This window comes from Musca domestica, unplaced genomic scaffold, assembly GCF_030504385.1.
Source record: "Musca domestica strain aabys unplaced genomic scaffold, Musca_domestica.polishedcontigs.V.1.1 1, whole genome shotgun sequence".
Lineage (NCBI taxonomy): Eukaryota > Metazoa > Arthropoda > Insecta > Diptera > Muscidae > Musca > Musca domestica.
In genome coordinates this window covers 43,643,589-43,715,677 of record NW_026712114.1, presented here as the reverse complement: position 1 = coordinate 43,715,677, position 72,089 = coordinate 43,643,589, and the positions used below count along the sequence as shown (strand labels likewise).

The window sequence follows — 72,089 nt, the reverse complement described above, 5'->3', positions numbered from 1 at the left end:
CATGTTTATGTAACGGGTTGGGATGGTGGTTTGTAAGTAGTTATCCATTACATCATAATATTCATATCCCAATTGATAGTTAACATCGTAAAACACGTGTTTGTGCAGGCCTATGTTGCAATGAAGGTCTCATTATTCGGTTCCACGTTACCTTTTTAAAATCATTTTGCAATTGTATTAGTATTTTGAAGTTGTTTGGAACATATAAATTCGGAAATGCATCAAAAGTTCGTTTTGTCTTTGCTGGGATTTACTTTTGCTGGTCGATTCAACCCTCAAAAACTCATTACATATTCCCTTTAAAACTTCAACTCGTAACACTGTGTGCAATTTTCATAATGTGATATTCTGGAGAAAAAAACCGCAGAAACTATTTCTAAAACAAAAAATGGATGTTACGTGTTTATATTAATTAAGAAAAAAGGCGAGAGCAGCACGTGAAATTTTGCTTTTGAGTAGCTCTAAGTGGTAAACGAGTACCACATGACTATGTTTGTACATATGTATGTACGTACGAACGTAAATATGTACTGCGCACGTAAATAAGGTGGCAGTTTAGGTGAGTGCACATTATCGCGCCAAAAAATTCACAAACATTTTTAAGCCCCGGGCCTACGCACGCAAAGTGGGTGATGAGTTTAATATTCACCACAGCCGCAATGTCTGTTAAGCAGTTTTGCATTTGAAAGCAAGCAACGGCGACAACAACAACAACAACAACGACGACAACTAAGAAACGAAATAAAGTGAATATTTTATGTGGGCTTTGCGTGCCACATTCACCGGGCTAAAGCAACTTTCACGACTCTTTGCGAGTAGTTCACTTTTTCATTCGCGCCTTTCTATGCCCTGTCAGAAGGTCCTTTTGCTTCTTCTTCTTCTTCTTGTCGTGGCTAATATTTGTTACTGTGATTTTTAACATGGTCATCATTTTGAATTTTCACCAGTTACGAAAGTAGTTTGTGGTTTGGGAGGGGCGTATGAACTCAGTAACAATACGGAAATGTTTCTAGTTAGTATTTGAATTTAGTGAGGATTATGGTATATTTTATGGTTTAATTTGTTTTTTTTTTGGAATTTTGAACACAGTGTTTGGATACTATGGCGATGGACGGAGTTTATTTAAGAAATTCAATAAATAAGACTAGTTTTCGCCATCGATTACCTCCAACAATAGACGAAATGGGTATCTAAAAAATATTTTAAAAGTGTACACAAAATAATTTAAAAAGTATCAGTCGGTTTTGCCGACAGATGTATACCCTCAGACAATGGTCGATTTTTTTAAATATATTTTGACTTCAGTTATGTAATTATTCAAATTGTTGATCCTCTATGCAGTAGGTTCCGAAGGAATTGGCCAATATTGTCAATTTCGTATCGGGCCTAAATACATATGATATACAGATTGCGACGTGGCACGTTAGGACTATATCGGTTGCTTCCTTCACTTTATATGAGATATGTGATAATTTTTAGATGATGTTAAAATGTGCTGGATGTACCAGATATAGTCGACGGAAGTATTTCATTTTCGTACTTCATCTAATACAGATATAGGTAAATTACAAGAAAATCGAATCGAAATCATAAATTTCATATTCATCAAAGGTTTCTGGTTGAGAAAAATATTTAGTTGCAAAAAATCGCTGACTTGTTTCCCAAGTTATGACAGACAAAAGAATTAACAAGTAAAAAAGCAGTAAGATCGCCCGGGCCGAACTTTGAATACCCTCCACCATTTGGAACAAATTAGAAAATTTTCAAAAAAAAAAAAAAATAAAATAAAATAAAATCCATTAAAATTCTTTTAAAATCTTTAAAATATCTAATATAGGAAGGTGCCGAAATGGGGGGATATACGATATTGTGGACCTATAAAGACAAATCTATGTCTGCGTGTAAAGTACTCACATGGAACTCCTTGTGTGGATTTTCAAAATACCGAATATCGCGGGCTATCGTTATATGGGAGCTATACGTTATCGTTAACCTATATAGAGAATTCTCTGCCGAGGTATAAAGTACCCACAAGGAACTCTTTGTGTGGATTTTCAGACAATTCCGATGAAAAATGTGTATAAAATCATAAAAATACCGAATATCGGGGGGTACCGTTATATGGGGGATATACGATATCGTGGACATATATAGACAATTCTCTCTCAGGGGGTGAAGTACTCACAAGGAACTACTTGTGGGGATTTTAAGACAATTCCATTGAAAAGTGTGGCTAACATCAACAACAAAACAACAACAAAATACCAAATATGGGGGGGGGTACAGTTATATGGGGGATATACGATATCGTGGACATATATAGACAATTCTTTTTGAGGGGGTAAAATGCCCACAAGGGACTCCTTTTGTGGAATTTCAGACAATTCCATTGAAAATTGTGGATAAATCAGACAAAAGAGAGATCTGTGCAAAATTTTAGCTTCCTATCTTAATTCGTTTAGACTGTAGCGTGATTACAACATACGGACAGACGGACGGACAGGGCTAAATCGTCTTAGAATTTTACGCTGATCAAGAATTTATATACTTTGTTGGGTCTAAAACAATTATTTCGATGAGTTACAAACGGAATGAAGAACTTAATATATCCATACTTTTTTTGGTGGAGGGTATAAAATTGGTAATCATTTGTGGGTGAGATACCAGAAGGGGTTCACCCATATATATATCATCTTCAAAACAGACCATGTGTTAGGGAAAATGTTTGTAAGAGTGAAATTTGAAGAGAGTTGGATGCTTATTTCTCTTTCTTTATGCGTTTTGTATTTCAAATATTGAACCATATGGGGGGGAGGTACTAGAAGAAATGGTCCGATCTCTACCATCTTTATATTATAAGATCGTGTGTTGATGAAAATATTGAGATGTACCAAGTCTAAATGAAATCGGTGTGGGAGGTAGCAGAAGGAGTAGACCGTTATATCACATCTTCACAGAAGATCTTGTGTGAGTAGAAATAATTAAATGAGTGAAATATGAAGAGAACCGGAAGTTTATTTCGGATTTTATAATCGTTTTGGTTATTCGAAAGTTTGACCCTTTGTGGGGAGGTATCAGAAGGAAGGACTCGATCTCTATCATCTTTATAACAGATCTTGTGTTGAGAGAAATAATGAGATGTGCCAAGTCTAAATGAAATTGGATGTTAATTTCCGTTTTATGAGCTTCATCGATTTTGAAAAAGTTGAATATTTGAGAGGGAGGTACCAGAAGGAATGGTCCGATATATTCCATACTCACACCAGACCTTGTGTTAATAAAATATTGTGATCTGTGTAATTTGAAGAGAATCGGATTCTTATATCACATTTAATAAGAGTTATAATTATTCAAAATTTTGATCCTTTGGAGGGCAGGTACTTGATGGAGTGGACCGATATTGTCCACGTTTGCACCTGCCATTGCACTGATGGAAATATTAGGATCGCTAGATCGACTCGAAATGTCCTTAAAACGATTTGGTCCAAGAGACCTACGGTCAAAAATCGTTATTTCGAACAGGCACGTTTTGGCCGTATCAAATGATATATACCCTCTGTCTAACCATATGACTGAGGGTATAAAAATGTACTCTTTAAAACAAATGAAAGGTTTTTCGAATTAGTACAATTTACATTCTACCCCTTCAGAACCCGAAGTGCCAAATAACAATTTGTTGGTAAATGCGGCTGAAAATTTAAAGATTGAGTTATTAAAACAGATAAACGGACATTTTACCTAGATCTAAAATATATACAGCATGGAAATACAAATGATGTTTCGTTCCAAAAGCCAAATGGGATAAAGGCAATGAGGCCAAGATTTGTTAAGCTGGATAAACATGTGTGGTATCAATTTGTTATGCCCACCACAGTAACATATTCCAATGTAATGTAACACTGTGTTCACCAGCTATTTACATTACCTTGACTCTAAGCAGCTAGGCAACATTTACTAATTATTATGCCTGGGCAAGGTCAAGACCTTCATTTCAATGCTACCTTCAAGTTAGAGTGTTTTGAACTCGTTGAAAAGGAAAAATTACACATTCTATGTAAATTACCTCGCATTAAGGATTTTAGTGGATTCTCTTTGCTTCTTCTTTTTGGGTAAAGTCAAACATTAAGCCAAGAAATTGAGGTGAAATTAAAAATAATATTTTGGAATTAAACTATCAAATAACATTTGCTTGTAATAAAAATTTATTTTTAACATTATATATTATTATATATATTTATATATATATATATATTTTTTTTTGTGCAAAATTAATAATGTTTTTCGAATGACCAAGTATTATATGGAAATATGTGAAATTGTATACCATAGAAAAAATAGTTGTCTTTGCCATTTATCATTTGGCTACCTCAACTGGGTGTACAAAAAATTCCTAAATCGGTTCACATTTAAGTAAAATAACCATATAACAGATATGAGCAGCCTCAAACGGAAAAGTATAAACCAAGCACACGTATTCTCTCTCGATTTTCATTTGCTGTTGATTTGGCAGTGCAAGGGAGTCTTACACCACTACTAATGCATATATTGTGAGAAAGGCTGCCTTATAAAGATGTCAACGAAATTGGATGAAATTTGGCATTCGAGATTCACATGAATTTAATCTTCTTTTCTGTACAAAACAAAAAAAAAATCCAAACCAATTTTTGTTTTGTTGTAGGTCCCAAATATATATAGGAATACACGATTTCAGATATTTTAGAGGATGAGATAAAAAACTGCAACAAAGTCAAACGCCATAATTTTTAAATTTTATTGAATGAAAACAAACAATGTCGGAACTGACATCAAATTTTATAATAAGTTTAGATTTGTTCGAATTGATCACCTTTGGCACGAATTGTGGCCTTAAAACGGCCAATGCATGTTGCTCTGCTGTCCGAATGTTGCTCTGTGGTATTTTGGCCCATTCCCAGCGAAGCGCTTGCATGAGGTGATCGATACTTTGGTATTTTTTAGTGCCACCCTTGCTTTCCAAAATACTCCAGACACAATAGTCCAACGGATTGGTATCCAGAGATTTTGGTGGCCATTGTGCGCTGAAAATGAAGTGAGGAACCTAATTTTGAAACCATTCTTGGGTGGCGCGTGCTAAATTCGATGGTGGTGAGTCCTGTTGTGTAGCCCAAGGCTACACCGTCCAGAATATTTTCACGATTAACACGAGGGTACACCACACAGTGGCACAGGTTATTATGTCTCTGTAATACGTAGAAATAGACGATACAGACTCATGGTTACAATCACTTTCAGAATCGATTTATTGATGTCCGCTCGTCTGTCTGTCCATGTATTTTTGTGAACAAAATGCAGGTGACATTTATAATCTGCTTTAGATAAAATTTTACCCAAAGCCGAAGTCCATTAAACCCCGGTTTAGATTTAGATATAGCTCCCATACGTAGTGTCATTCGTCATTTTAATCGGTCCGAATCGGATGAATTTTAGAAACTTGTATCAAAAGTTGTGATAATCCGTCCACTTATAGCTATAGGTCCCATATCTACACTTCATCCGATTATGTATTTAAATCCCTCGTAAAATGGACTCCACAAAAACTATCAGATACAGCATACAACAAATACCTCTGTTAAATTTTATAAAGATCGGTGCAGATTTGAATATAGCTTCCGAATATATCTTCATTCAATTGTTACAACTGTAAATTTAATAAAAAACGAGCTCGAGGTCTTCTTGTTGTTGTTGTTTAATTATTTATTATTTTCGATATTTCGTCCTCCAACGGAAGACATCATCAGGAACAATACTGTTTAAACATATAACAAAGTTTTACAAAATATCGCCAAGCTTCGACGCCGACCTTGTGTTGTTTCCATCTGTTTTGTCACTGCAGCATTCTCTTATTGTATTTTGTTTATTATACCCTCCACCATACTATGGAGGGTATATTAATTTTGTCATTCCGTTTGTAACTCCTCGAAATATTCATGTCAGACCCAACAAAGTATATATATTCTTGATCAGCGTAAAATTCTAAGACGATTTAGACATGTCCGTCTGTCTGTCTGTGTGTCTGTCTGTCTGTCTGTTGTAATCACGCTATCTTTCGAACAAATTGAGATAGAAGGCTAAAATTTTGCACACATGTATATTTTGCCAGTATGCAGGTTAAGTTCGTAAATGGGCCATGTAGGTCCAAGTTATTATATAGCCCCCATATAACGGTACCTCCCGATATTCGGTAGTTTGATGATTTTAGCGACATTACTCACCGGAATTATTTCAATTTTGGTATTTGAAGTTCGTAATGGATACTACAGCCTAAGACAGAAAATTATATGTGCAGGTCCACGTCTTCATATAGCCCCCATATAACGGTACCCCCCGATATTCGGTATTTTGATGATTTTAGCGACATTGTTTACCGGAATCGTTTCAAATTTGGTATTTGAAGTTCGTAATGGATACTTCATCCAAAGTCAAAAAATGAGACATTTAGGTCCACGTCTTCATATAGCCCCCATATAACGATAGTTTTTGTAACGTATTGTAGGTTTTTGGCGCAATTGTGTAATTGTTGTCTTCATAACATTTGGAGTTTTTAAAGCGTTCGGAAAGTCCGGGTATATAAGTGACCGATTTATAGCATTTATTTTGTTTTTCCGTAGTTTGTCGCTTTTTATACCCTCCACCATACTATGGAGGGTATATTAATTTTGTCATTCCGTTTGTAACTCCTCGAAATACTTATGTCAGACCCAACAAAGTATATATATTCTTGATCAGCGTAAAATTCTAAGACGATTTAGCCATGTCCGTCTGTCTGTGTGTCTGTCTGTCTGTCTGTTGTAATCACGCTATCTTTCGAACAAATTGAGATAGAAGGCTAAAATTTTGCACACATGTATATTTTGCCAGTAGGCAGGTTAAGTTCGTAAATGGGTCATGTAGGTCCAAGTTTTCATATAGCCCCCATATAACGGTACCTCTCGATATTCGGTATTTTGATGATTTTAGCGACATTATTCACCGGAATTGTTTCAAATTTGGCATTTGAAGTTCGTAATAGATACTGCAGCAGAAAACAGAAAATGGGCCATGTAGGTCCACGTCTTCGTATAGCCCCCATATAACGGTACCCCCCGATATTCGGTATTTTGATGATTTTAGCGACATTATTTAACGGAACCGTTCCAAATTTGGTATTTAAAGTTCGTAATAGATACTGCAGCAGAAAACAGAAAATGGGCCATGTAGGTCCACGTCTTCGTATAGCCCCCATATACCGTACCCCCCGATATTCGGTATTTTGATGATTTTAGCGACATTATTTAACGGAACCGTTCCAAATTTGGTATTTGAAGTTCGTAATAGATACTGCAGCAGAAAACAGAAAATGGACCATGTATGTCCACGTCTTCGTATAGGCCCCATATACCGTACCCCCCGATATTCGGTATTTTGATGATTTTAGCTACATTATAAACAAATTTTTCTTCAAGTTTCGCATTTAAATGTTGTAATAACTTATGACAAAAGTTGCCTATGCAGGTGTACGTCGTCGTATAGACATTCGGTATTTTTAAGATTTTAACAGAATTTTTAAAGGATTTTTTTATTTTATTTATTTATTTATTTTATTTTTTTTTTGGAAATTGCCAAATTTGTACTAAATGGTGGAGGGTATTAAAAGTTCGGCCCGGCCGAACTTACAGCTTTTTTACTTGTTATTATTGTTATAGTATTGATTTATTAAAATATTTATAGTTTTTAAAGGGAAACAGTTTTTAGTCAATATTGAAGTTATTTTCTTTATGTTTTCTGTATAAAATTCTTTGTCGCTAATATTTAACACGCGATTGATAAAGTTCGATGCAGTGTTCATTATTGTTGTCTTTGGGTGTTTCGAATGAAAATTGACTAATCTCCCCGATGCCGTAGGTTTCTGGTACCAATTCGTCCGTATTGTGTTTTCTTTCCTTGTTATTAATAAGTCTAAGTATGGAAGTCGGCCATTACTTTCTTTTTCTATAGTAAACTTAATGCGATGATCGTAGCTATTGAATGTTGTCAGTAAATTATTTATTGCACTTGTAATTCCAAAAAGGTCGTCAATGTATTTTGTCAGAAACTTAGGTCTAATATCACAGATTTCCATACATCTATCCAATAGTTCTTCCATCACAATATCGGCTACTATCGGAGATGCTGCGGATCCCATGGGAAGACCTTTCCTTTGTTGATAAAAGTTATTCTTATATCTAAAATAACGGTTATCACAGATGCAAAATTTAAGTATTTTTATGAATAAACTCTTTGAGATTTTTGTCACTGGTTCTAGGTCTTTCCATTTTTCTTCTATTATTTTCAATGCTAGTTCGACTGGAACGCTTGGGAAAAGGGAAACCACATCGAGTGAAAAGAAGCTCTCGTCATCCTGAATATTCAATTTCACGTGCATTGTGCAACAAAAGTGTAATAACAGCCCAAGCCAAATGGATTTTGTAAAAATATTGCTATAGTTCCGATATATATGTTTTAATTTAGAGACACAAATGTCTCCGTCAAATTTAGAGGAAATCGATTCAGAGTAGATTGTACCTCCCATATATTAGTTGCTTTAGGTCTCAAATTATAACTTATCTAGAGCCATAATACGACTTCAAAATATATCATAGTTGGTACTACTTCTCATAAATGCCTTATGTAAACGTTTATTTGTTACGCATAGCTCTACTAAATATGCATAGTAGTGTAGGATAACATAATTTCAGAGTATGCATATAATATCTACTTGTTACATATGTACAACATTTACACCTCCCATTCGAATGTTTTACATTCCCTGCTGACCTCCCCTTTTCTATATTTACAATTCCAATTACACCAAAAATCATTTTCAATTCATTTGTCTTACCTTCAACCCGAACATTGTATCTAGTTTCCGGTCTATACAGTCTTCGTTAGATGAGTTTATAAATATTCTCGATTTATTTATAATTCATACAAAAATGACCCACTCTGAACATGACAAGAAATGGAAACGAAGCAACGACAACAACAACTGGCCAACATTTTGACCCGAGGCAAGACATTAAAAAAAAACTCATTGGCTCTCTCACAACAGGATTACGTATAACTATGTAGATGGATGGACAAATTCATGGATGTTTGGATGTGTATAATGGAGACCATTAAACGTGGCCATTGTTGTTAGTTATGGATGTTTGGCTTAGTTGTTTGTCTTTCGATTTCTTGTTGTGAAGTCGACAGCCAGCCATAAAAGATGATGACATCCGTCCGATTTCAATGCCAAGAGCATTGGAATAATAATTGTGTGCATGTTATAGCCTTGTTTGCTAATGCTAACGTGGTCATTTCATTTCATTTCAAATCAAATTACAATTTTCGTTTTGAATAATTTATTTTGCTAAATGTTGCACAAGGGTGCGTATGGGTGATATGTTTGATGGTTCACTAATACGCCATGGTGGAGATGGGTGAAGATGTCAAAGAAAAAAATGTTTAAGGTCTTTGTCTAAAAAAATACCTTAACGCCGTTTAGTGGGTTTCTGTCCATAGAGGATCTTCAGTAAGAAGACTTTTCAATGACATTGCGTCTTTAAAACTCCTGTAAGAGATCTCCCAAAAATATTTAACATGTTTATTAAAGACCATTTTAAGATCTATTGTTCTATAAAAGACCGTACCATAGTAAACGGTACCAAGGCATTCTCTTCTATTGAAGACCGTTTAATGGTAATTTTATACCCTCCACCATAGTATGAAAGGTATATTAAGTTTGTCATTCCGTGTCTAACACCTCGTAATATACATTTTAGACCCCACAAAGTATACCCATATTCGACGGACCTTTGGGCCCTTTGGCCCATTCCAATCGACGAGGCTTGTCCGCAGGCAACATTCTTTGCGTCAATTGAATTTTGTACGGGAACAAATGCAAATCAATGCGAATAATCCGTTGTAAAGTGGACCGAGCCATGACCAACTGCTGAGAACGGCGTTTTTGGGATGTTCTTGGGGACCTTTCAACACTGGCTCGTACGGCAGCGATATTCTCGGCCGATCGCCTTGGTTGACTTTTATATGGCCTTTTCGGACTAGAAAGAGCCTTACCAGTCGAAAATTTTTCGTATAAACGCTTAATGGTGTTTTTAGAAGGCGCACTTCTCACATTTTTTCCACAATTGACTTCTTCTGTTGAATGTAAATTTAGTGGCGTGTATTGGTTAATGGTAAAAATCTGCTTGGACTGACGCTTCAAACGCGATATGTCATTAAGCGATGTGACATCTCTGTCAAAAGTTATGGCGTTGCCAGATGGGTCCGTCGAATATGGGCAACCCTGTATATATTCTTGATCAACAAACAATTCTATGTCGATTTAGAGATGTTCATCCCTCTGTCTGTGTGTGAAAATCGTTCTAGCTTCCGAACAAATTGAAGTACATTGAAAAAATGTTACTCAGATGTGTCTTTGGTCGGCAGAACCTTAAGTATTGGGCTATATATGTCCACGTTTACGTAAAGCCTCTTTATAACTGTATCTCCCTATACTCGGTATTTTGAGGCATTTTTCTCCGAAATTGTTTCAAATTTCGCATTTGCAGTTCGTAACGGGTACTACAGCCTGTGACAGAAATTTGCCTATGCAGGTCCACGTCTTCGAGTAACCCCCATATAACGATACCTCCCTATATTCGTTATATTCCTGATTTCAACAACATTATTCACCGGAGTTGTTTCAAATTTCGTATTTGAAGTTCCTAATAGGTACTACAGCCTGTTTCGGTAAATTGACTATGCAAGTCTAGATCTTCGCATAGCCCCAATATAACGCGGTCTCCCTATATTCGGTATTTTTGTAATTTTAGCGAAATTATTCACCGCAATTGTTTCGAACTTCGTATTTGCAGTTCGTAACGGGTACTACAGCCTGTGACAGAAAATTTCCTACCTAAAAATAACGGTAACTCCCTGTATTAGGTATTTTTAAGATTTTAACAGGATTTTTAACGGATTCTAATTTTTTCTTTGAAAATTTCCAAATTCGTTACAAATGGTGGAGGCTTTTCAATGTTCGGCCCGGCCGAACTTACTGCTTTTTAACTTTTTTCTATCTAAGAATGTTTTTAAAGAGATTCTGTCCTCTAGAGGAGACTATTAAAAGTTCTGCTGTGAAAAGAACTTGAAAATTTGACCACTCCGGATTTTTGAAAGATGTCATCTAAATCACCTTGAAAGACATTTGAAATATGTCCTCTCAATTAAAGAGCTTTGGAAGATCTCTGTCTATAATATCGACCTTTAATTTATCGAAGACTTCAAATAATCTTTCATTAATGAAAGATCTTCGGAAGGTATTTAACTATGCTTCAAAGGTCTACTATGTCTAGAAGACCATCTTATAAAAGGTCTTCTATCTGTAGAATACCTTCTTTTCTTCTTTGGACAGATGGCCTTAAACGGTATTCAGTTTAGAGAAGACCTTAAAATGGCTTTTACTCTATAGAGGATCTTCAAAAGTTCTTCTGTCTAAAAAAGACCTTCTGTCTAAAGGCGACCTTCAAAGTATTCTGTCAATAGAAGACCTTCAAGGTCTTCTGTATATAGAAGACTGTCGCAAGATCTTCTGTCTATAGAAGATCTTCAAAAGTTCTTCTGTCTAAAGAAGACCTTCACAAGGTCTTCCGTCTATAGAATAACTTTAAAAGAATAGAATAACTTCAAAAGATCCTCTGTCTATAGCAGTCCTTCAAAAGGTCTTCAAGAATAACTTCAAAAGAATAGAATAACTTCAAAAGAATCTCTATCTATAGAAATCCTTCAAAAGGTCTTCAAGGTCCCTTTGAAGAAAATGCGTTAAAAATTGAATACATAAAATAACATGCTGTATTCCTCTCTTCTATTTTCAGTCAATTTCTTCTCACACTTATCGAACATAATGATTAAATGTCGAAACACAACATCCACTCGATATGTTTGAAAAATCTCCAATAAACAGAACTCTCTTGAAAATTCGGTTCGACAACCCACAACAGCAACGGTGGCTACTAACGTTGTCAACAACAACATCAGCAGCAATAGCAGCAGCAACGAACCGAGGATGACGCGAGACGGCGAAATACCTGCTATCTTCAATCCCAAACAGCATCGTGTTCGCACGCCCTCCGTTGTGGTAACGGGCGACTCGCCCAATGGTCCATATGGAGGCGGCTTTACCAACATACTCAATGCAAGCAATCCTCAAATAACCCACCAAGACTCAATATCGTCTAGCCAACAAGATCCTAATGAAGTTATTACCATACATCCTGAATCATCCTGTACAGTTCCTGCGGCAAGAGGTGGTGGCGGTGCCGGCGGTGGTGGAACAACAGGTGCCGGTGGCCCCAGTGGTGGCATCGATACCGACTCGCCCACCACCGAAGCTGGCCAAAATGACAATGCAACAACTCGTTTTCCCCGCCTTAAAGCCTGTCGAGAGACCTGCTGCTCCGAATTGGCACAAAAAATGTATTTCGGTGTTTGTGTCACCATCCTGGTCACGGCGTCCTGGGTGGGGGCAACGCACTGCATTAAATTCCTATATCTAAATCGCAGCACATACATGACGGCAATCGATGACATCGATTCATTGGCCGTCGATGAATTGGACTTTGTGACCGACATACAGGGCATTGAGTTGGGCATTGATTCACTGCTGCCGGTTAACGATCACACGCTCAGTCTGGAGGATGTTGAGGATGCCACAAAAATATTCAGTATACCACCAGAAACCCCAAAGCAGGCGAATATTTTTAGTGCTCCCTTCTTTGCGGCTTGGTTTTTCACAAATTTCTCGCTGTTGTTTTTCCCCATCTATGTACTGGGGAGAATATCGTTGAGAAAATGTGATAAGCCAGGCGAGATCCTGGGTGATATTTTGAGGGGATTCCGAGATCGGGGGTTCACTATAGGTAAGTGGAATAAAATTTTGATTTTTATTAATTTAAAATTTTGATTTTAGTGAACCAAAAATTGAAAAAATATAAAGAATCAGAATCCGCACACAAAAGATTACATTTTTCATATCGGAACATTTTTATGAAATTTAGTAGAAGTCCATTTTGTTACAACATTTTGAAAATAGGGAATCTTATACAAACTTCGTATAAGTCGATTATGTACAATATCAAACGTACAAAAGGGTTATTGAGCTATCAATAAGAGCTAAGACTTTTTATTAAGTGTCTTGTTAATAAATCGGATGAACAGTATATATGGGAGCTATAGCTATATCTTAACCGATCTTCACCAAATTTGACATACTAGCTTCTAGACTCAATTCTGTCGCAAGTGCCAAATTCCATCCCATTTGGGCAAATATTAGACGTTTGGTGCACAATAAAAAGTAAATCGGACGAAGTTATATATGGGAGCTATATCCAAATCTGAACCGATCTCGATAAAATTTATCAAATGTATTTCTGAGCTGTATTTGATATATTTCCCCAAATATTGTTGTTACAGAGTGCATATTACGGCTGCGGAACAACAAATCGGATGAACAATATATATGGGAGCTATAACAATATCTAAACCGATTTCGATCAAATTTGGCATACTTATTTTAAGGTCCAATCTGATCGTACGTGCAAAATTCCATACTATTCGGACTGCACAATTCGGTGCACAATAAAAGGCAAGTCGGACGAAGATATATATGGGAACTATATCTAAATTTTGACCGATTATCTCCAATTTCAATAGGGTTCGTCCTTGGGCCAAACAAATGATTTGTGCAAAATTTCATCTGGATAGGCCAATAAATGCGAACTGTACTTTGTTTAGAAAAATACATGGACAGACGGACAGACGGACATGCATAAATCGACTAAAAATGTGATTCTATGCAGATCATCAAAAGGAACTATGGGTCTATCTCGTTTCCTTTTGCCTGTTACAAACAAATACACAAAGACATAATACCCTGACCACCTTGTGGTGTAGGGTATACAAATCTGAGCTTCAGCTCTATCCCTGCAACCAATACAAAATTTAGTACCCATATTCAAAACAATCTACATCTCACCATCATGAACACCAGCAGTGATCCCAAAATTAGTACTTTTCGAAAAAATATAATGCACTTTTCCAAAACCACTTTCATATCTTAATTCCAGATACCAACAGGGACTTCAAAATCAAATTTCAGGATTCCAGTCATTTTCCCTCACCCAATTCTAAATTTAGTACCATTTTTTATTATTCATACAAATATAGGACGCATTTGCATACCGCCGCCAAATCTTAAATACAGATGCGATCTGTAATCTAAATATCCAATTTAAGAATTGTTTCTCTATCCCTACACCCGATACATCATCGATACACCATTCAGCACTTTTCGTGCAATAATAGTACATATTTCAGAAAACAACCTCCATATGTCCAGGCTACACTTGCACAACGACCCTAATTCCAAACTTCAGATATCAAGCCCTTTACAGGGTGAGATAAAAGAAACCACAACAAAGTCAAACGCCATAATTTTTAAATTTTAAATTTAATTTTATTGAATGGAAGCAGAATGTCGCATCAAATTGTAGAATAAGTTTAGATTTGTTCGAATTGATCACCTTTGGCACGAATTATGGCCTTCAAACGGCCAATGAAACCATCACACGCTGCCCAAATGCTGTTCTGTGGTATTTTGGCCCATCCCCGGCGAAGCGCTTGCTTGAGGTGATCGACACTTTGGTATTTTTTAGTGCCAACCTTGCTTTCCAAAATACTCCAGACACAATAGTCCAACGGATTGGTATCCAGAGATTTTGGTGGCCATTGTGCGCTGGAAATGCAGCGATGAACCTCATTTTGTAACCATTCTTCCTGATTCCTGTTGGAATGTCAAGGTCTGCGGCCAAAATGTTTGCGTGCCCAAGGCTTTAATACACCCTCCAGAATATTTTCGCGATTATGTTCGGCATTTATTCTGATGCCACGGTCGATTAATACGAGCGGAGAGCGACCATCGGCTGTTATAGCTGCCCACACCATGGCTGGCGCTTAAATTCTGGTGGCCAACCGAAGGTGCACATTTTCAGCTGACCTCCTTGGCAAGAAACGCAATCATTTTGTTAGTTTACAAACAGCTGGACAACGAATGTTTTCTCATCGGAGAAAACCAAATTCGGCAGTTCACCACTTTCGGCCAAGCGAAGCAACTTTTTAGTTCTTGCACTTTTTGGAATTTCAATGGCTTTATCCCGAGCTCATTTTTCAATATTTGCTGAATGGAATATTGCGATATGTTCAGCTCACGAGCCATTTTTCGGCCACTGCGAAGCGGGTTGCGATCGAGTCGCTTCTTTACTTTCCAACCATTTTTGCTGATGTTGCTGTTTTCTTCCTTCCACTTCCTTGACTTCGGGTACGAGACACAAAAGATTTATTCACATTTAATTGCTGGAGTGCTCTAACGATAGCCACTTGTGGTAAATTCTCACAAAATGATTTTGTACGCTTGTAAACAATATAATGAGCTGTCACTGGAGTAATTTTAACAGCTGTCGGACGAGTGGCTTGTAAATGACAGCAGTCTGAACTTGGTACTATTTTGAACTTTTCGTGCACTTCTAGTGACATTTCCGCTTTTTTTTTTATCACAAACCTCCCAAAAACAGGGATTCCAGTGCAACATTTTAGATTCATCCTTTCACCCAAAAATTAAACTGTACCAAATTTAGTACCATTTAATACACTTAGTACGCCATCCCAAAACCAACTCCTTATACCATTCCATTTTCTCAGACTAGACTCTCGTAGCAATTTGAAAATTTTCGCCTTTTTATTTCATTTTTATTTCATTGTAGCACTTTTGGTGCATTTTTTGTTAGAATTTAAAAAAAAAGAAAAATCTAGTTTGTCTATCCAACAGAACCTCGAAGACTCCAAATTTCAGATTTACAGATCTATTCCTTCCCCAAATACCAAAGTTTATTTAGTACTTTTTGTACTCTTGAATGCGTATTTCCAAATCTTCCGCTATGTATTAACCAAACCACACAAAAGGTAATCCCAATTCCAAATTTTAGACTTCCAATTCAATCCCTTACCCAAATACCAAATTTAGTATACTTTCCCAAAGTATATATTTCCAAACCACCTCAAAATCTAAATCCCACACACTAACAATGATCTCTGTGCGAAATTTTAAATTCCAAGCAGTATCTGTGTTTTACATCAAATTTGGTACCATTTAGTACGCTTGCTGAACGAGTTTCCAAACCGAAATTTTTATCTGAACCCTGCCCACCAGCAGAGACCCCAATAGCAATATTTTAAATTTCCCGATCAATCCGTTCAACCACAACCAAATTTTACCGAATTTAGTAGTACTTAGTACAGCTGTTACGCTCAGTACACATTTTCAAAAAAAAAAAGTAAAAAAGCAGCAAAGTTCGGCCGGACTGAACCTTTAATACCCTCCACCATTTGGAAGGAACTTATAAAATTCCAAAAACTACCACTTAAATGAAAGCCTTTACATGGGGACTATATGAAGACGTGGAGCTGTATACGAAATTTTTTGTCATAGGCTGTAGTAGCCATTACGAACTTTAAATACGAAATTTGTTACAATTACTTTGAATAATTTCGCAAAAATTATGAAAATACCGAATATCGGGAGGTACCGTTATATAGGGGCTAACGAAGACATGGACCTGCATACGAAAATTTTTTCCATAGGTTGTACTGACCATTAAGATCTCCCAATACGAAATTTGAAACGATTCCGGTGAATAATGTTGCTGAAATCTTAAAAATGCCGAATATCGGGATATACCATATCATGGGGGCTATATGAAGACGTGGAGCAGCATATAACAATTTTTGTCATAGGCTGTAGCACCGTGGACCGACATGGCCCATTTACGAACTTAACCTGCCTACGGGTAAACTACGCATGCATGCAATATTGTAGTCGTTTATCCATATTCGTTCTCGTGATTACAACAGACAAACGGAAAAACTGACGGACATCGCTAGATCGTCTTAGAATTTTACCCTGATCCTGAATATATATACTGTGAAGGGTCTATTATAAACATTTCGAGGAGATACAAACGGAATGACAAAGTTAATATACCCTCCATAGATTGTTGGAGGATATAAAAAAACTACTTATGCCAACATTTCTTTCCAAACTTAATTTTTATACCAAATATTAAGATTTTATCTGTACACACAAGAATTAGAATTTACAAAATAGAATTTTTACCGAATTTCCCAAAACCAGTTTTATCTCAAAATTTCAAGATTCTAGCTTTAGCCGTTTCGTGCGGCCTGGGCGTTGATGAATCAGTCATCAGTCATATCATTTTACCACCCAACCATGTTATTACAGACTACTTATCCAAATTCTCTTTGTGTGTCTTTTTTCCCTTTTTTGTTTTTGCAGGACGTTTTCTTAATCGCTGCCTATCATTTTGTATACTATGGCTTTTAACCACTTACCTTTATACGTTATCTCTGCGTGTCTTATTTGCCACCGATGCTATGGCCTTGTTTGCCACCAATGTGGCATGCGTTTACCTGCTGTCCTGGGTGATACTGCACGAGCAGTTTGTGGGCGTGAGGGTAAGTGAACGGTTATTGGGCTTGGCACTTGTCTTGTTTTGAAATTAAAATGTAACATTTAATGCAAGTACAACGACAACAACAACAACAACCTAATAGTGTATAATTGTATTAATGACAAACATTATTTGTGTGTCTAATTTTTTCTTGTTTTTGTTTTTTTTTGTGTTTTTCCCAAACAGATTGTTGCTGTTATTCTCTGTGATACGGGTATCGCATTGCTGGCGTACATGGATGGTATTACGGAAAGTCCGACACTAAGTGGGGTGGTTTTGGCCACCTTGGCAGCCGCCTGTTATGCCGTCTTTCGAGTATGTTGACATTCCTAACATCTGTGGTATCCCGTCATAGCAATCAGTCAGTTGGGCAGTCATCAGTCCATCGGTCACATAGCAAGTCATATGTTTATTTAGCCATCGATTGATGATGACTAGCTACTTGCTAGACTGGTTAAATTGTTAATTTTTTTGTTTTCTCCGTCGTTGTTGTTGTTTTAACGTAGTTTCTTTTTTTCTTTCGTATAATTATTGTTGTCTTTTTGTTTCGTCCTCTCTGTCCCGTTCTTTGTTTAATATTTAATCAAGGTCATGTTTCGCAAAGTGATGGGCGATCCACCGGTTGGACAAATTGCGTTTGCCTTCACAACGCTGGGCTTTCTCAACGCTCTACTCATGTGGCCAATATGTGTGGCATTATATTTGACGGGAACGGAAATAATGCCATCGGATCGTATGCCTTGGATTATTTTATTGATTGCCAGTATATTGTTATTGGGTAAGTGGAAAGAAGGAAGGAAGGAAAGAAGGGCGGATGAATGGATGGATTGGTGGATAAATGTTTGATTTGACAAGTTGTCCGTCGTGTGTTTGTGTTTTTTAAAAATTGACGCAAACAATCAGCCTACAAAGTTGACTTAAGCGGGTAATAACGTTACTTCAGTTGTCGGATAAGTTTGCATAATATTCAAAGTGTTATAGTTTTATTCGGCATAGAAATTCCCGGAGGTGTTAAATTGTACAAACTGGTAACGGCATATTTTAAAGTGACACTCTTGAAATTGAAAAACTCGTGCAGTGGTGCGATATTTAGCATGGCAACAATTTCAGATGAAAACATCTTCCACTTTTAGATGATACAGGTTTTTTAGATATTTTTTGACTTTTCTGACAATTAGATAGATCAGCAATCTTATCTTAGTAGAATATTTGCCACTAAAATGGGAAAACAATTTGTCAAGCACTACTGCTAAAAGATGTTCCTACAAAAGTTTTTACGGAAAAAAATATGTGTTCAAACCAAGAATGGTGACTTATGAATTCAGGCAAACATTTGTTTTTTTTTTGCAATAAGTGATTTGAACCCCACTTTTTGGGTCGATTCAACCATGTCATATATATCAGGCCCTTCCGTATGTCTGGCATGCAAGTTAACTTTAAGCGAAGGGGGTGCAAACAATTAAAAAAGCAGCTAAGTTCGGCCGGGCTGAATTTTTAATGCCCTCCACCATTTCAAAGCAACTTAAAAAATGTCAAAAAAAAAAAAATAGCTAGATATAGCTCCCATATATATCTTCGTCCGATTTGCCTTTTATTGTGCACCAAACGTGTAATATCAGCACGAATAGTATGGAATTTTGCACATACAACCAAATTAGGCCTGAAAATAAGTATGCCAAATTTGATCGAAATCGGTTCAGATATAGCTATAGCTCCCATATATATTGTTCATCCGATTTGTTATTTTTGTTCTCCACAGCCGTAAAATGCACTCTGTAACAACAATATTTGGGGAAATATATTAAATGCAACTCAGAAATACCTTTGCTAAATTTTATCGAGATCGGTTCAGATTTGGATATAGCTCCCATATATAACTTCGTCCGATTTACCTTTGATTGTACACCAAACGTCTAATATTTGCCCAAATGGGATGAAATTTGGCACTTGCGACAGAATTGGGTCTAGAAGCTAGTATGTCAAATTTGGTGAAGATCGGTTCAGATATAGCTATATCTCCCATATATACTGTTCATCCGATTTGTTATATTTGTTGCCCACAGCCGTAATATGCACTCCGTAACAACGATATTCAGGAAAATATATCAAATACAGCTCAGAAATATCTTTGCCAAATTTTATCGAGATCGGTTCCGATTTGGATATAGCTCCCATATATGTCTTTATCCGATTTCAAATTAATTGTGCACCAAATGGGTAATACAAGTACGAATTTAAAAGATACAAATGCTTCGGCATATTTAGACCTTTGAACTTTAAATTATAATTATAATCATAGCGTGTATGATTGATTTTAATTGTTATGCGCAGCTCTACTAAATTAGGAAAGTGGTGTAGGGTATCATAAAGTCGGCCCCGACCGACTTTAAGACTTTCTTTACTGGTTTACTTGTTTTTTTTTATCATAGTCAGTAGTACCCTTTACAAACTTTAAATACGAAATCATCAAAATACCGAATATCGGAAGATACCGTTATATGGGAGCTATACGAAGACGTGGACCTGCATACAAAAAGTTTTGTCTTAGGCTGTGGTACCCATTACGAACTTTAAATAAGAAATTTTAAATAATCCGATAAATAATGTCGCAAAATCATGAAAATACCGAATATAGGGAGGTATCGTTATATGGGGGCTTTACGAAAACGTGGACCGACATAAACCATTTACGAACTTAACCTGTCTACTGGTGCAAAATTTTAGCCTTCTATCTCAATTCGTTCGAAAGATAGCGTGATTACAACAGACTGACAGAGACGGACATCGCTAGATCGTCCTAGAATTTTACGCTGATCCAGAATATATATACTTTGTGGGGTCTATTTTGAATATTTCGCGAAGTTACAAACGAAATGACAAAGCTAATATACCCTCCTTAGAATGAATGGAGGAGGGTAAAAAAACTAATGCTAATGCACCCGTCCAAATCTGTTTACTACTGGAAAATCGAATGTAGCTTGCGCTGTGTGGCAAGTAACGTCGTCATGTTGAAACCAACTCATGCCAATCCTCCTGTGAACAAAAATTCGCTCAACAAAAACAAATCGTTCATCGTGATATTTTCAAGGCCAAAAATCATATTTTATATCGACTACTTCCTTCCCTTTATATGAGATATGTGATAATTTTTAAAAAACGTTGAAATGTGAGTGTGTTGCCATATATACCGAAGTATTCCATTTTCATACTTCATCTAATAGAGATAATAATATTGATATGGACAAAATTACAAGAAAATCGAACATTTATATTCAATTCTTGAGTTTTGCCTTGTTAAGGCGAAGATCATATGTTTATGATTTATGTGTTTGTTTCTCTTTCGAGACGAGCTTAATGATCTGAAATTTGCAGTGAAAATGCGACGCGTTTCACCGTTGGTTCAGCGCCTCATCAGGCATATTTGGTGTGGATGATGGCTTACAAGGGCCGTTCTCTGGAAAACAGTATTTTTTTCGAACTTATTGCGATTTAGCATATACGAATTAAACACAAAACTCTCCAAGTTCGACTCAAGTTCTATTAGCAGATATTTTTCACAGCAAAGTTTGTTCTTGTAGTGATGGATTTTTTGTCCACAACAACTGCATTGCTTCCAATGCATACACTTGTTTTAGTGCTGCTTCAGGAAGACGGGTTGATGGCTCTGAACGTTGAGACGGCAACTTCTAGTTGGCTGCACACCGAGATCCGCGGTTTAAATCCCACATTATTCGAAACCATAAATTCCATATTCATCTCAGGTTTCTGGTTGAGAGAAATATTTGGATATAGCAAGTTGTAAAGAATCGCTGACTTGTTTCGCAAGTTATGACAGATAAAAATATTTAAAATTTGACAAATGTATCTTCTGATTAAATTCCGTCACACATTACAAATTTCATTTGAATCAAACATACATACATATCTTGTTTGGTGTATCAAATAAACGAAATCGGCCAAAAATATATATGGTAGCTATATCCAAATCTGAACCGATTTCAATATAATTTGGCTAATGTATGTTCGTTTCAAATTCCGATACACATTTCAACTTTCATTGAAATTGGAGATACATAGCGTGAACTCGACATAAATATATATATATATATATATATATATATATATATATATATATATATATATATATATATATATATATATATATATATATATATATATATATATATATATATATATATATATATATATATATTTGGTACATAAATATTTTAAATATTTTTTTCAAATATATTTGATACATATATATATATATATATATATATATATATATATATATATATATATATATATATATATATATATATATATATATATATATATGGGAGCTATACCCAAACCTCAACCGATTTTATTGGAATGGGACATACATATCGCGTTGGGTGCATCAAATATGTAAAATCGGCCGAAAATATATATGGGAGCTACATACAAATCGGTTCAGATTTGGAATTTGAAAAAAAAAATATTTATGTACCAAATTTAGTCGTATCGTGTTTGGTGCATAAAATAAACAAAATCGGTCGGAAATAGATGTGGGAGCTATATCCAAATCTGAACCGATTTCAATATAATTTGGCAAATATATTTTAGTTTCAAATTCCGTCACTCAATCCAAATTTCATTGGAATCGAACATACATTTCGTGTTTGGTGCATTAAATAAACGAAATAGGTCGACAAATTATATGGGAGCTATATCCAAATCTGAACCACTTTCAATATAATTTGGCAAATTTATTTAAGTTCCAAATTCCGTCACGCTGTGTTAATAATCGATCAATAGATATGTACATATAAAATTTAAATTTTTGGGAGGTACCTTCGATTCTGATGCTATATCTCCTGTTCCAAGTGGAATTTCAAAAATGTATATGGCCTATGTTACTTTCAGGCGATATTGTAGTATACTTGGACATTTTAAGGGAAATCTGTGCAGCGGCTTTCGAGTCCATAAATTACAAACAAACATACAAACATTTTCCTGTTTTATAGATAAAGATCTTGTGTTGATGCAAATATTGAGATGTACCAAGTCTTAATGGAATCGGATGTTAATTTCTTGTTTTATGAGCTTCATGGATATTCATAATGTTGACCCTTTGTGGGGGAGTTACCAGAAGGAGTGAACCGATATATCCTATTATCACAGCAGATCTTGTGTTAGTACAAATAATGGAATGTGTGAAATGTGAAGACAATCGATCTCTTAAATAACATTTGATATGAGTTATAATTATTCAAAATTTTGACCCTTAGCGGTGGAGGTGCTCGATGGAGTAGACCGATATTGTCAATTTTTGAACCTTACCTAGGGCTGATGTAAATATTAGGATTTGGAGCTAAATCGCAGAAAATATTTTTTTGTTTTGAAAATTTCGACCTTCTGTGGGTGAGGTACCAGAACGAGTGCACCGATATTGCCCATCTCCGAATATTACGATGTACCAAATTTTGACTAAATCAGATACTCCCTTCGAGAGTTATCGTGCGCACCAGCCAGACAGACAGACGTACGGACGGACATCGCTTGATCGACTCCAAATGTCCTGAAACCGATTTGGTCCAAAGAGACTTAGGGTCTAAAACTCTTATTTCAATTAGGCACGTTTTTGGCTGTATCATCATATTTGATACCCTTAGCAATACAGTCATATGGCTGAAGGCATACAAAAACTCAGTTTTGAATCACTTTAATTTTCAATTCAATTTTCGTAAAGAAGTATTTTACTTTGATGTATTTATTTATTTCGACACTTATGACACTGTTTCTCTAAAACTCTGTTTTATATTACTTTTACACAACAACTTAAAAAAGAATAACACACAGTTTATCAAACGTATTAAGAAATATTTTTATCGTGAAAATTGATTTAGCTATTTTGTAGATATACGATATGCATACAGATTTTATATTTTTGTCTACTCATTGTAAATTTTTAGGTTGAACGTCTTCCCCCTAAAACTGTGGTTTATGGAACTTTTTATGAGTGCTACCTTAACCCTAAAATTTGTTTTTTTCCAATTACCGAGATTTTGAGTAGGTTTTGGATTCTTTATGAATCCTGAGATCTATAGTTAACTTTTATGATGAGCAATTTTGTAGAATATTTAGATATGACACGATCACATATAAAAGGAATTTTTGAAGGAAAATACCTAAACGATACCTTTAATGACTTGACTGAGGGTTACTTTAGTTTACTTATATTCCCCGGATATTATCCAGTAATAATGCCGGTGACAATATATGCTCAAAATAAATAGATTTCCAAGAAACTTAACTCAAATATTTTTAAAAATGTACCGAACATACCCGTTGATGTTTTTTTTTTTTTTTTTTTTGTTACCAATCCAAGTAAATGTTCAAAACGCTGAAGCGTTTGTTTCATATTTTGAGCTCTACTTTATAATATTATTCGATTTTGAAAAATTGAATATTACCGCACCGTGTAATCAAAGGAGGTTTGTTAAGAACACAGAAATCTTAAGTCTACTTATTCTTCCTTCTGGTTGTAGGCCTTTTTAACTTGGGGCGGCCTCCCTTTTGTACCTAACCTTAGTATTGCTGACATAATTAACAAGAAACTACATATTGTGTGAAATTTTAAATTGAGAACACAGTTACCCCAAATGTTGAAATTCTCAGAGGCAATCATAGGTTTGCAATGCAAAAAAGCTATAATTATGTGATTACTAGATATCGACGAGTAGAAACGTAACTAACAAATATAGGAAAGAGAACAAAAAAAAATACACTATTCAGTTATCTTTCCAATATGACAAGTCCTCATACAGGACTCAATAAATTTAAAGTTTGATTAGTGAATACGACCAATACAAAACAAGTAAAAAAAACATTCGGCCGGGCCAAATTTTTAATACCGTCCACCTTAGGGTAAAGGAAACATTAGAAGAAAATGTGGCAAAACCGTTAAAATGCCGAATATCGGGAGGTGCCGATGTATGGGGGCTATACCAAATCGTGGACCTACACATGCAATGTTTCGCCAAAGGAGCTAGAACCCATTATGACCTAGAAATACCAATTTTCAGACAAATCCGTAAAAAAATGTGGCAAAAATCAACAAATTACCGAATATCGGGAGGTACCATTATATGGGGACTATACCAAAACGTGGTCCTATACATACAATGTTTCGCCACAAGAACTAGGACCCATTATGACCCACAAATACCAATTTTTTGACAAATCCGTGAAAAAATATGGCAAAAATAATCAAAATGTCGAATATCGGGAGGTACCTTTATATGGGGGCTATACCAAAACGTGGACCTATACATGCCATGTATTGCCACACGCACGGGGGCCCGTTATGACCTACAAATACCAATTTTCAAACAAATCAGTGAAAAAATGTGACATAAATCATCAAAATACCGAATATCGGGAGGTACCGTTATATGAGGGCTATACCAGAACGTGAACCGATATATCTCATTTTCAATACCAACCATCCTAGACACAATGCAAATAGCTCTGCTACATTTTGGCGCTCTACGTCAAATAATGTGGGCTGTATCGTGATTTCAACAGACAGACAGACGGACATAGTTAAATCGACTTAGAGTTTTATGCTGATTATGAATATATATACTTTATGGGGTCTAAGACGAATATTTAAGGATGTTACAAACGGAATGACAAAGTTAATATACCCTCGTTTCCAAGGTGGAGGGTATAAAAATACACTATTCAGTTATCTTTCCAATATGACAAGTCCTCATACAGGACTCAATAAATTTAAAGTTTGATTAGTGAATACGGTTAATACAAAATTAATAAGATTATTAACAAATTACATACTTAATGAGAAATTTTGCCGGCCATGTGATATCCTACAACACTACAATATGTTAGAACCCCCTTATGTCCATAATCATTTTGGAAAATTTCGCTTTAGAAATTATGTCATAGAGCACTGCCCAATATTTAAGCACTCCGTCGTGTTGTTAGTTGTTGTGGTCCATTTTACAGCTCAAATTTTATCCAAAATGCTAGACCTCTTCGCTGTCCTTAACTCTCATCGCATGCAAAACACCGTGTCGATTGGTTTCAATTGTGTGATCAGGAACTGTTTTCAATTCACTTGAACCCCTAAATATTTTGCGATCATCTCCAAATGCAAGATGCCCCTCTGTATCTCCAAATTTAGACTCATCTATATGATTTGCTTGTCTACGATATTTGGCTATATTCGTTAACGAAATCTGCAAAAAAAGCCAGAAGTTGGCCTTTTGTGTATTTTGGATTTTGCCTATAAGAATGGAAATGTTGATATTTCTTCACAAAAAAGTAGTGGTCCATTCTACCCGCTATCCTAAACTTTAATTTTATGCAAGATTTCGTGTCCTATTTGTGGCGTTTATAACGGCAGCAAAATCAGGGACATTTTTAGTTGTTGATACATTCCAACCCCTAAATATATTACGGACATCTTTGAAAACAATAGACCTAGCCCTTCTGAGCCTAACCCACCCCTTTTGAAAATTTTCGCGGGAATTGTACGATAATTGCAATCTGTCCATAATAATCCCAACTTGTGTTGTAAGGTGAAAAAATATTACAAAATATACGCATCAGTATTATAAGTCAAATTGAAAAAAAAATCGCATGCGATAAAAAATATGAAAAAATAAAAAAAAAATTAAAAAAAAAATCAATATTAACATCACCATAACACCTTTTTATGTAATTTTTTTAAATTTTATACTTTTATGCCAAGAGGGCATTCTGAATTGACAAAATTTATCCAAATCGGTCCCGCCATTCTTGAGATATACGACTTCTAGCATATCCCCTTCCTTTGTATATATACATTGTATATATTTCGCTATATATATCCGATATATTTACTATCGACATCTACGTAACGGTCGGAATTGACCTCTTCGTCTTTTTGGGATTTCTTGGGGATTAAAAATATTCGCGGCCTAATGGAAAATTTGACTTTTATGTAACACAAATGTTATGGTCTATTTTTACCCACTAAATATCACCCGATGCCCATCAAACTTGGAAGGCTTCTGCCCAGCCCTAAGCTTCATGCTAACTTCCGCTTCGATTGGTCTATAATAGCGACCTGTAGAGCAACTGCAACATCAGGAAATTTTTCATTCCCTAAATATTATGCCATCAGCTCCAAAAGCAATAGGCTTCTATTCTGGCTCTAGCCCCACCTCAATTCTAAATTTCGTGAAGATCGGGCCATAATTGCGACCTTTAGAGTGATTACATATAAACATGGACAGACGGACATACAAAGCTAGATCGACTCAGTTCGGCGAGATAGGAAGATCCATACAGGATGAGATGAAAAAACTGCAACCAATTTCAGACTGCTGTAATTTCTAAGCCACTCGTCCAACAACTGTAAAAATTATTCCAATGACAGCTCATTATATTGCTTACAAGCGTTTTGGTGAAAATTTTCCAGAAAAAAGGTTATTCGTGATGGAATTCAAGCGTGATAGTGTGATTTCTCTATATTTGGCTGTCGTCTTCTTCTGTGTCTCGTACCAGCTCGTTACCGTGATACTGGTAGCGTAGTCCGACGTCAAGGAAGTGAACGGAAGAAAACAGCAACATCAGCAGAAATGGTTCGAAAAGAAACTCTTTGATCGAAACCCCCGTCGCAGTGGCCGAAAAATGGTTCGTGAGCTGAACATATCGCAATATTCCAATCGCAAATACTGAAAATGAGCCATTGAAATTCAAAAATGTGCAAAAACTTACACCGCAACAGAAAGAAAATTGACTTAAAATAGCTAAAGAGTTGCTTCACTTGGACGAAAGTGGTGAACAGCCGAATTTGGTTTTCTCCAACAAAAAAACATGCGTTGTCCAACAGTTTGTAAACAAACAAAATGATCATGTTTTCTTGCCAAAGAGGTCAGCTGAAAATATGGCGAAAATATTCTGGAGGGTGTATTAAAGCCTTGGGGACGCAAACATTTTAGCAGGAGACCTTGAACATTCCAACAGGACTCAGCAACAGCACGCGCCACACAAGAATGGTTACAAAATGAAGTTCCTCGCTTCATTTTCAGCGCACAATGGCCACCAAAATATCCTTATACCAAGCCGTTGGACTATTGTGTCTGGAAAGCAAGGTTGGCACTAAAAATACCAAAGTGTCGATCCCCTCAAGCAAGCGCTTCGCTGGGAATGGGCCAAAATACCGCAGAGCAACATTCGGTCAGCGTGTGACGGTTTTATTGGCCGTTTGAAGGTCATAATTCGTGCCAACAGTTATTCTATAATTATATGCTTATTCTATAATTTTATGCTTTTTCCGACATTTCAATAAAATTAAAAAACAAGTAAAAAAAACATAAAGTTCGACTTTTAATACCCTCCACCTTAGGGTAAAGGAAACATTAGAAGAAATTTGAAAAACAACCATTAAAATGTCGAATATTGGGAGGTATCGTTATATGGGGGCTATACCAAATCGTGGACCTATACATACAATGTTTCGCCAACGGAGCTAGAACCCATTATGACCTACAAATACCAATTTTAAGACCAATCCGCGAAAATATGTGGCAAAATTATCAAAATACCGAATATAGGGAGGTACCGTTATATGGGGGCTATACCAAAACGTGGACCTACAATTACAATGACTCGCCACACGAACTGGGACCCATTATGATCTACAACTACCAATTTTCAGAGAAATTCGTGAAAAAATGTGTCAAAAATCATCAAAATACCGAATATTGGGAGGTACCGTTATATGGGGACTAAACCAAAATGTGGACCTATAATTACAATGACTCGCCACACGAACTGGGACCCATTATGATCTACAACTACCAATTTTCAGAGAAATTCGTGAAAAAAATGTGTCAAAAATCATCAAAATACCGAATATCGGGAGGTACCATTATATGGGGACTATACCAAAATGTGGACCTATACATACAATGTTTCGCCACACGAACTAGGACCCATTACGTCCCACAAATACCAATTTTTAGACAAATCAGTGCAAAAATGTGGCAAAAACCATCAAAATACCGAATATAGGGAGGTACCGGTATATAGGGACTATACCAAATCGTGGACCCATACATGCAATGTTTCTCTACCGGAGCTGGAACCCATTATGACCAACAAATACCAATTTTTAGACAAATCCGTGAAAAAATGTGACAAAAATAATAAAAATATCGAATATCGAGAGGTACCTTTATATGGGGGCTATATCAAAACGTGGACCTATACATGCATTGTTTTGCCACACGTACAGGGACCCGTTATGACCTACAAATACCAATTTTCAGACAAAACCGTGAAAAAATGTGGCATAAATCATCAAAATACCGAATATCGGGTGGTATCGTTATATGGGGATTATATCAGAACGTGGACCGATATATCTCATTTTCAATACCAATCATCTCATTTTCAATACCAGACGGACATCGCTAAATCGACTTAGAATTGTATGCTGATTATGAATATATATACTTTATGGGGTCTACGACGAATAATTAAGGATGTTACAAACGGAATGACAAAGTTAATATACCCTCCTTTCCAAGGTGGAGGGTATAAAAATGTAAAAATTATGTCGTTTGTCTTTGTTGCAGTTTTTTTTATTTCACCCTGTATTGTTATCAGAAATATTGCGGAATATAGTATATACGATGTAAACTTTAGATATTTAAGTGTTTTAAGCTTTAAGCGTTAGAAAGACATGTGTAAATCATCTTTTTTTTACGCTGATGAAGAGTAAATGATAAGTTCCACGAGTTACAAACGAAACGACCGACTTTGTGTAACCATTTATAATAATAATAACCATTTCCATCGGAAGTTAACTTGTATTACATATATGAATACATATGGAAAAAAAGGTTTAATGGTGTGCCAATTAATTATATCGAGGAGTTACACACGGACTGATAAAAATAAACAAATAAGAAAGATATATCCAAGATATCATTTCAATTTACTCCTGTCTATTTAAAAATACTTAAATAATAATTAACCTTTTTTCTGTATTCTCTCCCCCACACTTTTCTTTTTCTTCTTCTTCTTCTCCTGCAGTGTTTCACATTCTAATGCAATTTAGCTCGGCTGTTACCTACAATATGTTCGTTACATTAGGTTTAATTACTGCTGTTCCTGTGTCCGGAGGTAATTAGAACGCTTTTTTGTTGTTGCTGTTGTTCTTCTTCATCTGCTTCTTGTAATTGCAATCATTTATTCGATTTATCGTCTCTTGGGAGGCGAAGCGATATTTCTATCCTTTGGAGAACAACAAAAAAAAAACAGGAATGAGAGACAAAGTGTTGATTATTGAATTAATTTGCTATCAATTTATTGTTGCCATTGTTGGTGTGGTTGGTTCTTGTTCTTCTTGTTGTCTTTCAGCTTTGGATGTTGTCCTGTACGGTGCTACATTTGCTGGCATGAAATTGGCCGGTGTCATTTTGATTGCGGTGGGTTTCTTTTTGGTAATGTTTCCTGAGAATTGGCCGGACTATATAACACGTCTATTAAGGTGAGTTCATGTTTGTATGTGTGTAACTCTGTCACTGTGTGTGTGTGTAATTATCACTTGTAACATTTTGATTATTAACACTTCCCTTGATATTTCATTATAATTTTTTAATCATTAAGTAAACAAAAAATTGCTAAAAGTAAATAAATTATGCTAAATAAAGTATTCTTTAATTAAATTTTTTGTATTTTTCTCTCGAAATTTGTATTTTTAAAAGTAACATATTACATATACATATATAAAATTTTGTTTCTTTTTTCTGTGATTTTTCTATACATATAGATTACTTTTATTTCAATTCAATCCAATTGAATGAAATTATTTGGAATTTTTTGAATCAAAAAAACAAAAAAACCAACAAAAATAATTTTTCTTTTTTTGTTTTATTTTCAAAAATACCTTTCAGAAAAAGTGGTCGTGCTATACTGCGTTATCAATGTTGTTGTGAGTTAGCCGAAATTCACTACACCCATTCGGTAGGAGTCCCCTTCAAAGATACATACATACATACATGCATATTTAATATTTTAGGCAAAACAACAAATTTAGTAACGTAAAAAACATAAATGTGTTCACACCGACACATTGCAATACCTGAAAAAATATATGAAAATGCTCTTTCGTTTTCATATAACCGTTAAACGTGTTGTAATTTTTGCAAATCCTTAATGGAATATTGTTGCAGCTGCTGCTTACTTCACACGAATATATATGTAGATGTGTTTGGTTGTGTGTAAATTCTTAAAAATCGACATAAGATAACGTTCTTACGTTGAAGATATTGACTGAATGTTTTAAGATTTGAAAGAAATATGAAAAGTATTGTTAAAGAGTTAAATAATCATAGCATTTAAAACATAGTATCTTTATAGAATTCAAAATAAAGTGTAGACTTACCTTTTTCGGAGTATATTTGTATATTCATAAAGGACCGATGTATACATTTTCAATACATGGGCTCAATGTAGTATTAAGGTTTTCTACTTTCTGAAGACCTGAAAAAAAAATTTTAGAGCATATTTCTGTAAGGGTATTTTTTGTAAAAGATATTTCACGTTCCCTGAAAACCCAAACTGCAAAAGCACAGAACCTCTTGTTTTCAAAGTGTGACTGGATCCTGATGCATGGAATGCATGCTGTGCAACATTTATTTTTCAGAATTACATTTAATATGATACATATGTAACGGCCTTTTGAAAGTCTGCACCGGGTTGTAACCAAAATAGGGCGGAAAATGCTTATTTTTACGTTTTAGGTATATAGTGTCTTGTAAATATACATGGTGAGATAAAAAAACTGCAACAAAGTCAAACCCCATGATTTTTAAATTTTCTTGAGGACCTCAAGCTCGAAAAAACACTTGTTTCATTTAAATATAAAAAGGTCGAATAAAAAGGAAAAACATTAATTTTTTCTTTTAATTTTACTGAATAAAAGCAAAACCAGTAAAGTGTGGGCGGGGCCGATTTTATGATACCCTACACCACTTTGCTAATTTAGTTGAGCTCCACTTAATAATTAAAAGTTTTTATGGGAGAATTCAATCATATGATTATAATTATAATTTAAAATTCAAAGAACTAAATATGCCGAAACATTTGTATCTTTTAAATTCGGACTTGTATTGCCCATTTGGTGCGAAATTAATTTGAAATCGGATATAAATATGTATGGGAACTATATCCAAATCTGAACCGATCTCGATAAAATTTGGCAAAGATATTTCTGAGCTGTATTTGATATATTTCCCTGAATATCGTTGTTACGGAGTGCATATTACGGCTGTGGGTAACAAATACAACAAATCGGATGAACAATATATATGGGAGCTATAGCTAAATCTGAACCGATCTTCACCAAATTTTGCATACTACCTTCTAGACTAAATTCGGTCGTATGTGCCAAATTCCATCCCATTTGGGCAAATATTAAACGTTTGGTGCACAATAAAAGGCAAATCGGACGAATATATCCAAATCTGAACCGATCTCGATAAAATTTAGCAAAGGTATTTCTGAGCTGCATTTGATATATTTGCCCAAATATTGTTGTTACAGAGTGTATATTACGGCTGCGAAGGACAAAAATAACAAATCGGATGAACAATATATATGGGAGCTATAGCCATATCTGAACCGATTTCCATCAAATTTGGCATGCTTATTTTTAGGCCTAATTTGGTTGCATGTGCAAAATTCCATACTATTCGGGCTGATATTACACGTTTGGTGCACAATAAAAAGCAAATCGGACGAAGATATATATGGGAGCTATATCTAAATTTTTACCGATTATCTCCAATTTCAATAGGGTTCGTCCTTGGGCCAAACAAATGTTGTTTGGAAAATTTCATCTCAATCGGATAATAAATGCGACCTGCATTTTGTTCACAAAAATACATGGACAGACGGACGGACGGACTGACGGACAGACGGACTGACATGCATAAATCAACTCAGTAAGTGATTCTATGCAGATCACCACCTGACCACCTTGTGGTGTATGGTATAAAAACCCGAAAACAGCATCAAATTTTAGGATAAGTTTAGATTTGTTCGAATTGGTCACCTTTGCCACGAATTATTACCTTCAAACGGCAAATGAAATCGTCACACGCTACCCGAATGCTGCTCTGCGGTATTTTGGCCCATTCCCGGCGAAGCGCTTGCTTAAGGTGATATTTTTTAGTGCCAACCTTGATTTCCAAAATACTCCAGACACAATAGTCCAACGGATTGGTATCCGTAGATTTTGGTGGTCATTGTGCGCTGGAAATGAAGCTAGAAACGTCATTTTGTAACCGTTCTTGGGTGGCGCGTGCTAAGTCCTGTTTGAATGTCCAAGGTCTGTGGCCAGAATATTTTAGAATAAAATATTTTTCTAATATTCTGCATTTATTTTGATGCCAAGGTCGATTAATACGAGCGGGGAGCGACCATCGGCTGTTATGAGGGCCCACACCATCACCATGATCGGCGCTTGAGTTCTGGTGGCCAACCGAAGGTGCACATTTTCAGCTGACCTTTACGGCAAGTAAACACGATCATTTTGTTTGTTTACAAACTGCTGGCAACGAATGTTTTCTCATCGGAGAAAACCAAATTCGGCAGTTCACCACTTTCGGCCAAGCGAAGCAACTCTTTACTTATTTTGAGTCTATTTTCCTTCAGTTGCGTTTTAAGATCTTGCACTTTTTGGAATTTCAATGGCTTTACTCTGAGCTCATTTTTCATTATTTGCCGAATGGAATATTTTGCGATATTGCGGCCACTGCGACGCGGGTTTCGATCAAGTCGCTTCTTTACTTTTTGAACCATTTCTGCTGATTTTGCTCTTTTCTTTCGTCCACTTCCTTGACGTCGGGCTACGCTACCAGTACGAGACACAAAAGATTTATTCACATTTAAATGCTGGAGTGTTGTAACAGCTGTCGGACGAGTGGCTTAGAAATGACAGTAGTCTGAAGTTGGAGCAGTTTTTTCATCTCACCCTGTACATCTGTCGGCTAAACCGACTGACGTAATTTCCCTAAAATTATGCTCTGTAGGAGGATTTTGCATAAACTGTCTTAACATATGGCTTTATCCCTAAATTGTGTCCTTCATATTTATGAATTCCTGAGGTTTAAGTAAGGTTTAGACTTTTGACATTTTCTGGGACCTATAGTAGACTTTGACACATAATTTATAACTTGTTACCATCCAGTTTAAATAACGTTGTTATACCCTCACCCATATAGCTAAAGAGGGTATATATCGTTTGATACTGTCAAAACGTACCTAGATAACGGTTTTAGACCATAGGTCTCTTTAAACCAAATCTGTTTCAGGACATTTGGATTTGGTCTAGCGATGTCCGTCCGTCTGTTTGTCGGTTGGTGCACACGATAACTCTCGAAGGGAGTATCCGATTTGGATCAAACTTGGTACATCGAAAGATTTTTGTCAAACTTAGATCTAGGGCGGAGATGGACAATATCGGTCCACTCCTTCTGGTCCACACACTCCCGCAAAAGGTCGACATTTTCAAAAAACATATTTTATGCATAGAAAGAGAAACGATAATTTGCTCCAACTTTTCAAATATCAACCCACTCCATCAAGTACCTGCCCCACAAAGGGTCAAAATTTTGAATAATAACAACTCTTATAAAATGTGATGTAAGAGTCCAATTATCTTCAAATTTCACACATTCCAGTATTTTTATTAACTCAAGGTCTGGTGTGAAGATAGAATATATCGGTCCACTCCTTCTGGTACCTCCCCCACAAAGGGTCAACATTTTGAATATTCATGAAACTCATAAAACATATCTGAATAATTCTTTCAACACAGGATTTGTTATAAAGATGTTATAGATCGGACCATTCCTTCTGGTACCTCCCCCACAAAGGGTCAAAGTTTTGAACAAACAAAATGATCATAAAATCCGAAATATGCATCCGGTACTCTTCAAATTATACACATCACAATATTTTAGTTAAGCCAAGGTCTGGTGTGAAATTGGGATATATCGGTCCACTCCTTCTGGCACCTCCTCCACAAAGGGTTAAAATTTTGAGTATCCATGAAGTTCATAAAACGTGAAATTTAAATCCGATTCCATTCAGACGTGGTACATCTCAATATTTCCATCAATACAAGATCTGTTATAAAGATGATGATGATCGGACCATTTCTTATGGTACCTCCCCCGCATAGGATTCAAGATTTTTGAAAAACGTGACGCTCAAAGAAAGCGTAATAAGCATCCAACTCTTTTCTAATATCAAAAAACACAAACAGTTTTGTGTTTCACACAAGATCTGTTGTGAAGATGATATATATCTGCGAAACCTCTTCTTGTACCTAACCCACAAAGAATTACAATTTGCAATACTTTTATCTGTCATAACTTGCGAAACAATTCAACGATTCTTTACAACTTTCTATATCTAAATATATTTCTTAGCTAGAAATCTGTTATGAATATGTAATTTATGGAAATTTATGATTTCGCATAAAAGTTCGATTTCCTTCAAATTTTGCGCATACCAATATTTTTATCTGTATTAGATGAAGTATGAAAATGTAATACTTCGGTCCGCTATGTCTGTTACCTCACGCATGTTTTTTTACATTTTCCCAAAATTCGCACATATCTCATATAAATTGAAGGAAGTAGTTAATATAGTCCAAGCGTGGAACGTCGCAATATTTATATTATATTTGTTTAGGTCCGACAATATTGGATAGAGGGTAAAAAATTTGAATACTTATAACAGATGTCAAAATATATTTAAATAATCGAACATTGGCTAAGAGCAAAATCGACTGATACTTTTTATTTTAACGTAGTTATGAGTCTTTTAAATTTAACGTCTCGACTAATTTTTTCCTTGGAATGTGTATTGTCTCGTTTTAAATTTTTTCGAAAGAGGACCAACAATTTCCTTCTGGTAACTCGCTTGAAGGTTGAAATAATATTGCCGAAGACACTGTATACCTAAAATACAATGATTCCAAGGAATCTAAATCCGAAAATTTAAAACAAAATGTGGAAAAAGGGTTTGGGGAAATGTAGAGGGGGATTCTATTTTGGTTACTTTGCGATGTAAACTTTCAAAACGCCGGTATAAATGTCTTTTCATAATCTGCTAAGTTTTTCCTAAAATTATCAAAATAATTTTCGCAGCGTGTTATAAACTTAGGTTCACGTTTTCATATAAAGGCCTGATATAGAGATTTTTTATTTCAAGAATTTGAGTCATATTTGCCAAACGATTAGGTTTGAAATTTTGCATTATGGTTTCTTTAAGGGTAGAAAACCTTCCGACAGAAAATATTGCATATAAAATAAATGGAGTTCCCGAAATTGTCCAAACATGTTCCGGGGTAATATTTATATACAACTTAGGTCAGGAGCTGTCACGGAAATTATCGGTCCACTGTTTCTCATACTTATACTCACTATAAAAAATTTGAACAATAATAACTGTTGAAAAAATGTGATTTCAGTTTCCAATGTTCATTGAACTTCCCATATCCACTTAAAACTGCATTATACCATTGGTGTGAACATAACAACATAATTTTTATAAAATACGAAAATATTGCCTAGTTCTCTTTAAACATTCACATTACAATATTCGTACTAACATTAGATCCAATGTAAAGTGGAATCAATGAGTTAAATTTTTTGAAATATCCACCACAGAAGGATATACATAAACAAGTGGTCAAATTCGATTTTTATGGATTTACACACTATAGCAACCAAAGAAGCGAAAAACTAAATTTTTTACTGAACAACAACTGAGTTTTTAATTTCGATAATCTAAATTTTATGTTTCACTTGAGTTAATTTCACATTGTACTTTCTCTGCCTTCAAAAACTTTCTATCTTTCTACCAACAGAGTTCGTTGACTTCTTCAATTTTCTGATTGTATTTTTTTTTTCGAAAACTGTTGTAAGAGTTTCATAAACTTCCCTTTCCTCGTTAATTAACATACAATTTGTAAATTCTAGCGTTTCAAGAAAAAGGAAACAAACTCTCTTTCTCTCTCTCTTGTTCCCGCTCTTTAAATTTTAAATGCTGTGCTGCTGTTAATAACCCAAATTCCCAGCGATGTTTCTAAAACCAAAAAAAAAAAAAATAAAATTGTTATTGATGGATTTCAAATTTATAAATTGGATATTAACTTGGCTGTTGTAATCGATGTTGTGTAAATCAATGAAAGAAAATGTCACATTTGTTTAATTAAACGTTGATAGATTGATATTCCTCTAGTTTTTGGTGTTGCTGTTGTTGTTGTTTAAATGGTTAATTGCATAGTAATAATTCAAAAAAAAAACAAAAACTAAACTAAACTAAACAAACTCTTCTGAGTTTCTAGATCGATAGATGTATATTTTGCTGAACTCCTATCTCTATCCTCACTCACACCCACACAAAACTCACAAAATTTTGATGGCGGCTGTTAAAAAAAATTAGTTTCCCCTCGAAAAAAAAAACAATAGTTATTGCATTTTTACGGAAACTATGACCAATTAATTATTTCTTTTTATAAATTATTGTATTTTATATATTACCAAATATGTAAGTCGTATTTGAAAGTTTATTTATTTTATCGACGTTAATGTTTCCATAAACATATATTTTTTTATGATTTTTGAGCACATTATGCTTCAAGTGATTCACCGACAAAATAAGCATGTTGTTACTATAAAATAGTCCATTAATCATATTAAATAATAAAGTTTATTTAATTTTTTTTCAAACAATCTTATCGACAGATTTCTTATGTGTTATTAAATTGTTTATTTTAATATTTTTCCTAATATAAATTTGTACAAAAATATAAGAGGTTAAAAAACATTATTTTGATTTAACTTTATTTTAGAGAAAAAAAATTAAGGATACATTAAATAATTATTTAATTACTCTACAACTAAATTGTGTACAGCTATTAAGTTTTATTAGGATTTTATATTAAAATGTAAGAAAAATAACAACAATTTTATATGTGATAAGCGAGATAGGAGTTCAACAAGATATCATTGTTAAGAGGTAACTAGTAAAATAGTATCAGTTGGATTTGCCGATGTATACCCCCAGTCTTGACTGCTGATTATTCAAATAGTTAACTCTTTATGGGGGAGGTTCCGAAGCAGTTGGCCAATATTGACCAATTCGCATCTGATCTAAGTCTGATATAAATATTACAACATGACAGGTTAGGACTACTTCCCATACTTTATATTTTTGGAAACTGCGGAAATGTGTACAGCGGACCGAAGCATCGTTTTCATACTTCATCTAATACAGTAAAAAACATTGGTATGCGGAAGTCGACTTGAAGGAAATCGAACATTTATATCCAATTTTATGTGAAATCATAAATTACTTAAAATGTTGAGGAGGTCCCAGAAGGAGTAGACCGATATATCCCATCTTCACCCCAGACGTTGGGCTAATATAAAATGTTGTGATGTGTGTAATTTGAAGAGAACCGGATATTTATTTCGGATTTTATGATAGTTTTGGTTATTCAAAATTTTTAACACTTTTGTGAGGGAGGTACCAGAAGGAGTGGTCCGAACTCTAGTATCTTTAGAACAAATCTTATGTTGATAGAAATATTTCGATATGCCAAATCTGGATGGAATCGGATATTAATTTCGTGTTTCATGAGCTCCATGAACATTCAAAATGTTGACCCTTTGTGGGGAGGTACCAGAAGGAGTGGACCGATATATTCCATTTCCACACCATTTTCGCACCTGACCTAGCACAATATTATTATATGCAAAGTTGGAGCAAAATCGAATTATCCTTTCCCTTTATGTGCAGTAAATTATTTTCTTTGAAAATTTTGACATTTTTTGGGGGAGGCACCAGACGGAGTGGATCGATATTAGCCATCTCCGAACTCGATCTAAGTTTTACAAAAATATTACGATGTAACAAGTTTGGACCAAATAGGATACTCCCTTCGAGAGTTATCGTGCGCACCAGCCAGACAGACAGACAGACTGACGGACGGAGGGACATCGCTAGATCGATTTCAAATGTCCTGAAACGGGATTGGCCCAAAGAGACTTAGGGTCTAAAACCGTTATTTCGATGAGGCACGTTTTGGTCGTATCAAATGATATATACCCTCTGTAGCCATATGGCTGAGAGTATAAAATACAGTAAGTTCAGGCGGGCCGAACTTTGAATACCCTCCAGGAACAATTTTGGAAATTTAAAAAAAAAATTAATTCGTTACAAATTCTTTTAAAATCTTAAAAATACCGAATAAAGCCGTTATATTGGGGTGTATACGAAGGCGTGGACCTGCATAGACAAACCTGAACCTGAAAAACAAATCCCGTGAAAAATGTAGGTAAAATCATCAAAATACAGAATATAGGGAGGTACCGTTATATCGGGGCTATACAATTTTCATTTGACTCTAGGCTGATTACAACAAACGGACGGACAGAGATAAATCCTCTTAGAATTTTACGCTGATCAAGAATATTCACACTTTGTTATGTCTAAAATTATTCTTTCGATGATTACAACCGGAATGACGAACTTAATATACTATGTATGGTGGAGGGTGCAAAAAGGAATTATCCTGAACTCTTCACCCTTCACATATTCCTAGATCTAGTCTCGTTTTGGTACCAACGGTCAAAATTCTCCAGAAATTATACATGTTTGATATAAAGACAGAATCACTCGGTTCTGCCGACAGATTAATACCCTCAGCCATTGTTCGATTATTTAAATATATTTAGACTTCTGTTATGATTATTCGAACCATTGACCCTCTTGGAGTGGGTTCTGAGGGTATGGACCAATATTGTCTATTTCGTATCGGACCTAAATAAATACGATATAAATATGGGGTAACTTGGTAACAGGTTGGTAACTTCCTTCACTTTACATGACACATGTGATAATTTTTAGAAAAATATGCGTGAGGTACCAGTTAGTCGACTAATACATATAAAAATATTGGTATGCGTAAAATTACAATTATAAATTCCATATTCACCTCAGGGTTCTGATTAAGAGAAATATTTAGATATAGCAAGTTGTAAAATATCGCTGACTAGTATTGAAAATTGTGACCCTTGGTGAGTGTGGTACCTAAAGGGGTTCGCAGATATATATCATCTTCACAACATATCTTGTATTAGCAAAAATGTTTGTATGTGTGAAATTTGAAAAGAGTTGGATGCTTATTTCGATTTCTTTGAGCATTCTGTTTTTAAAAATCGTGAACCCTATATAGGGCAGGTAACAAAAGAAATGGTCCAATATCCACCGTTTTTATAACAGATCCTAATGGAATCGAATGTTAATTTCGCGCTTTATGAGCTTAATGGATATTCAAAATATCGACTTTTTGTGGGGGAGGTGTGAACCGATGTATTCCACCTTAACTCCAGACCTTGCGTTAATAAAATTATTGGTGTGTGTGAAATTTAAAGACAATCGGACTCTTGAATCACATTTTATAAGAGTTTTAATTATTCAAAATTTTAACCCCTTGTGGTGGGGTACTTGATGGAGTAGACCGATTTTGTCCAATTCTGGACCTGACCTAGCACTGTCGCAAATGTTAGGATTTGCAAAGTTGGAGCAAAATCGAATCATGGTTTCTCTTTCTGTGCAGAAAAAAAATATATATTTTTTGTGGGGGAGGTACCAGAAGGAGTGAACCGATATTGTCCATCTCCGAACTCGATCTAAGTTTGACAAAAATATTACGATTTACCAAGTTTGGACCAAATCGGATACTCCCTTCTAGAGTTATCGTGCGCACCAGCCAGCCAGACGGACGGACGGACATCGCTAGATTGACCCCAAATGTCCTGAATCGGATTTGATCCAAAGAAACCTAGGGTCTAAAAGCGTTATTTCGACTAGGCACGTCTTGGCCGTAGTCATATGGCTGGGGATTTAATAATTTAGGGATGTCACTTTAATTCCGTCTCGCAATTAAATAACTTTTTTGTGGCAATTTTTACACCCACCGCCGGTTTCACTAGGTTCTTATGAAGTTCAACTTTAATTTACTGAAGATTGGTGACATAAATATTTTTTAAGGAACTGGCCTGAGGAGCTGATGTTCCATTTTGTTTAATATGCATATCTAAATGATAGAAAATAAGTTCTAAACGATGCAATGTAGAGCAATCAACCTCTTTTTCTGAATAAAATTATTTATTTAGTTGTTTTTTTTTTTTTTTGGTTCTTTTAAATATATAAGTTTGCATGACATTTGAAATTTTTCACTCTAAAGAATTTGCAATTTGTATTCGTTTAAATAAAAACTTAACAAAAAAAAACATGCTTAACAAATACTTCTCTAATGAAAAAAACCACTTAAAGAAACAAAATTCTGTAAAAAGAAATCCTTTAACTGAATAACAATCATAACCCACACTAAAACTTTTCTATTCTACTCCTTCTTTATAAACAAAATCGTATTTCGACATTTCCATATATTTACAGAAATATCATCTTATTGGGTCACAACGCGAGGTGAGTTTCCAAAATAAGAATCTGTTTTTGTTTTTTGTGAAAAGAAAGGAATTAAAAAAATTTAATTCAAAACTATTTTCTATGGATAGGATAATATTTTTATATGCAGGTTATATTTTATAATATTCAGTTTTATAATTTAAATTATATTATTGACTATTTTTTAATGGACTCGCAAAAAGGATTGTGTTTTGAGTTTTAATATTTTATTTTTTTTTTTAATTGTCACAGTATTTGTTTTTAAATATATAACACGGTGCTACAAAAGAAATAAATAACAATAAGTAATAAAATATACACTAAAATAAAAAAAATGATACAAAGGAAATTTTATTTTTATATATTTAAAAAAAAAATGATTTAATTAAAAACTTACGCAACATGATAATATAATTTAATTAATGATTCAATATCATGAACGAAAGAAGCCATTTCCTTGATGCTACGAAATAACTAACTAACTGACTAACTGTGAAAAGAAAGCTAGAATACTGAAATTTCGGAAGAGGAGGATAGATGTACCAAAGGGTAGAGGTACCAAAGAGTTTAAATTTAATTTTACAAGCAGTTCTAAAATGATACCTAACATCTCTAATTGTACTATTTGCTATTATGTAAAATGATAGAGCTAAAAATTTGAAGAATCAAGGTTGGAAAGTAAGCCAGATGTATGAAGGTGCTTATGGAAATGTGTACTAAATATGCGAACTGTACTAAATGAGGTGAACAGATGAAGCAGGAATTTTGAAATTTTGTATTGGGATCCCTGTTGATAGTAGTTTACTGATAAAGTGGTGGTTGTGGAAATGTGTACTACATGTGCACGAAAAGTATTAAATAGTACTATACAGGGCAAGATAAAAAACTGCAACAAAGTCAAACGCCATAATTAAATTTTATTGAATGAAAGCAAAAACAAATGGAAATAGCATCATATTTTAGAATAAGTTTAGATTTCTTCGAATTGTTCAAGATTGGCACGAATTATGGCCTTCAAACCGTCACACGCTGCCCGAATGTTGTTCTGCAGAATTTTGGCCCAATCCCGGCGAAGCGCTTGCTTGAGGTGATCGACACTTTGGTTTTTTAGTGCCAACCTTGCTTTCCAAAATACTCCAGACACAATAGTCCAACGGATTGGTATCCGGAAATTTTGTGTGGCCATTTTGCGCTGGAAATGAAGCGAGGAACCTAATTTTTTAACCATTCTTGGGTGGCGCGTGCTGAGTATGATGGTGCTGCGTCCTGTTGGAATGGTCAAGGTCTGTGGCAAAAATATTTGCGCGCCCCAGACTTTAATACACCCTCCAGAATATTTTCGCGATAATATTCGACATTTATTCTGATGCCACGGTCGATTAATACGAGCGGAGAGCGACCATCGGCTGTTATGGCGGCCCACACCATCACCATGGCCGACGCTTGAGTTCTGGTGGCCAACCGAAGGTGCACAATTTCAGCTTACCTCTTTGGCAAGTAAACACGATCATTTTGTTTGTTTACAAACTGCTGGGCAACGAATGTTTTAATTAAAAACGTAAAATTTTATACTGCGATACGAAAATTATCAAATGTTACTAAATTTAGTATTCAGTAAATGTATAAAGCTAAAGCTTCATATCCGGGTTACAATTGGTTTCTAGGGTTTACATATGGAGACGTTGAAATGGTTTTGAGCAGAAAATGGATTCATTGTGCAATGATTTTATAAATATCCGTCTCGGCAAACTTTATTTTTTGATGACGTTATGATGTAAAAGGTAAACAGTTTCCTATTATTCTTTCCAAAAAAAAAAGAAATAACTTGAATAATATAAACCAGGAAGGAAAAGTCAAAAGTCGGGCGAGCCGACTATATGATACCCTACACCACTATGCATATTTAGTACAGCTCCCGTAACAAAATAATTTATTTGAAGTAGATCATACAACCTATCGATTTGGCTTTAGAGCAGTTATAGTTTGGTTTCAGAGGGAACTAATATGAGGGGAACCATATCAAATTCTGAATCAATTTTCACTAAATTTGACGGAGATATTTTAAGCTTTTATACTTTTGCTTTAGAGTGCATGATAAAATTCGAGAAGGACTATATTAATAAAAATGTATAAATATATTGTGTTGGTATTAGCTATTTTTTGCACATTAAATCTTAAATCGGATTAATGATATATATGGGAGAAATATGCAAATCTTAGCCGATGTTGATAAAATTGGGCAAAGTTATTTCCGAGCTTTTAAGATATCTGGTACCAAATATAATTTTTGTTGAATGTATGTTACGAATGCGAGGGATGAAACATACATGTGAAAGGTATATCTATATCTGAACCGATTTTTACCCCATTTAATATATTTGCTTCTAGACCGAATTCGATCAGATGTGCCAAAATTCAGGTCGTTTGGACTGATATTGGCAATTTAGTGCACAATTAACCCGAAATCGGTTTAAGATATATATGGGAGCTATATCCAAATCTGAACCGATCTTGACAAAATTCGATACATTTATTTCAGAGCTATATCTGATATCTGGTACCAAAGATCATTGTTGTGGAATGCATATTACACGTGTGATGGACTTTAAATCCTAAATCGGATAAAATTTATATGGTAGCTATAGCTATATCTGAGCCGATTTTCTCCAGATTTGATGCATTTGCTTCTAGACTGAATTCGGTGGGATGTATCAAAATTTAGGTCATTAGGACTTATATTGGCAATTTGGTGCACCGATTATCACGAATTTCAATGGAGTGCGTCCTTGGGCCAAACAAATACAGACTACTGCAAACTATAGAAATACAGCCCTGAGGCTATTCCCGCTTCCTTCTTCTTCCAATAATTGATTTTGAAAATATTTTGTTTTTATACCCTCCACCATACTATGGAGGGTATATTAATTTTGTCATTCCGTTTGTAACTCCTCGAAATATTCATGTCAGACCCAACAAAGTATATATATTCTTGATCAGCGTAAAGTTCTAAGACGATTTAGCCATGTCCGTCTGTCTGTCTGTCTGTTGTAATCACGCTATCTTTCGAACAAATTGAGATAGAAGGCTAAAATTTTGCACACATGTATATTTTCCCAGTAGGCAGGTTAAGTTCGTAAATGGGCCATGAATCATATAGCCCCCATATAACGGTACCCCCCGATATTCGGTATTTTGATGATTTTATCGACATTGTTTACCGGAATCGTTTCAAATTTGGTATTTGAAGTTCGTAATGGATACTACATCCTAAGTCAAAAAATGAGCCATGTAGGTCCACGTCTTCATATAGCCCCCATATAACGGTAACCCCGATATTCGGTATTTTAATGATTTTAGCGACATTATTTACAGGGATTGTTTCAAATTTCGCATGTGAAGTTCGTAATGGATACTTCAGCCCATGCCAGAAGATTGTCTGTGCAGGTCCACGTCTTCGTATAGCCCCCATATAACGGTACCCCCCCCCCCCATATTCGGTATTTTGACGATTTTAGCTACATTATAAACAGATTTTTCTTCAAGTTTCGCATTTAAATATTGTAATAATTTATGACAAAAGTTACCTATGCAGGCCCAAGTCGTCGTATAAGCATTCGGTATTTTTAAGATTTTAACAGAATTTTTAACGGGTTTTATTTTTTGGAAATTGCCAAATTTGTACCAAATGGTGGAGGGTATTGAAAGTTCGCCCCGGCCGAACTTACAGCTTTTTTACTTGTTATTTTTCAAAACAATAAATACATACTTAAAATTGGCAGAAGTCGGGCACATTTAGAAAAAAATTGTAATCAGCTGGTAGCTGTACCTTACCTTTTTATTGTACCATGGTTTATACAATGAATGAAATGTTTCAAACTTTTTCATATATAAACTTTTCCAAAAAATATATATATAATTATTTCGAAAATCTGTAGCACCGTGTTATATTTATATGTTGATTAAGATACAACTTTTTACATCGAATGATTAAATATATATATATTTTTTTTTCAATTGATTTTGTTTTGTCATGTTGTTTTCGTTTCGAAGGACAAAGAACATAAAACGGAGTGTCATAGTTGTTATTGCAAATGAAATTTTGATAGAAATTAAAAAAAAAAACACATTTCCCATTTTTAAAAAAAAGAAAAAAGATTTGCTAATATTCCCTGTTTTATGTTTGAAATTGTTTGAATATGAATTGTTTCGTTCTCTCTTTTTAACAAATTCTAATAAAATACCTAACAATTTATACAATGCATACCTGCATACATACATATATACATCCTAGAAACGAACATTTTTTTAACATCAATGATTTCTTTTATTCTCTAAATCCGTTTGTTTTTCTTAAATATATGTTTATGTGCGTGTTTGTGTTCCATGTGTGCTCTCAACCAACAACAAATATATATGAAACAAACCAAAAAAAAAAAACACCCACACACATACACATTTATCCTCCAACATATATATAATAAAAAAATGAAAACCAAAATCTTGGATATGGCAGATTTAAAGATTATACTCCTACTACTGGTACTGTTATGATAATGATCCAATTTTGTTCCATTTTTTGCAATCACTTAATATTAGCATATCAACAACCACCCACCCACCAGTACACCCAACAATTTTGAATCAACCTTTTTTGAAATGAGTAAATTTTTAGAAACCATTTTACGAATTTCGCTTTCTTCCACTTCTTCACACATTCACTCACCTTTCTCCTTCTTCTTCTACTTCGCCTTTCACCTGCTTGAAAGTAGTTTTGTAAATACAATTCCGTTAATAAATTGACTTGAAATGTAAATTTTGTAGAAGGTAAGTGAAATAATAATTTTATTCCTTTTTTAAATCTGCTAATGTTCACAGTTCTACGCTTTTTCTAAATACACCAGTCAAGTATACATTTATAGGATGCCAAAAAGGATTCAAATATATTTGCAGTTTAAGAGTTGACATTTAAACTCTGTGGCAAGAATTTTTTTTCAGATATATTTTATAATTTTAATAAACAAGTTCCTGGGGAAAATTATAATTATAATTTTTTTCCAGCCGAAAACAATTTCTAAATAGATGATACATTTTCTGACACAATTTTTGTATAATTTGCTCTGATAGATCATTTGCAGATGAGAATCTAAGAAATACCGTGTGCAACACAAAACAAGTAAGCAAAGGCCATAGTCGTGCGGTACCGACCATGTGATACCCTATAGCACTGCAATACGTTAGAAGCCCCCATTTTGGAAGATTTAGCTTTTGAAATGATCATCATAGAGCACTGCACTGTTGTTGTGGTCCATTTTACAGCTAAATATAATCCAATGGTTATCCAAAATGCTAGACTTAGCTTCGCTCTCCTTAACTCTCTTCTGATGCAAAATTTCGTGTCGAATGGTTTCAATTGTCTGACCAGAAAAATTTATCTGTTTTGATTCATTTGAACCCTAAAAATTTTGCGATAATGTCCAAATGCACGAGGCCTCTCTGTATCTCCAAATACAGGCTTATCCATATGATTTGCTTGTCTACGAAATTTGGCTGTATTCGTCAACGAAATCAGCATAAAAAAACCAGAAGTTTGTGCATGTATTTCGGCTGTAAGTTATGTTCGGTGTTTCGGTTGATTGGAAGTATTTTTTTCCCACAAAAGTAATGGTTCATTTTGCCCACTATCCTAAACTCTTACTTGATGCGAGATTTCGTGCCCTTTGGTATCTATTTGTGACCTTTATAAAGGCTGCAAATTCAGGAACATTTTTAGTTGGTGGTCCATTTAAACTCCTAAATATATTGCGGACATCTTTGAAAACAGTAGGTTTAATCCTTTTAACCCTACCCAATAGGCCTAACCCTACTCTTATGAAAAATTTCCTGAGGATCGGACGATAATTCCAATTGAAAAAATCGCATTTTTAAAATATATGAACATCATTACTGACATCTTTATATATATATATATATATATATATATATATATATATATATATATATATATAGTATATATATATATATATATATATATATATATATATATATATATATATATATATATATATATATATATATATATATATATATATATATCCATCTCCATTTATATATCTCCAATTTAGGTCTTCATATATCAGTACCTCCTAATGTTCGGTATTTTTGTGATTTCAGCGACATTATACACCGGGATTGTTTCAAATTTCGTATTAAGAGTTCGTATAGCGAACTACAGTCTATGACAGAAAATTATCTATCCAGGTCTCGATATATTCGATATTTTGACGATTTTATACGATTTTTATACCCCCCACCATACTATGGAGGGTATATTAATTTTGTCATACCGTTTGTAACTCCTCGAAATACTCATGTCAGACCCAACAAAGTATACATATTCTTGATCAGCGTAAAATTCTAAGTCGATTTAGCGATGTCCGTCTGTCTGTCTGTCTGTCTGTCTGTCCGTCTGTCTGTTGTAATCACGCTATCTTTCGAATGATTGAGATAGATGGCTAAAATTTTGCACACATGTTTATTTTTCCAGTAGGCAGGTTAAGTTCGTAAATGGGCCATGTAGGTCCACGTTTTCATATAGCCCCCATATAACGGTACCTCCCTATATTCGGTATTTTGATGATTTAAGGGACATTTTTCACCGGCATTGTTTCAAATTTGGTATTTGAAGTTCAAAATGGATACTACACCCTAAGACAGAAAATTGTCTGTGCGGGTCCAGGTCTTCGTATAGCCCCCATATAACGGTACCTCCCGATATTCGGTATTTTGATGATTTTAACGACATTATTCACCGGAATTGTTTGAAAATTGGTATTTGAAGTTCGTAATGAATACTACAGTCTAAGATAGAAAATTGTCTGTGCAAGTCCATGTCTTCGTATAGCCCCCATATAACGGTACCTCCTGATATTCGGTATTTTGGTGATTTTAACGACATTATTCACGGGAATTGTTTCAAATTTGGTACTTGAAGCTCAAAATGGATACTACACCCTAAGACAGAAAATTGTTTGTGCAGGTCCACGTCTTCGTATAGCCCCATATAACTGTACCTCCCTATATTCGGTATTTTGATGATTTTAGCGACATTATTCACCGGAATTGTTTCAAAATTGGTATTTGAAGTTCGTAATGAATACTACAGTCTGTGACAGAAAATTGTCTGTGTGGGTCCAGGTCTTCGTATAGGCCCCATATATCAGTACCTCCCCATATTCGGTATTTTGACGATTTTAGGTACAATACCCACCGAAATTATTTGAAATGTGGTATTTGAAGTTCGTAATGGATGCTACAGGCTGTGATAGCATATAAGTTTGTCTATGCTGGTCCAGGTCTTTGCACAGCTCCAATTTAACGGCACCTCCTTATATACGATAATTTGATGATTTTAGCTACATTATTCACCGTTTATTTCAAGTTTCCAATTTGAATATGGTAATGGCTTATGACAAACAATGCCTATGTATGTCCACGTCGTATAGACCCCAATATAACGGCTATATTCGGTATTTTTAAAATTTTAACAGAATTTTTTAAGGATTTTATTTTTTAAAAATTTTCCAAATTCGTTGCAGGGTATTAAAAGTTCGGCCCGGCCGAACTTAGTGCTTTTTAACTTGTTATATGATACAATTATCACCGAAATGCTTTGAAATTTCGTATTTGAAGTTCCTAATAGGTACTACTGTGACATAAAATTATCTATGCAGGTCCAGGTCTACATGTTCGGTATTTTTAAGATTTTAACTACATTATTTAGCGGGGTTTTTTCAAGTTTCGTATTTGAATATTGTAATGACTTATGACAAAAGTTGCCTATGCAGATCCACGTCTTCATATAGACCCCAATATAACGGCTATATTCGGTATTTTTAAGATTTTAACCGAATTTTGAACAGTTTTTTTTTTTGAAAATTTACGGCCCGGCCGGAATTACTGCTTTTTACTACTTTATTTTCCGCTGACTAAGTAGCTGGCACTTACTAGTCCATTGAAAAAAAATATTCTACTGCAAATTTATGAATCCTTAGAATATTAAATATTTATAATAGCTAACACAACACTTTGCACAATCTCTTCAAAACGACTATAAAAAAAACTAACACAACTTATTTTGTCTTTTAACAATTTGGCAAAATCACTATAACTACTAATGACACTCTAATTTCTGTTGGAAACTTCTTTAATATTTAATTTTCATTAAAATTCTGTTTCAGTTACCGGTTCGATTAAGTTTTTCTTCTTTCGTTTTTTTTTCTGTAGACAATTTATGATGTAGTCATAGAAAATGTTATAACCAAAAGCTGAAACAAAAAATCATCTTTTAAACACTAATCTTTAACTGTGGCTTCTAAATCTCCTCTTCTATTTCACTTTTCCTTGTAAAAACCAACAAAAAAACAATAACCAAATCAATTGGATTTCTTTAATGCTTAAATATCACCAAACATTTCCTACAAACTAACAAACAAATCAGTCGTCCTGCCTTTTGCAGGCGTGACGTTGTGGTGGCGTCACCGCCCACCAGATAGACAGCCAGGTATTGAAAATGATGAACGTAACAAAAAAAAAAAAAAAAAATACAATAAAAACGAAAACGAACAAAACAACTATCACAAATTTTAAAACTCAAAACCACAAATGCAAATTACAAGTCAATGCAACAAAAGAATGCCAATTTTTTGCTCAAAAAATGTATAGTTTTAAAAAAAAGTAAAAAAAAAACAAATGAAAAAAAACGATTTTTTTAAAAAAATAATTATTAGAATATGGACTATATGTGGGTAAACAAAAGAATGGAAATGGTAAGTACAAAATTCATTAAAAAAATACCAAAAACACGCATCAAGAAAACACTTTTTTTCGTTCAGATAGTCAGGGTTCTTTTTAAGTTAGGGAATTCTATATTATTTCTCAAATTATTTTAATTGTAAAAACTTATAAATTTTTGATATTCTTTTCTGTATATTATTGCAATATAATTTTTTCCAGATCCCAACAGATTTATGCAAAACAAAAATATTATGCCGTTAATGTTCATGCTTATGCTTAAAAAATAAAGTGATTTTAAACTTGAAAAAATAATAATAAAATTAAAAAAATATATATGTATATTTAAGCAGACATGACTTGTTTTACATAAACAATTATTTTTGTCAAGCCAAGCCTTTAAGTTGAAGGGTGAGCTTTACCAATGTAAATCTACTTTATAAGCTATAATTTTTAAATAGAAATTTCCATAAATTATTTAAATCTTTCAAATAACGAACGGCTTGTGTAAATATTATTTAAGAAAAAGCTTTAGCAACCGAATTTAAACCATGTATAGCTTTTAGAAGAATACTACTCTGTGGGAAAAAAAAGTTAGAAATATAATTTGGAGGTCACAAGTGCTTTGTTGAACTTTGTCTAAATTTTGCACAATTTTCACGGATCCTAGAATTCATTTCGATATATATATAGTTATAGCTACGTCTGAACCGATGTTTACCAACAATTGAAGCAATTGCTTTTAGGCTGAATTCTTTCGGAAGTGCGAAAAATTCAGTCCATTTAGGCTGATATTAGACACTTAGTCCACTTAAGCATTTGGAGCCATATCCAAATCTGAACCGATCTTCAAAAAAATCTTTAACACTTACTTTTGAGCTGTATTTGATATCTCGTACAAGAGATTATTGTTGTGAAGAGCATATGCGCATGTGAGGGACTTTAACACCAATAATAATAATAATTTTTACATTTTTTGTTTTTTAATTTTATTGAATGAAAGCAAAAAATGTCGGAAATAGCATCAAATTTTAGAATAAGTTTAGATTTCTTCGAATTGGTCACCTTTGACACGAATTATGGCCTTCGAACGGCCAATTAAAACGTCACACGCTGCCCGAATGTTGCTCTGGGGTATTTTGGCCCATTCCCGGCGAAGCGCTTGCTTAAGGTGATCGACACTTTGGTATTTTTTAATGCCTACCTTGCTTTCCAAAATACTCCAGACACAATAGTCCAACGGATTGGTAAACGGAGATTTTGGTGGCCATTGTGCGCTGGAAATGAAGCTAGGAACCACCATTCTTGGGTGGCGCGTGCGAGCGAAGAGCGACAATCGGCTGTTATGGCGGCCCACACCATCACCATGTCCGGCGCTTTGTTTCTGGTGGGCAACAGAAAGTCCACATTCTCAGCTGACCTCTTTGGCAAGTAAACACCGTGTAAACAGCTCTCTGAGGAGTGGCTTAGAAATGACAGCAGTCTGAAGTTGGTTGCAGTTTTTTCATCTCACCCTGTATATGGGAGCTAAATCCAAATCTTATCCGATGTCGATAAAATTTGACAGATGTATTTCTGGTACCAAATATCATTCGTGTGGAGTGCATATTACGAATGTGGGGGACTTAAACACCAAATCCCATGAAACACATATATGGGAGCTATAGATTTATCTAAACCGGTTTTCCTCGAATTTGAATTAATTGCTTCTACACTAAATTCGGTCGGATGTGCTAAAATTCAAGTCATTTGCACTGATATTGGCCGACTGGTGCACAATTAACCCGAAATCGTTTGAAGATATTTATGGGAGCTATATCTAAATTTGAACCGGTTCTCAACCGATTTTTGGTCACCCTAATAAGCACAAAAAAGGAAATACATCTTGATCAATCTGTGGAAGGACACGAGGTTCATGAAGGGGGCTAAATCCGAAAAAGACGCACTGGCTGTACAGAAGCGTATTCTGGAGAGCAATGGATAAAATGTGTAATATTTTTTTTGCAGAAAGTCCAATAATGTGTAGCCTAGGCATCAGTGGGCCAATGAGGACTACACCAAAAAGGACATTCTTTATATAAACTTAATAGAAATTCTCATTAGGGATGAGGCAGCCATCGAAGATACATGGTTAAAAGCGATGGAAGAGTGGAACAATGAAGGTCACAGCACTTACCATCCAACAGTTATACAGGCCACAATGGGAGAATCAAGAAGAATTAGAGAAGGGGGCCAGACCTTTTTATAAGGGATCTGGGGACGGTAATCTCTCTCCGCCTACTGAACTAAACTAGGGATTTCCAGGCGGAAATTCATGCAACTTTTATATAAGCTTAATAGAAATGCACATAAGGGATGAGGCACCCATCGCAGATATAAGGTTGAAAGCGATCGAAGAGTGGAACAATAATAGTCACACCACATACCATCCAACTGTTGGATACAGGTCACAATGGGAGAATCAATAGACATTTTTGACATAATACCAAAAGAGAAATTAGTTGCACAGTGCGGATGGTTCAAAGTTAGGGTAGATAAGAGGGCCAGACCTATTTGTAGTGGAACTGGGGACAGCAATCTGTTATCAGAACAATAACATGCACTACAGTTAAGTCAAGAACTGTATTGAACAAAATGACAAAAAAAATGCCAGAGGTTTAAGAGTCATTTGAGTGAAAAATGCGAACACACGCAAATGAAATAACGCCACTGTCACAGTTCTACCAGCAAAACTCACATCATTCCGAAGTTCAGGCTTGCCCCTCCTTTCAACCTAACCTAAACTAATCGCAGACACATAATAGACCTTATTTTCTATTCACAAATTCAACAGAGAACATTACATTCAATCTTACTGAGCCTATATCTCAGTTATAGAGATAACTGAGCATATCGATAGTTCTGTGTGTGTCATAAATTTTCTCAATTTTCAATCCCTCTCAAGAGTATGTAAAATATTTTGAACATTGTTTTTGTTTTCATTACTGGGAATCATTAAAATATGTATAAAAAAAAATATATATGCTACTGATATTGAAAATCTTCGTTCGTTTTCATTACAACATTGGTTCACTATTAAGCCTTAGTCTATTAAGAAGTATTTCAGCAGCGGTGCTCAAGAAGAAATATCTCTTTTCAGTCAAATTTCTCTTTTCTAATTTAAATCAAGAACAAAACAGTGTTAAGTCATTATTTATACAAATATTTTTTATCCATTTGCTTTATAAATTATTTTGGCAAACATTCCTGTTTAAAAACAATTAAATAGAACCGTAAAATATAAAGAAAAACAGAATTTTAATTTTCTCTTAAATTATCTCTTTTTTCTCTTCATGTTCTAGAACACGGTTTTGAGCACCGCTGATTTAAGGGTCTATTAAAACTCTTAAGTATATATTAGTTTTAATTAAAATCAACAAAGTTCAACCAAGCTCTTTACAATGTCCCACGTCTAACCTACAGAGTAGTGTAAATTTCCAAAATGTTTATTATCTCTTGAACCTTCCCTTCTCTGAAAATTAACAACAGCAAATGTATCTCTCGAATGATATTAGTAAATGTGTAAGCTATTTTTTGTATTATTCATAGCTCTCTTTATGCCTCTCTCTCTATCTATTACTCTTTGTACCTGTCCACTAGACTGTTGTAACGTTATAACGTTGTGGCGCTTTTTATTATAACTATTGCTAATGCTGCTTCCTTTCCAGTTACCAACTAATGTGACCTGACACCTAAGTACATATCTCTAATGCCTTGATGCCAGAAGCTTACCTTTATTGCAAATCTTAGTTAAAAGTCAATTGTTTATTCAGCTTTTTTGAAACTCAACTGTATTTATATAAGCTACTCTCTTTCTCTAACATATGATTTTCTGCTCCCAAAAAGTAATTGAACACGCGCTTTCAATAGATCACTGCTTTTAACAAGAATTTAATTTTTTAGATTTACTTCCTTCAAACTTGATTTAATTTGATACTCTTCATTCACCTATTCTAACAACTTTTGTATTATATTTATTTTTATCAGTAAAAAAACAAAAAAAAATATCCGTAAAAAATTCTGCAAATGTATGAGAATAGAAATCAAATGCAAACAAATTATTTAGTAAAATGAATTAAGCAAAATGTTGAAATAAGTTGTGAATTAAAGGGAACATAAATCGAGACAAATTTGAATTTGCACATAATACCTTTATCATGCGACGGATGCCCGTGGGCACATGGAGATTGTAAATAACGCATAAGCTCCCAGGGGCTCCCTATGAATGCAATTATCTCCTGTAAGTGTCCGTGTTGAAAACCAATCTATATGATATTTCATGTTACCAATGAAAAGCAAAATATCCTTAAAAATCATAAAATAGGGTCCAATGCTGTGCTATATATCATGGTTACAAATTTCTTTCTTATAAGCAAATTTGATTTGAAAAATTTTGTCGTTTGACACAAATTTAGGATTTTCGGAGATTTTTACAAAGTTTTGAAACGTTTCAATTCAACAGTCGAAAATGTAAACAAATAATTTCTATATAAAATACAGAAATTTATACCGCAATTTTTATAAAAAGTATTATACTTAGATATACAGGGTGAGATAAAAAAACTGCAACAAAGTCAAACGCCATCATTTTTACTTTTTATTTTAATTTTTGATTTGAATGTAAGCAAACAATGTCGGATATAGCATCAAATTTTAGAATAAGTTTAGATTTGTTCGAATTGGTCCCCATTGGCACGAATTATGACCTCCAAACGGCCAATTAAAACGTCACACGCTGTCCGAATGTTGCTCTGCGGTATTTTGGCCAACCTTGCTTTCCAAAATACTCCAGACACAATAGTCCAATGGACGCTGTACGCTTCTCCGGATACCGGAGATTTTTGTGGTCATTGTATGCTGGAAATGAAGCGAGGAAACTCATTTTGTAACCATTCTTGGGTGGCGCGTGCTGAGTACGATGGTCCTGAGTCCTGTTGGAATGTCCATGATCTGCGGCAAAAATATTTGCGTGCCCAAGGCTTTAACACACCATCCATAATATTTTCGCGATAATATTCGGCATATATTCTGATGGTAATATGAGCGGAGGGCGACCATCTGCTGTTATGGCGGCCCACACCATCACCATGGCCGGGGCTTGAGTTCTGGTGGCCAAACGAAGGTGAACATTTTCAGCTGACCTCTTTGGCAAGTAAACGTGATCAGTTTGTTTGTTTACAAACTGCTGGACAACGAATGTTTTCCCATCGGAGGAAACCAAATTCGGCAGTTCACCACTTTCGGCCAAGCGAAGCAACTCTTTAGCTCCTTTGAGTCTATTTTCTTTCCGTTGCGGCCAAGCGAAGCAACTCTTTAGCTCATTTGAGTCTATTTTCTTTCCGTTGCGGTGTAAGTTCTTGCACTTTTTGGAATTTCAATGGCTTTACCCCGAGCTTATTTTTCAATATTTGACGAATGGAATATTGAGATATGTTCAGCTCACAAGCCATTTTTCGGCTACAAGTCGCTTCTTTACTTTTCGAACCATTTCTGCTAATGTTGCTGTTTTCTTCCGTCCACTTCCTTGACGTCAGGCTACGCTATCAGTATCACGGTAACGAGCGATGGTACGAGACACAAAGGATTTATTCAAATTCTCAGCAAAATGCTTTTGTACGCTTCTAAATACTATAATGAGCTGTCACTGGAATAATGTTAATGAATAATGTGGCTTAGAAATGACAGCAGTCTGAAATTGGTTGCAGTTGTTTCATCTCACCCTGTATACTTTTATACATCGCAATAGAAGAGAGAATTTCAACAAAATGTGAAGAGAGGATTACATTTACCACCACCTCGTTAGTAAAATGTTGCAAATATGCCATTTTCCAAAAATTGAAAAATTATTGTAACTTTCCCGCCCTATTCTACCTACCCTGCCATATTAACTTTCAAAACGCTTTTATAAGTGTCTCATAAAGGTACCCATTTGCGTTTGACAACAAATCCTTTAAATAACACAACAGCTTACTTCAACATGCTTAATTTCATATTATTATATATTTCTAGGGCTCTAACATCTTATTGCAATTATTTAGAGTACTAACTTTTGTAAATTACAATAACTACAAGATTTACTAATACTTGCTTTTTTTCTTAATTTATATTTCCAAAACTGTCAAAAAAAAAAACAAAAAAATATGTAAAACCATCAAATATAGATGGGGTCGAGGTCCTCGCCACGGTTCGTTAGCCGGTCATCATCCCACCATTATCGATTATCGGACGGGATACATAAGGTCCCATCTTCGGTCACCCTCTGGCCGTGTGAGATGACTGATTTGTCGCCAACTGGGTTTCTACAGCAACAAAGCAATCATAATACAACAGGTACAACAACTACAACCGCCAGCAGTAGTAGCCGACATCAGCAGCAGCAACAACACCACCTCCATCATCATCATCATCATGGTGGTCATGTCCCACACGGACATGGTCATTTGTATTCAAGCCTATCGCTTTCATCTTCCGGCGGTGGTGGTGGCATTGGTATTCCCGGTATTGTGGGATCAACTTCGGCTGGTATTGGAGGCAGTAGTGGCGGATCTGTGCACCATGCTACAAACAGTCATAGCAGCAGCATACGTGCTCCTCCAGTTGGCAGTGGTGGTGGCCGTTTATTTTCATATTTTGGCAATGATCACGAACATGAACGTAAAAAATCTGAAACATCATTTTTCAATTTGGGTTTTCGTCGTAAATCTACAGTGGTTTATTATGCGGCCACCGACTAATCCCGCAGATGGCGAGGCAACGGCAATGGCAGCGCGGACAACTGCAATGCTCATTAAGTCCCTGATTGGCTTTATAACCATTTAATATGGCGTCGGCGGCAGGGACAATAAATTGTATCGTAATTTAAGTAAAAAAAAAGTATTGAAATAAGCACACACACACATCCATACAAATCCAGGCAATTATTATCAAATTAAAAAAAATAAATACAAAAACATTCGAAGTTAGTAAGATTGTGGATGAAAATTTAAACAATGTTTTAAAAAATATTCGTCTTTAAAAGAATCAATGTTTATTATTAAGAATATTAAAACTGATTTAAATAATAGAGAAACCCAAAGAATACTAAAAAAATGATTTCACACATACAATGAAACCAACAAATATTAAAATAAAATTTAAGCAAAGTTTCTCATTTTTCTTATATTAAAAAAATTGAAAAAAGAAACATCACCGGGAATACTCTTTTAATTTTTGTATAAAAGATACAATGGACAACAGTGAACCCATATAACATTAGAAGAAATGTGGCAAAAACCATCAAAATACCGAATATCGGAGGGTACCGTTATATGGGGGCTATACCAAATCATGGACCTACACATGCAAGGTTTCGCCAACAAAGCTAGAACCCATTATGACCTACAAATAACAATTTTCAAACAAATACGTGAAAAAAATGTGGCAAATTACCGAATATAGGGAGGTGCCGTTATATGGGGGCTATACCAAACCGTGGACCTATAATTACAATGACTAGCCACACGAACTGGGACCCATTATGATCTACAACTACCAAATTTTCAGAGAAATTCGTAAAAAAATGTGTCAAAAATCATCAAAATACCGAATATTGGGAGGTACCGTTATATGGGGACTATACCAAAACGTGGACCTATACATACAATGTTTCGCCACCCGAACTAGGACCCATTATGACTCACAAATACCAATTTTTAGACAAATCACTGAAAAAATGTGGCAAAAACCATCAAAATACCGAATATCGGGAGGTACCGTTATATGGGGGCAATACCAAATCATGGACCCATACATGCAATGTTTCGCCACCGGAGCTGGAAACCATTATGACCAACAAATACCAATTTTTAGACAAATCCGTGAAAAAGTGTGGCAAAAATAATCAAAATACCGAATATCGGGAGGTACCTTTATATGGGGGATATACCAAAACGTGGACCTATACATGCAATGTTTTGCCACACGTACAGGGACCCGTTATGTCCTACAAATACCAATTTTCAGACAAATCCGTGAAAAAATGTGGCCTAAATCATCAAAATACCGAATATCGGGAGGTACCGTTATATGGGGACTATACCAGAACGTGGACCGATATATCAACCATCCTAGACACAATACCAATTGCTCTGCTAAATTTTGGCGCTCTACGTCAAACAATGTGGGCTGTATCGTGATTTCAACAGACAGACAGACAGACGGAAAGACAGACGGACATCGTTAAATCGACTTAGAATTTTATGCTGATTATGAATATATACTTTATGGGGTCTACGACGAATATTTAAGGATGTAACAAACGGAATGACAAAGTTAATATACCCTCCTTTCCAAGGTGGAGGGTATAAAAAACTCTGTCGATTTAACGATGTCTGTCCGTCTGTGGAAATCACTCTAGCTTCTGAACGAAATAAAGTAAGTTGATAAAATTTTTACTCAAATGTAAATTATTTCTGCAGGACTTTTGGTATCGAAAATGGACCATGTAGGTCCATGTTTTGATGTAGCCCCCATATAACGGTACCTCCCTTTTTTCGGTATTTTGATTCTTTTAGCGATATTATTCACCGGATATGTTTCAAATTTGGTATTTGAAGTTCGAAATGGATACTACAGTCTATGACAGAAAATTGTCTGTGCAGGTCCTCGTTTTGATATACCCCCCATATAACGGTATCTCCTGATATTCGGTTTTTGATTGACATTATTCACGGGAATTGTTTCAAATTTGGTATTTTAAGTTCGCAATGGATACTACAGCCTAAGACAGAAAATTGTTCGTTCAGGTCCACGCCTTCATTATTTTAGCGACATTATTCATCGGAATTGTTTCAAATTTGGTACCAGAAGATCGTAATGGATACTACAGCCTATGAAAGAAAATTGTCTGTGCAGGTCCTTGTTTTTATATATCCCCATATAACGGTATCTCCCGATTTTCTGTTTTTTTGATGATTTAAGCGACATTATTCACGGGAATTGTTTCAAATTTGGTATTTGAAGTTCGTAATGGATACTACAGCCTATGACAGAAAATTGTCTGTGCAGGTCGCCGCCTTCGTATAACCCTCATATAACGGCATCTTCCTATATTTGATATTTTGATGATTTTAGCTACATTATTCACCGAATTTTTTTCAAGTTTTGCATTTGAATTTTGTAATGGCTTATGACAAAAATTGCTTGTACAGGTCCACGTCATCGCATAGACCCTAATATAATGGCTACATTCAGTATTTTTAAGATTTTAACAGAATTTTTAAAGGATTTTATTTTTTGAAAAATTCCAAATACGTTCCAAATCTTGGAGGGTATTCAAAGTTTTTTACTTGTTTAAACATATCCAGTTTCCATTCTAAGACAAAATCTCCCATAATACTTCATTAATTGCGAATGGTTCCAAAGGAAGAAATATTCTATTTCAAATTTCATTGTTAAACTTGGAATAAAAGAAATTTCATACCTCATATGTACCGTGAAAAAATATCCTCAATTGTGGTTCATGAAAAACATTTTTAAATTTTCATTATAATTATTACGTGGATTTTGGCCATATTTTTCAATCGATCGATTTCTACGTTCACTATGCATGGGATTTATGATTATAAGGCTATATTTAAAACAATTCTATAACTTTCATTTTAAAAAAATAAAAGAAAATTATATTATATTAATGAAAAAAAAAACGTTGGTAATCAAAGAGGTCAATATTAAATAAAAACCCCACAAAACACTGTAATTTATCTGAAATGATCAAATGAACAAAAAACCAAAATTTATTGAAAATTTAAAGTTTCAATTGTTAACACACAATTTTATTGTTACATTTTTTTAAATTAATTTTCATAAGCAAGGAAATTATATTAAATGTTAGACAATTATTAATATTCACAAATACCAATAACTGTTAATTTGTAAAATGCAATTGTAATATTTTATAAAAGAAAAAAAAACAAAATTAATACATGTTACTACTATCTAAAACTATAAATAAATTTTAGAATGAAAACAACAACAACAACAAGGACGTAAAGAGAACAACAACAACCATTAATAACTGATTTGTGATAATTTGGAATTACTATTCGTTTATTTTAAAAATTTGAACACAAATGTTAATTGTTATTTTTTAGTAATAATTGTAATGATAATTAACGTAAGAATGAATTGTTTTAATTATTTATGAATTAAGATCTGCAAAAGTAATTGAATTCGAACTAAGAAAAAAAATTAAATTTTAAGGAATACCCATTACTCAAATTATGAATACTCATGAAAATAATAATAATAAAAAATACAGAAAAAAATAAGAAATCGAATAAATTGAAACTATAGTCAATCTCATTACAAATATGAAATGAACTATAAAATAGTGTTTTATTAACAACTCGAAATATTGGTCCCGACATAGGAAACTATATATGGATCTTCCCTATCTCGCCGAGCTGAGTCGTTCAAGCTATGTATGTCCAACCGTCTGCCCATGTTAATTTGTAATCAGAAATGGAGGTGGGGTTAGATTCAGAATAGAAGTCTATTGTTTTTAGAGGTAATCGGAAAATATTTAGGGTTTGAAATGGACCAAAACAGAAAAATTACCAGATTTTTGCTCAACAGGCCCCAATTATGAACAAATCGAATCGGAATTTTGCATGGAATTAGAGTTAGGGCCAAGATATGGGATACGTAGCAAAATAGGTACAATACAAGGTGAGATGAAAAAACTGCAACCAACTTCAGACTGCTGTCATTTCTAGGCCACTCGTCCGACAGCTGCTAAAATTATTCCAGTGACAGCTCATCATATTGTTTACAATCGTACAAAAGCATTTTGGAGAGAATCTTCCAGAAAAAAGTTATTCGTGATGGAATTCAAGGGCGATAGGGTGATTTCTTTATATTTGGCTGGATAACCACAAGTGGCTATGGTTAGAGCACTCCAGCATTTAAATGTGAATAAATCTTTTGTATCTCGTACCATCGCTCGTTACCGTGATACTGGTTGTGTAGCCCGCCGTCAAGAAAGTGGACGGAAGAAAACAGCAGCATCAGCAGAAATGGTTCGAAAAGTAAAGATGCGACTTGATCGAAACCCCCGTTATATGGGGGCTATACGATATTGTGGACCTATATAGATAATTCTCTTCCGAGGTATTAAGTAGTCACAAGGAACTTCTTGTGGGGAATTTCAGACAATTCCGTTGAAAAATGTGGGTAAAATCATCAAAATACCGAATATCGGAGGGTACTGTTATATGGGGGCTATACGATATCGTGGACCTATATAGATAATTCTCTTCCAAGGTATACAGTACCCATAAGGTACTCCTTGTGTGGATTTTCAGACAATTCCGTTGAAAAATGTGGGTAAAATCATCAAAATACCGAATATCGGGGGGTACCGTTGTATGGGGGCTATACGATATCGTGATAGTACCAATCATTTGTCGCTATCAAAAAAAAAACGACAAACCTAATATCATTATTGTCGCCTCGAACTCATTTTGCGACGAGGACCGTAATAGGGCCGATTATGTCTGGAGTATTTTGGAAAGTAAGGTTGGCACTAAAAAATACCCAAGTGTCGATCACCTCAAGCAAGCGCTTCGCCGGGAATGGGCCAAAATAACGCAGAGCAACATTCGGGCAGCGTGTGACGGTTTCATTGGTTGTTTGAAGGCCATAATTCGTGCCAAAGGTGGCCAATTCGAACAAATCTAAACTTATTCTAAAATTTAATGCTATTTCCGACATTTTTTTGCTTTTATTCAATAAAAAAAGAAGGTTTAAAAAATATGGCGTTTGCATTTTTTATCTCACCCTGTATATGTATTTTAGTTCTGTATTGAATAAAACCGTACGCAACCATTTTTGTAAGAGCCTGATATTTTTTATATGTGGCTCTCCTCCTTTAAACGAAACACTTTGCAGAACTTCGATCTATATTGCTTTGAAATAAGTGTCTCAAATGGAATACATATGTCAATGAAAAATTAAATTGAATATCTATTAAAAAAAAACACTTGGAAATTTTTCAACAACAAAAGAAAACTCTTTATAAAAATTTCAAACTTTTTGCAAATTGAATTTCAAATTTAACTAAAAAATCTCTATTGAACTTATTACATATTGCATAAAATCAAAAGAAACAAATATTGCTTTTGGGGGAAAGAAATCATCTTGAACTTTTATCACAGTCAAGTTTTACAGAAAATTTTTGGAGAATTTTTGGTGTTCAGAGGCAATTGCAAGATTAAAACAAAGACCTTTGAAACAAACAAAATGATGAGCAAAATGAACAAAAAATATGGTAAGTAATTTAATTTCTATTAATTTTGTATTGTTTCTTTAGAGAATCTTTAGAAAACTTGTGCCCAATAGAATACGGTTAGTGAGAGAATCATCTATAAGATACATACATTTTTTACGAGAACTTTTGTGATAAAAAAGTTAAAAGCAAAACGTCAAAGGACATTCCAAAAACCTTGTTTTTATAGAAACCCTCAAGAATGACTTTTTTGCCCTAGAAAGACTTCCGTCCTTTAGAAGACCGTTGAAATTTTGGTAGGCCTTGTGTCCCATTAAAGAAGGCTTTCTTTTCCATAGCAGACATTTAGAAGGCTTTGCGTCAAACAGAAGACCTTACAAATGCATTTCATTTAGAAACTCTTAGAAGAAATTTACAGACGTTTTGTCCCGTATAAGACTTTTAGAGTAATTCCGTGCCAAAAACAGCCTTATGTCATTTGGAAGGCCTTCGAAGATCTTGCTTCTATAAAAAAGTGAATGGTCTTTTGTTTTAAGCTATGATGTGATCATTTTCGATTTCAATGCCAGCCAGCTATACGAGGACGTGGACCAGCATACGAAATTTCTGTCATAGGTTGCAGCACCGATTCCCAACTTCAAATACGAAACTTGAAACAATTTCGGTAAATACAGGGTGAGATAAAAAAAACTGCAACAAAGTCAAAAGCCATCATTTTTACATTTTTTTTTTTAATTTTATTGAATGAAAGTAAAAATGTCGGAAATATCATCAGATTTTAGAATAAGTTTAGATTTGTTCGAATTGGTCACCTTTGCCACGAATTATGGCCTTCAAACGGCCAATGAAACCGTCACACTCTGTCCAAATGTTGCTCTGTGGTATTTTGGCCCATTCCCGGCGAAGCGCTTGTTTGAGGTGATCGAGCAGTCTATTAGTGCCAACCTTGCTTTCAAAAATACTGCAGAAACAATAGTCCAACGGATTGGTTACCGGAAATTTTGGTGACCATTGTGCGCCGGAAATGAAGCGAGGAACCTCATTTTGTAACCGTTCTTGGGTGGTGCGTGCTGAGTTCTATGGTGCTGAGACATGTTGGAATGTTCAAGGTCTGCAACCAAAATTTTTGCATGCCCTAGGATTTTTAAACCTTTTTGGAATATTTTTACGATAATATTCGACATTTATTCTGATGGCACGGTCGATTATTACGAGCGGAGAGCGACCATCGGCTGTTATGCCCGCCCACAGCATCACCATGGTAGGCGCTTGAGCTCTGGTGGCCAACCGAAGATGTACATTTTCAGCTGACCTCTTTGGCAAGTAAACACGATCACTTTGTTTACAAACTGCTGGACAACGAATGTTTTCTCATCGGAGAAAACCAAATTCCGCAGTTCATCACTTTCAACCAAGCGAAGCAACTCTTTAGCTCTTTTGAGTCTATTTTCTATCTGTTACGGTGGAAGTTCTTGCACTTTTTTGAATTTCAATGGCTTTACACGAATTCATTTTCCAATATTTGCGAATGGATTATTGCGATATGTTCAGCTCATGGTCATGAGCCATTTTTTCGGTCACTGCGACGCGGGTTTCGATCAAGTCGCTTCTTTACTTTTCGAACCATTTCTGCTGATGTTGCTGGTTTCTTCCGTCCACTTCCTTGACGTCGGCCTACGCAACCAGTATAACGGTAACGAGCGATGGTACGAGACACAAAAGATTTATTCACAATTAAATTCTGGAGTGCTCTAACGATAGCCACTTGTGGTTTTCCAGCCAAATATAAAGAAATCACACTATCACGCTTGAATTCCATCACGAATAACTTTTTTTCTGGAAAATTCTCACCATAATACTTTTGCACGCATGTAAACATTATAATGAGCTGTCACTGGAATAATTTTAACAGCTGTCGGACGGGTGGCTTAGAAATGGCAGATGTCTGAAGTTGGTTGGTTTACTCAAAATAAACAGTGTTTTGTGTGTGCTAAATTTTTCCTGCTAATATCCAGTTGTAAGTACATGTTTGTAATCTCCAGCATATTATAGATCCTACGTCCTTGTGGGAATCTGTGCAAACAATTTATAACGAAGTGGTCCAAACACTGTTACCAAACCTCGTAACAACAATGGAAATACCACAACAGCAAGTATAAATTATAGGCTACTTAATTGTAAATTAAATTTTCTAAATTATATTTTTGACCTTAAAATGGAATACCGAATATCATTTTACATATTCTGAAGATTCAGAAAGCTCACTTTCCCTCGTCTAAGTCACGGATAATATTCCACACCACGATTGGAACAAACTTTTAGACTGTACAGGATTCTGCATCAACAAACATTCTAAACAATATAAATTTTTTAATACTCTATATTTATTTCATCCTTTTTTTCAAGTGTTTGCTTTTTGTTTTGATATTAGTTTTTTAACACACAAACATTGTATGCCATAGAAAAAATACATTTATTTTACAATCAATAAAACATTTTTATTCTGGTTTATATTTAAAAATAACTTTTATTGCGATATGTTGATTGGTTCTTATTATTGTAGTAAAAAAATATATATATATATATTTTTTTTTTGAATGTATATAAAAAATTTGTGTTTTATATTATTATATGTAAAATATGCCTAAATATAATTTCTTCTACAAAACATATAGACAAAAAATTCATCGGTCAACATAACAATTCTAAATCGATTATGGGAAGAAATTTTGTAGTAAGGCACAGACAACTTCCCATGGGACATGTAGAATATTAATTAATTTTAAATACAAGGCACACATATGGTCATTTAAAGAGTTATATAACTTTGCTACAATAATATTTTTAATAATAAAATAAACAATTTCTAAACACAAAAAATGGACGGTATTTTAATTAACATTTGGAGAAAAAAAAAAACAAACAAAATTCATTACAAGATCAGCAACAGTTTGGCAAGGGGACGAGTATAAAATTTAAATTTAAACCGAAAAAACCGTTTGAAGAGCGGCACAATGGAGAAGAAGAAAAAACATAGAAAAATGAAACAGCAGGAGTTCCTCCTTTAATTTTTTCATATTAAAAATCTTAAAGATTTCTATTGTCTTCGAAGGCTGCCCAACAATAGAGGGTTCATTGTTTTTACATATTGGTCACTCTATGGATGATAGAGTGGTTGGCTCTATTGGTGCTTATATTCATGCTTGCCGGCAGGCTGTCTGTCTGACAGTGTCTTGTCTTTTAGACTGACGATGAAAAATGTGTGAAAATATTTTGAAACAAACATCCAGGAAGATAGCAGTTGGCAGTCGGCGTTTTTATATACTCCTCTACTATTACTGGTACCACATATTTTTTTTATTTGATACCCTTTTTTGCTGGAGGAAGGAAGATTCAGAATGAAAAAAATTCTGTAGAGACATTTTTTCCAACATTGCAAATGACCAAGACCAAGTGGTAAACTGGTTTTATGCAAAAGAATCTCCAAGAGGCAAAAAAGTTCTCAGGCTAAGATAAGGCAGCAGAAAAAAATCATGATGATCATCATCAAATGATGGTACAACAATAAACACACAGGCCTATCTAAAAAAATAAGTGTACCTCAGTTCATAATAAAAAAAGAAACCCCCATTCCAATCTGTTTCCCTCATTCTAATCGAGGAAGTTCGAAATTAATGCACAAAAACAAAACAGACACGCATAAAATGATATGAAATTTCTTAATGGTCAAGATGAACTAAATGGGTGGTAGTGCCGGCGACGATGCTGATCATTAAAAGAAATGTGACCATTATGGAAAGGGTGCAAATCCAAGAAGGTACCAACAAATCAACCCTCTCTGCTCTCACTCAAGGTTGTCACTGCGGTGCTCTATCCAAATAAAATCTTGTGTGTCTGCGTAAGATTGCTTGCTGCCTGGCAATCTCAAATACTTTTTTTTTTGGAACATTTGATTTAACAGGTTTTCTATTTTTCATTCTCCTTTTGTGGTTGTAGTTTCACGAGCAGCTAACTACACAGCTGTTCGTTCGTCCATTCAAAAGCAAAACTTCATGGATATTAAAAACAGATTTTGTAGCTTCATCCAAGCCAGTTAGCAGCCAGAGCACCACCAATATACTGAGAGTTGGGTGTTTACCTCCAGCTCTCTCAATGAAAGAATTTCCGTTTTGTACTTTTTTCAAAATATTGTTGCCCTTTTTGTGCGCAAAAAGGAATACAACTGAAATATGAGCTATAAAGAGAGGCGTTGTATTTTCTCATTCTTTATTGTCTGCCATGAGAGTTTATCATCATCAAGCAGCAGCAGTAGCAGCAGCCAGCAATAGAGTGTGTATAACTTTGATCAAAAGTTATATGATGCCTTGGAAGACCACTTCTTGGGAGCACACACACACACACACACACATCCTAAGTCCATGACAAATAATGAGATTCATTGTAATAGATTGTGTCTACAACTTAATCGCTTTGGATAAATGATGACAATGTTTTCTCTATGTATAAAGAAAAGGAGATTTTGAATAAAGTAACAACAACAAATACGTGAATAACTTTGACTCAACATTCATTTGATCTACTTGTGGTCATTCGGTTTTTATAAAGTATTTAAAGAGTTAGGCAGGAAGTCGCCGTCTACTGCTATGGTGAGAGTAGTGACAAGTTTTATTTGCGTTTACTTGCCAAACCAACTGATCTTGTATTTTATTTACCTTTTTTTGCTTTTCTCCAATGTTATTTGAGATAGTTGTTCTTTTGCACAAATGCACAGATGATTTTTGGACGGATTCGTTTTCTTGTATATTCGCACTTATTTTCTAATGTTTAAAAAAAATACTACAAAACTACATATATTTTCTTTGCATTCTCTTTTTGTTTTACCTCTTCTTTTTGGTGGTTCACACTTTGTCACTCATCTATACTTGTACAGCATAATAAGAGTAAATCCAAGTAGCGCCACAATTAAAGAGGTGGCTGCTTGTATTGCTGATGCACCAGCTAAGCGACATTTAAACATATCGTAACGGGATTCTTTGTCAACGACAATGTTTTGGAACTCTGCCTCAACCAACTGGCCATCATAGTAGGTGATTAAATCTTCAAATGGATATTCATAGCCTTGTTTGCATTCACATTTATAGCCACCCGTTTCATAGCCCCGACCCATAATCGGTACACACTGTAAGATGAGGGGGAAATGTTATTGAATTTCGAAAAGTTAACTAAACATGTACTTACATAGGAAGTTTGCTCATCGCATTTGTCTGTATTTTTAAAAGCATTTGGTTCATAATACCAATCCGGACATTGTTGTATATCCAATTGCATCATATCCATGGAAACTTGCACCACACCTCTGAAATGTAAAAAAAAAATTAAAGAGATTAATAAAACCAATAAAACATTATCTTAACTATATAAAATTTATAATTAAGCATGCAATTGTCATTTGGACAATTCAGATTAATGCTCTTTATTATTTTTTATTATTGATGCTCTAATCAAAATATTAAGATGAAGAAAAGTTGAAAAAACTGATGATCAGCTGAATTACGTGGACTATGTATACGAGTAGTCTGAATGAAGTGAATAATGCATTTGTCTTCTGAATGTCTTAGATAAAGTATTGTAGCTTGCTAGGTGTCCGAGATAATATTATCCAATGACGCGGATAATGACTTGGATTAGACCCTTATTCCTTCTTAAAATGACGTGGATAAAGCACTGTGCACTCTAGAAAACATGGATGAACTAAATTTGACATCTAAATTGCGTGGATAAATTAGTTAAACATTAGAAAGAGTATTTTTGACTTGCTAAAAACGTTGATATTTTATTTATGTCTCCTAAGAGACGTGCATAAATTATACAGGACCTTAATAAACATGAAAAGGTTTTAAATAACTTCAAAAGTACTTGGAAACGGTACTTTATGATTTCTAAAAGAAGAGGATGTAACATTTAAGACTTCGTGATGGCTTGGATAAAGAATTGATGACATCCAAAAGACGGATAAAATAGTCAATATGAAAAAATAATTGGTAGTGTCTATCTTTGAAATTGTTAAACATTTGATAGAAGAGATGTAGGAGATTTATGATTTAACAATATATAATTATGTACTCCATTTTCAAACATAATATAAGTTCGATATAAATAAAAAGATATGGCTAATTTGTATGGATCAGGAACTCGTTGGCAACTATCCTGTTGTTATTGCCGCTATAATCTTCCAGACAGTAGAAGAATATTAGCTGGTTCTGTATCGGAAAATGAATAAAGATTGTGGGTTATTTGTTCCTCCAAAAATTTAAGTCTCACGCCGAAAAGCATTTTACAGTCTCCTCATTGACAGCGGCTGCAGTAGGTCTCATGACTCTATAATGACTCCCACCATAAGTTTTAGATAAATAGATAAATAAATAAATGATATATTCCAACAGTAGCCATACGGCTGAGGGAATAATTATTTCCTTTGAAAATGTTGACCTTGTTGTGAGGGAAGTAAGGAATATACAGATTTTGCCAATCTCTGAACTCGATTTAAAGTCGATATAAATATTACGAATTACGATTTTGAATACTTTCTTCAAGGGTCATTGTGTGCACAGATAGGCACATATTTTTGCCATATCAAATTATATATACCCATGCCGATAACTTTATACAAGTATATCATAAATATTTATTTTTAACCCAAATAAAAATATACGAAATTGAAATGTAAATGTAAGTTTACAACATACTATTCAGAGTTTTCTTCTTTTGGGAAGCAAAGGAAGACTAAGGCATGAATTCGCCTTTTGTGCGACCTTTTCAAATTGGCCTTGATTCACATATACTCCTCAACAACCCTTTCCCTGTTTTCTAATCCCCAATTTTCTAAATAAAAGTCATAAGTTATAATAAAATGTCAACACTTCAACAATATAAGAACAAAAACAACAAAACATTTTCCCACGAAGGGAAGGGAATCAACCCGTTATGACATAAATGCGCGATTATACTTTTATGGGTCTTGTACAACTAATAAGTGGTAATTGAAGACAAGACTAGAAAACAAATTGGCAAAAGCCGCATAGGACAATCAAATCAACCCCATTAAACAACTGGCCCCTTTTCAAAGCGATAAAGGGGACCCGCATTAAATAGACAAATAGGCAAAACATGTTAATTAGGGATGACTTTATCAACAGCTAGAAAAACACAATACAAAAAATAAATGTACTCATTTTCACCTAAATACTGCAGAGAAGAATCCCCTTTTTAAATTCTGACATTGCCCATGCGCCCATTTCATTAACATAACAATACTCACTTGAATTCCAGTTTCACTTTGATGCTATCCCAGCCGAAAAAGGGTGCCGAATAGGTCACAAGCCATTTCTTGACATAACCATCACAATCGAATTGCGGTTGAGACCAGTAGCCATGCTTCAAACTAGCTGCTCGATATGAAGTGGGGTAGTGTTCATACTTTTGCAGATATTCACCTGTCTCATTTTGGCGTATCTTCATCTTTATATAGAACGTTTCTAGGTCATCAAAGTTGGTCGACCACCGCTGTTTCAAGAACTTGAAATTCTTCTTTTCCGTATAGAGTTCATGGGTTTTGTTGAGACGTGCCAAATCTTCTAGTTTGAATTTGCGTGTATTTAATTCAGTCTTATAGGCATAGGGTGCAAAGTAGGTACGGTTTGTGAATTTATTACGTTCCCAAAGTGTGGCAGCCGACCAAACCTTTGTGTCACCCAAAACAATGGCCAATGTTTCACCGATCATTTGATCTTCGGTAAGTGGTTTATCGGCCACACGTTTGCCCGTGTATACTTCATTGGGATCGGAGACCTAGGAAAAGTGAAAAAAAAAAAATAAATAAAGAATATGAGGAATGCTGCATGTGTATATAGACAAGTATTATCAAGCATACAGGAAATACAAAAAAAAACTTGTTGAAACATGTGGAAAGCAACAAGTTTTGCTTGCTGCCTAGCAAGTTGTGTGTATGCTTATTTTTTAAAGGATCTTAATTTGTAAATTTTGGTTTTTAGTGTCGTTTACTCGCTGCAGTTGTTGTTGCTGCTGCTGCTATTATTTCTTCTGATAAAATGGGAAAATATATTTCCTGTATCATATTTACCTAGGCGAATATTTAACAACTTGTGCAAATAAAATTATTTTTTCAACTAGTTTTTCTAGTATCCATTCTATTAGTTTCGTGAACAAAAAAAATCATTTGACACTGAATTTTGTGCAATTTTGTCGACCATAGGTTTGCCGTTTGTCTGTCTGACTGCCTGTTGTTTCTATGAACTTTGTCTTGCCATAGAAACAAGTTGTAGAACATGAGATTAGTATAGGAGGAAGAAACAAAAATGAATTATAGAGCAGCGCAGTTGTCTTTCCTTTATGAGGCGTAAATAATTTTCATTAACACTTCTGGAGAGGTTTTGCTTTTTGAAGGGCAACTTTCGATGATGCATAAGAAAAGGTGATAAAATCATTAATATTCCTTTTTTGGAGTTTCAAATGACATGCGATTTTTTGTAGAAGAAAGGTTTGAAGTTTTTTCGGTTTCTTGTAAATCATAACCGATCCACATGCTAAGCACTACATCAAAAGAAACCAATAATTACTGACAAAACTTAAGCGTTGTAGCTTATTGCATTATTGCTTAGAAGTTATGGGACATACCTGTAGGAAAGCACTAATAAAATTAGCCAAACGCACGGCCATTTTAGCTTCATTCTCGAATTGTTCCTTAGCACCGTAACTAACATCTCCGCGTAAAATCAAGTCCTGTGGATGGAAGCTATAAAAGAAAGGAGTAGATTAAATTCTGTTAACTATAATGAGGTTTTAGTTTAATACTGAGAAATTATTTGTCGTAAAAAATCCGTAAATTTCATGTTCTTTTAATGTCTACGATTTCGTCGTAGATAATTGTGTACTTCTTGGACTTTTAACAAATCAGTGGAAATTGTATAGATAACGTTGACTGGGCAGACGAATTTCTAACAATTCGAAACATTGGCACGATCCTATATCGCCAAGAAGAGTCGGTTTATCTGTGTGTCTGTCTGTGTGTGTAATTTGTAGTCACTCTACAGGTCGCTTTTATGATCTGATCTCCACGAAATTTTGCATAGAGCTATGTTTAAGGTCGTAATAAAAGGCTATTGTTATTGGAGACATATAAGTCACAATTATGGATCAATCAACGCGGAATTATGCGTGGAGTTAGAGTTTTTGACAAGACTGAAGTCTAACCATTTTGGATGTCGTCGGGCATTTCTGACCTTTTAATCGATGCCGATTTCGTTGTTGTAGGTAGCCTTTTTATATGACATTATTTAAGAATGAAACGGACCAAAATCATTAAAAAATAAACATGAAATGTACAAAATCTTTATTATTCTTGGAAAAATGAGTTGAAAATGTAATTTGTAATCTTTTCGCTTCGAAAAATATTGTTTCTAGCTCTAAGGAGTTTAATGAAGTCGAGGGGGTTTTAAATGATTCTGGCCTGACGGCTCTAACCATGATGCACCATTGCACCGGTCTCGCTACCCGATGCATCGGCCAGTGACTCTTTGGAATTACCCAGAGTTTTAACACCTGTTTTTATATTTAAAAAGAACACATTACCTATAAACATCCCTTCAAACATTACACGCCGACCTAGAAATTTCGAATGATTTTTTAAGTAGTCTAATTATATGTATACCAAGATATTGGGAAATTCGTTCATTCTTTTCCAAGGATTTTATCGTAAATTATAATATTGTAGGGTATTACATGGTCGGACCGTC

At 34.8% G+C, this 72,089-nt stretch overlaps 2 protein-coding genes across 7 annotated transcripts in view; one reads left to right on the top strand and one right to left on the bottom strand.

The window, feature by feature from the left end:
- Positions 1 to 11,920: 11,920 nt before the first annotated feature.
- Positions 11,921 to 57,050, top strand: LOC101892654 (solute carrier family 35 member F3). Of its 6 annotated transcripts, none has more exons than XR_009342393.1 (9): positions 11,921 to 12,959; positions 17,447 to 17,625; positions 17,808 to 17,936; positions 18,210 to 18,399; positions 29,721 to 29,810; positions 30,048 to 30,177; positions 41,175 to 41,204; positions 50,196 to 50,384; positions 56,174 to 56,273. XR_009342393.1 is itself a non-coding variant. In XM_059123421.1 (9 exons), the coding sequence occupies exons 1-9, from the start codon at positions 12,107 to 12,109 to the stop codon at positions 56,744 to 56,746; spliced, it is 2,244 nt and encodes a 747-aa protein (XP_058979404.1). In that variant the 5' UTR covers positions 11,921 to 12,106; the 3' UTR covers positions 56,747 to 57,050. The 6 variants fall into 6 exon arrangements, 5 of the variants coding, with proteins under 5 accessions (XP_058979404.1, XP_019890271.2, XP_058979403.1 ...); XM_059123421.1 differs by lacking the exon at positions 50,196 to 50,384 and adding an exon at positions 30,584 to 30,653 and having other exon boundaries at positions 56,174 to 57,050; XM_020034712.2 differs by lacking the exon at positions 50,196 to 50,384 and adding an exon at positions 45,697 to 45,722 and having other exon boundaries at positions 56,174 to 56,344.
- An 8,035-nt stretch (positions 57,051 to 65,085) lies between these two features.
- LOC131802784 (uncharacterized) overlaps positions 65,086 to 72,089 on the bottom strand; it is an 8,858-nt gene continuing 1,854 nt past the window's right edge. Inside the window, exons 4-7 of the mRNA XM_059123399.1 lie at positions 70,972 to 71,089; positions 69,596 to 70,125; positions 67,516 to 67,633; positions 65,086 to 67,456 (exon numbers count right to left, since the gene is read on the bottom strand). Coding sequence (XP_058979382.1) covers positions 67,190 to 67,456; positions 67,516 to 67,633; positions 69,596 to 70,125; positions 70,972 to 71,089 — 1,033 coding nt within the window. The 3' untranslated portion in view covers positions 65,086 to 67,189. The remainder of the gene's footprint in view (positions 67,457 to 67,515; positions 67,634 to 69,595; positions 70,126 to 70,971; positions 71,090 to 72,089) is intronic.

Coding starts and splice junctions, on each gene's coding strand:
- LOC101892654 (XM_059123421.1), top strand. CDS start 12,107: ATGACGCGAGACGGCGAAATACCTGCTATCTTCAATCCCAAACAGCAT. Junction 18,400..29,720: donor TGCCAGTATATTGTTATTGG/GTAAGTGGAAAG, acceptor CTTCTCCTGCAG/TGTTTCACATTCTAATGCAA. Junction 30,178..30,583: donor TATATAACACGTCTATTAAG/GTGAGTTCATGT, acceptor AATACCTTTCAG/AAAAAGTGGTCGTGCTATAC.